We start from the raw sequence: 60,948 nt of genomic DNA, 5'->3' as shown, positions 1-60,948 counted from the left end.
CCCATACGATCCAGCTATACCACTCCTAGGAATATGCCCTAGGAACACAAAAATACAATACAAAAAACCCTTCCTTACACCTATATTCATTGCAGCACTATTTACCATAGCAAGACTCTGGAAACAACTAAGATACCCTTCAACAGACGAATGGCTAAAGAAACTGTGGTACATATACACAATGGAATATTATGCAGCTTTCAGGAGAGATGAAGTCATGAAATTTTCCTATACATGGATGTACATGGAATCTATTATGCTGAGTGAAATAAGTCAGAGAGAGAGAGTGAAAAACGCAGAATAGTCTCACTCATCTATGTGTTTTAAGAAAAAAGAAAGACATTCTTGCAATAATAATTTTCAGACACAAAGGAGAAAAGAGCTGGAAGTTACAGCTCACCTCAGGAAGCTCACCACAGTGAGTGATGAGTTTAGTTAGAGAAATAACTACATTTTGAACTGTCCTAATAATGAGAATGTATGAGGGAAATGAAAAACCTGTCTAGAGTACAGGCGGGATCGGGTGGGGGAGGGAGATTTGGGACATTGGTGATGGGAAAGTTGCACTGGTGATGGGTGGTGTTCTTTACATGACTGAAACCCAAACACAATCATGTATGTAATCAAGGTGTTTAAATAATATATATAAAAATAAATTAAAAAAGAAATAAAAACAAATTAAACAGTAAGAAACTGAACAGTTAAAGAATTACTTCAGAAGTAAATTATTCAGATTCTGGGGCTGGAGAGATAGCATGGAGGTAAGGCGTTTGCCTTTCATGCAAGAGGTCATCGGTTCGAATCCCAGCGTCCCATATGGTCCCCCGTGCCTGCCAGGAGCAATTTCTGAGCATGGAGCCAGGACTAACCCCTGAGCACTGCCGGGTGTGACCCAAAAACCACAAAAAAAAAAATTTATTCAGATTCTATAATAATATGTTTGGATCCTATGGAATAATTTTTAAAATCCCATAAATTCAACTTGTACTTATGCATGTAATAATGGTTATTAGTCTTTAACCTGATTTTACTTGAAAGGAAGGATGTTCTTTCCCCATATTTTGATCAATTTATTACATTTTTGTTGTGTAACATTGTGAGTACTTTATATATCCTGGATATTAATCCCTTATCTGATGTACATGTGCAAAAATTTTCTCCCAGTCATTGCCATTGTGTTGGCAAGAGTTACTATTGCCATGTCAGCACTTTAATGTGAAGACAAATACCACATGAACTATTCATCTGTGATAAATACAGAAACAAAACAAGGGAATAGATAGTACTGAGTGATGACAAACCCTAAGCCTTGGATTATAAAACTGCATTCCTTGGCCTTGGATTATAATAAGATTCTAAAATTTGCAGTTTTGTAGTCAACAAGCAGCAGTGGACTAGAAGCAATAGAAGGACAGTGGTGGAGGGCAGTGGACACTGGTGATGGTAAATGTAGTTATATTGCCTCAAAACCACAATGATTAATGCTATTGAAAACATTGTTTAAACTACAATAATAATGTTAAGAAAAACGTGGTTTTCTTTAAATTCTTTTTTTAAGATGGCAATAGTTTATTAATTCTAAATCAAAAAATTCATTATTAAATATTTGAATTTGCAAGGAATGATGTAGACCTGAAGTATGTATTCATCATTATTTATGTTGATTGTGTAGAAAAATGAGTTTTGTTTTTGTTCAGTTAATGAATAATTTTCTCATTTTTTTTAGTTGGTGTTATGCTTTTTTTTTTTTTGGTGGTTTTTGGGTCACACCGGCAGTGCTCAGGGGTAATTCCTGGCTCCAGGCTCAGAAATTGCTCCGGGCAGGCACGGGGGACCATATGGGACGCTGGGATTCGAACCGATGACCTCCTGCATGAAAGGCAAACGCCTTACCTCCATGCTATCTCTCCAGCCCCGTTATGCTTTCTTTATTGTTATTTTCTTAGTGTTTTTCTTTAGCTATTTTTAATAATAATTTATATTTTGACTGAAGTGGATCACATATCTTTTATAGTAATATTTTAGGTACATATTAACATAGAATCAGGGGAATTCCCATCAACAAAGTTGTCCTCCCTCCACCCCTCTTCCCAGCTTGCATCCCATATTCCCCACCCTTACCCACCAGGCTGCCAGTATAAGTGGTATCCTCCATTATTTCCCCCTCAATTTGAGAGGCAGAACTAGATGGTTCAAGTTATGTGGATCTGTTTGAAGAAGAGAAAAGCAATAAAATGGGGTAAAAATCAAATAAGCCAGAAATGGGTGGAGTCCTTCTAGAGGCTCTCAACATCAGTTTGAGAGAAGAAAGGGAAAAAAAAAGAAACACCACATCATTACGAAAAGAAATATCAAATAAAAAAATCCAATGAGCACTACAGCAATAAAGACAAGCACCACATAATAACCACAGTCCTGAAATAAAAACCAAACAGAGTCCCTAAAAAATAAATTAAAAAAAATAATAATGATAAATAAAAATTGGAAATAACAGTATCAAAACCAAAACTTAAATAGAATAAAATAAAATAAAGTAAAATAAAAAATAAATAGATAAATAAATAAAAAAGATTATTTTGTGCTTTTTTTTTTTTGCTTTAAATTCTTATCTCTTTGTTGATAATTCCTGTTGACTCAGTACTATCTCTCCTTTGTGTTTGTTTATTTTGGGATCAAACTCAATGGTGCCCAGTGCTTATTAACCTGACTGCACTCAGAGCTCATTCCTGGTAGGGTTTGAGAGAATGAAGTATGTTCAGTCACATGCTAGGCAACAATCACTGGGTTTTTGCAAGTAAGTGAATTACCGCATTTAGACAAAACTGGAAGGAAAGTTTGGAAATGTGCAATTCCCTGGCATATTAACAGTTATTTTAGAGTTGTCAATGAAAGTAGAAATACTGTAATATTTTACTTTTTTGTTTGTTTTGTTTTGTTTTTGGGTCGCACACAGTGATGCTTGCACTCGAGAATTCCTTCTAGTAGTAATCTGAGTACCATATGAGATGCTGGGGACTGAATTTGGGTCCTACTGTATTATCTCTCCAGCCCCTCTACTTACTTTTGATCCACATCTATGAACTTGGGTAAACAATGGGTACCTTTATACATGAAGAACATCAGACAGAATTGTGTCAGGGGCTAAGGAGTAAGAGGTAGGAATTACTTCATCTTTATGAAGGCTGAGAGCTAACAGGGGTCAGCACCACCCAGGAAAGGGTGGGAGTGGCACCAAGTCTAGAAACCGACACTGCTCTTGTCCTCTGGAAACCACACATGTACAAAGGACACACTGTCCATGTACACATTTGATACCAGGAAATCAAGTATTCCAACATCTGCAGCAAAGCTCTAGTTTAAATGTAAAACCTCTTAATTTATCTTTATCAGCTCACTAAACTATGAGAACACCTTCAAAGGAGGCTCTCATTCACTTGCATATAAATGATTGAATTTGTGTTCTAAAGATGAGGTCACTGAGAAGGAAAGATTAACACAAGATCACTGGTAATGTGACAGAAAGATAGTACAGCAGGTAGGGTGCTTGCCTTGCATGCAGTCAATTCGGGTTTGATCCACGGCACCATATATGGTCCCTCCAAACACTGACAGGAGTAATTATACATATATATATATACATATATATATATATAATTTTGTTTGTTTGTTTTGTTTTTGGGCCACACCTGGTGACACTCAGGGGTTACTCCTGGTTATGTTCTCAGAAATCGCTCCTGGCTTGTTGGACTATATGGGACGCCAGGGATTCGAACTGCGGTCTGTCCTAGGTCAGCCGTGTGCAAGGCAAACGCCCAACCGCTGCACCACCGTTCTGGCCCCTAGGAGTAATTCTTAAATGCAGAGTCAGGAATAATACTCCCTGAGTATTATTGGATGGTGCAAAAAATATGACTGGTAATAACAGGGTGAGAAATAAGGTTGAAATTCATATTTTCAAGACCCATGTCATCTTTCTTCAAACTATGAAAAAAGAAGCAGATAACAGGAACAGTTTTAGCACCATTTGCTATTTTCACATTATTATTGAAAAATAAAAGTGGTTCTTACTTAATCCAACACAATTTTGATCTACACGTTCACCAGGAGACAGACATTTATCAATATCTAAGATGTCTTTTGGTTAGCATACCTGAGAGGGGGGTGAAATCACCATCAATAAGGAAGAGACCCATGATATTGCTAAGCAGTCTCTAATGTAAAAGACATTCCCACAACATTGAATTATCTGCTCCACATAGTTTACCCCAACTATGCATGATTAGTCAGTTTTTGTAACATTTTTTATAAACTGAAATGACCTAAAGTGAAGAAGAAATTTCTATTAGTTCATATATGGGAATTGTTTTCAGCATTTCAAAAACTAAAGTTTAACCTATAAAATCACACCACATAACACAAAAACCTAAAACAACATTATCAGATAGTACATGGTAGGATGCCCTGATGCATACACCAGGAAGTCAAGGCAGTTCTGGGAAAGGAAAGTGGGGAGGTTACTCTCTGTTGAGGTCCACAATGGGCTCTATCTAGAACAGCTGCTGCAAAACAGATCTTGAACACAACTTTCGTATTTTTCTTTTCAGCATAAAAGTAAGTATCTTCAAATGTCCTATCATTCATGAAATTGGTAATAATTTTGAAAGTCTTGAACTTTTCAGTAGTGGTTGATACCTGTAATGCCAGAGTTGGTCAACCCAGCACTAAGTCTGGCATTTAAACTTATGGAATGAAGATAAGACATTTCTGAGATAGCAAGAAAGTCGATATAGAATGGTTCAGATCCTTTTTCAGTGCAAATCTTGATGAGATGGAGCTAACATGCTTTCAAAACCAAATCAGATAACATGGACATTATAAGACACACAAAAATTGAGATGGCCTCTGTCTCCAAATATTGAAATACTCAAAGTAAACTGGCAACATTTGAAAAATGACATTCTTATTAGCACATAATCCCTGCAAATTGCAACACTTTTCTCTGACTTCTGTAATACTGCAGACTCTCAAACAAGGAGAAAGGTGGCAATTTCTTCTCACATCTTCCAAATATTTTTTAAGTTGCAACTAGTCTTTTATGAACATTAAATTAGCTTTCTCTAGAATGTAATTATAATAAACATACAGCAGGTTTTATTTAATTTATATATTTTGATGTTGCCAAGGGAATAACAGAGAAATCCATACCATCTAGTTTTATACACAAAAAATGTGGTATTCATAGAAATAGAGCAAATTGGCCAAGAACCCCCTGGTAACATGGTTTACAGCATATGATGTCTATTTCTGCTCAGGTAACCTGCCTATTAAATTCATGAAAAGATTTGGATAATAGAGGACATGGATCAAAATGCCATTCATATAAGTTTTCACTTTAATTTAAGGTTGAGAGGGTGGCAGGTAGAAATTAAATAAGTTTTCACAAGCTTTCTTTTAATGATTTGCAACATGTTCTACTACTATTTCACCAGGACAAAGGAATTGTCTATTTTTTATGTTTGCTTCTGTTTTGTTGCTGCAATTAGTCATTACTTATTCTCCATTTATGCAATGAGATCTAAAAAAAAAAATAAGAAACTGACTTCTTCCTCTTCTCCTACTTTGTGTCTCAGTGCATTAAAATCTAAAATTATTTTTTAATTTTATGAAACCGTGTAACTTCCTCTATCTTCCCATCCCCTTTTGTGTCTCAAGACTTTGAGATCTAATTTCTTTTTAAATTTTATGAAACTCTGTGACTTCCTCTCTCTTTCCCTTTAGGTCTCAGTGCACTGAGATCAAAAGAAAGTCATGAAACTCATACTTTCCCACTTAAATATTATTTTATATTCAATATTCCCAGGTAGGCTAAAACGAACTTGGCTCTTTTGAACTAATGGAATCTGCATATGGTTCTGAGGAAGTAATATTGTATAAAAAGAAATTGTGAAACAAGAAAGGAAGATTATAATAACTACCCAAATATTTCTACCATCTGAAGTTTTCTTCCACTACTATACAGAACATCCATCCACAAGTTCATTTTCCTTTGTTTTCTTTCCAAATTGTAAGACTCCATTTACACTGGAATTAATGGTTAACAGAATTTGAAAGTGTGATTAAACACTTCTTTGGCTAATAGAATACTATGAGTTTAACCAACAAGTAATGAACACATGTTCAAATTCTATACCTATCTCAGGATATAGTGGTCACTTATAAGAATCCATAGAAAACCAAGAGAAAAATACTTGAAAAATGAGCAACTATCTGGGTACATTCTTTATATAGAGATATTTTAAATCACTTTCATAGACACTCTGTACAAATAGGAGTTACACAACATTGGGGAAAGTAAAAGTAAATATTGCAAATATTCATTTGGAGGAATGAAAACCACTTTGGAATGAGAAAGGCACAAAGAACAGCAGCCATCCCAGCAAACAGGTATCAGTTCAAAACTTATTTATAATTTCTTGAAAGAATTAATTGAAATGCCTTTCCATCTCACTTATTTTTATAATAGAGAGTAAGTTAGCCTTATAATTTATCTGATTATTCATTTTATTTTATTTTATTTTGGGGGTTTTGGTTTTGGGGCTACCTGGCAGCTCTCAGGGGTTGTTCCTGGTTCTGCACTCAGAAATAGATCTAGCAGGCTCAGGGAACCATATGGGATATTGGGGATTGAACCCTGGCCAAGTGCCAGGCAAATGGCCTACCACTGTGCTATTGCTTCTGTCCCAAATGATGAACCGGTTATTTTAGATGGTTTTAGTTAAAATGCATAACCTATTTGAGAAATACAGTATAAAAAAGAGCAAGAACTTAACATACATTTTGAACAATTTAATGAGATATTTAAAATATTTTTAAAAAATCAGAGATTTACTTTGTCTCCCTGATAAATTTTCATAAAGCAGTCAGTTTGGTGTTCATGGAAATAAATGCATTTATAGGTATCTGAGAAAAATCTAGCCATAATTTATGATGGGACTTTAAAAAAATAGAAAAATCTGTGACTGGCATGATAGGAAGGTGGGTAGGATGTTTGCCTTGGACACAACAGACCCGGTTCAATCCCAGCATTCCATATGGTCTCCTGAGCCTGCCAGAAGAGATTTTTGAGAACAGATTTAGGAATAACCCTGAGCACTGCTAAGTGTGGCCCCCAAACAAAAACAAATGAAATCTTCAAATAGAAATTATTTATAGTTCTTTGATAGATATAATAAAAGATTATCTTATGAAAAGAAAATAAGTAAATTGAAAGAGAAGACCAAAATGAAAAATTGGGGTGAAGGATTATGATGGCATGAGACATTCCTGATTAATAGTGAGCTTAAAGACAGAGAGAAGAAATACAGGGCAGAAAGTAAGAGAATTCTTTCAAGTCAGTACAAGATTCTTAATAACCACAAATGTACTGAACACAACTTCACACCTCCACATGCTGAGTCTTCACCAATGCTACACAGCCATCCAAGGAACACTCCAGGATTCAGGAAAGATACAATTCATCATTATGATAAACTCCATAAACTCTACTAACTACTCCCCTTACTTTCTATTTCTTGCAAACACTTGTCACTAAAATAATGGCAATTTATATTTTATATTCTAAAAATATGATTTTTTTCTTTTGTAGAATGATTTTATTATATAAGATGGTACATTTCCTTTTATTTGTCTCTGCTTCTGGTGGTAAGTAGAATTATATCCTCAGTATGGTTTGGAAATAGCTTGATTTTCTGACAGAGATGGAGAACATACACCCAGAGAGGAAAATTATACCAAGTCTCAACTCTATGTTATCTAATTCAGAAAAAGAAAGTGTTTATTATTTTATTCAGGGCATCAGAAGTTTTCAAGCCAGGGAAGGAAATCAAGGTGAAGAGATTGCTCAGATCAAAGGAAGCTAAATCTTATTTATAACCTATTTATAACTAAATCTATATCACACATTGAAATGATACTTCAGTAATATTAAAAAGCATTTAGGGAAGGGCACACCAGTTGGTCCTCAGGCTTTACTCCTGGATTTGCACTCAGGGTCACTTTGGTGGGGCTTGGGAACCATAGAAAGTGCTAGGAATCAAACCAGTGTTGCTTACATGAAAGGAAAGTGCCTTATCCATTATACTATCTCTCTGATCTCAGAAACAGATGTCTTAATTTGCCTAATTTATTGATAAGTTTTCCATAAAAAGTTATTACTGTAAGGTAATACTACAATTATATCATAACATACACATACCAGATTTTTTGATATTTTTGAAATATCATGCAAATTTTTAATATAATTTTTATTTTGATCATAGTGGCTTACATATTGTTGACAATACTATTTTAGGTACATATTAACATAATATCAGGGGGATTCCCATCACTGAATTATCCTCCCTACACCTCCGTTCCCATCCTACCTCCCATATCCTCCTCCTTCTCCCCCCCCCCACCCTGGGGCTGCTAGAATATGTGGTTCCCTCTGAGCCTAGCTTACTACTTAGTGGTTTTACACCTGTTTTGGTCTTGGTACCTCCCTTGTTTCCTCCTCTAACTGGGAGGCGGTATTAGATAGTTCCAGTTATGTGGTTTTGTTTGAAGAAGAGAAAAGTGATAAACTGGGGTAAAAATCAAATACACTGAAAATGGGCGGAGTCCTTCTAGAGGCTTTCATCATCGGTTTGAGAGATGAAGGGGAAAAAGAAGGTGAAACACCTCAACAGTACAACAAGAAATGCCAAATAAAATATCCAATGAGCACTCCAAATTAAAGATAAGCACCACATAAAAGCCGTGGTCTTGAGATAAAAAACATGGCAGAGCACCTAAAGAAAAAGAAAAGAAGAAACTAACTAAATAAATATAAATGGAGACAACAACTTCAATAACTATACCAAAACAAAGAAATCAACAAAACCTAGATAGGTATAAAAAATTGTTTTGTGCTTCCCCCCCCCCTCCTGCACAGGCACAGTAAATATTGGGGTCATTTGAAAAAAAATTCCCTTGGCCTAAGAGGTACAGGGTTTCTCCACCCTTGGAGTATATTGTCATGGGATTAACTATAGACTCAGTTCAGGTTCATTTACTCTCCCCTTGGTGCTTTCGTGGTGTTTGGAAGATTTCTGCTTCATTCTGGGTGATAAAATCAGATCTCTGTATCTAGAGATCTCAGTATCTGCACAGGTCAAGGGGTGAAACTTATGATGAAGCCTTTCTTTGTGGTTCTAGAAGTTATGTTCCCTCAGTGTCATCTTAATCCATCTTCTGTGTTTGATGGTCTTGGTCTTTGCGCTGGTCTTAGGATGGAGCCTATGATAGCGTCTTTCGTTGTGTTTCCAGAAGACCATTCCGTTGCAATTGTCTCAGACGGATCTTTGGAACTGGAGATCATGGTTGTTGTGCAGGTCGTAGCTCAAACCCTTGACTAGGGCTTTTTTTATTGGTCACAGGATACATAGAGTCCCGTCATGGTTCTATCAGCCAGTCATATGTAAGTCGCGATCTTGGCTTTTGGACTGACCAAAGGATGACAAGTCTTCTGATGTTGTCTTATCGTCAGCTGGAGGGTTAGGATAACCTGCTCTTAGGTCAAGTTGTTCCCATTTTCCTCATTGTCATTAGTGTCCTCATTAGAGCTGGCACTTGTTGGTGTCAAGCAGTACTGATGATGTCCTGGATGGGATTTGTTTCCTGTACCTATCATGAAGAACTTTGTCGTTTCTATGTCTGGGATCCAGGGTTCAAGGCTGGACAAATGATGTCTAATCACCTGGGGTCTAAGTTGGGTCCATGTGACATATTTTCAAGGTGGGAGATGTCCCTGTATTGTAAACAAGTATGAGTTCTTATCCCTAGTAGATAAGAGCTCGTTTTTGTATGTAAGATTTCCCCCTTTTTTAGTGTGTCTTTGCAGGGGGAAATGGTGCTACATTATATTGCCGGTGCATTTGGGGGTGGAAAAAGAAGAAAACGGAAACAGGTCACACACCCAAAAAATATAAAAATAGAAATAAAAATATATGTGCTTACTTAACTATATATAAAAGGAACAAAGATTTTAAAAAACCCGAAGTAACAAAGTAATTAAAGGAACAAAATGATGCAAGAGACTATTTTACATTTGGGGAAAAGCAGGTAAAGAGATAGTGCAATACAGGTCTTATACTTATGATGGAACTATAGGTTTCCCCATTGTCTTTTGAGATTTTCTTGTGGTGTGTGGGTTCCTGGGCACCTTTTCATCACACACCCTGACCTTCTTGAGATTGGCAAAAGATTTGAGGCAGGGAGGTCTTGGGAAGAGTTCTTGCTTTGGGAATACTTTTAGAGCTAAGTTCGGTTTCAAGTAACAGTCCACGTTAGGAAGAATTGGTAAGGAGGGCCACGCAGCATGAGTCAGCAGGGGAGTTGGTTGCCTTCTCTTGCCGGGGACAAGGTGTGGGTTTAACTTGATGTCCCTTTGCTTGGATGCTGGGTACTGGTTCGTTGGGGTAGGAGGTCATTCTTGATGCCTAATAGATTAAGAACTGAGGGTGAAGAGTTTTAATAAAGTGGGAAATCTGGATGGGGTTGAGGGGTGAAGGGATAGTCGGATTTCCAAAAGGGGGGAAAGGGGAAAGTGTATGAAAGAGGCAGGAAAAAAGAGAAGAGAAAATACATTAAAAAGAAAAAGAGGAGAAGAAAGAAAGAAGAAAAAGAAAAAAAGAAAGTAGTAAGAAGAGAGGAGAAAAGGGCAAGGGAATGCTAGTTTGCTTGAATGTGTTCGATGAGTAGGGCCTGTAGAATAAGTCTGTAGGTCACGGTTGCTGCTTCGGTGTTCTGGCTGGTCACGTGCTTCAAGTCCTAAAAGAAGGCATAACCTAGAGATAAAGTGTATGTTAAAGAGTTTTCTCGGGACATTCTCATAGTGCAAGCTGGGTATGGTATCTCATGTGACTGGGCCCCGAGATGCCATCTTTGTCCACACTTTGTATCCAAGAATGCCTGTAGACAGAAAAGCTGAGAGGCTATTTTAAATATAGTAAGATTAAGGCATTAAAACATATTTTTATGAGATGTTTCCGTTGGAGTCACTGATTTCCCATGATATTCTTTACCTGTAATCCTGTATAATATTCCTAAGGGATTATTATGGGCCTTTGTAGTAGAAGGCTGATTACATACCTGTTCTCTCTATGCTGCTGTTTCTGTTGTTGCTGGTTTTTTTGTGGTATAATGTGAAATCAGGGGTTTGTGTTGTTCTTCTTTCATGTGTTTTGGGCACTGCTCCCCGGTGTATGTTGAATGTTACAGTGTTTGGAGTTTCTACCTTGTTAAAGCCTGTTATTTGATTGTTGAATATTAGTTGTATATAAGGTGTATGTTCTAGGTACTTCAGAATAGTGCTATCATTCTGTGTTTATCTTTCATCTTCTGACTTACTTCATTTAACATAATATGTTCTAGGTCCATCCAAGTTGCTGCAAAATCCATAATTGTATCATTTCTGACTACCATGTAGTATTCCATTGTGTATAGATACCACATCTTAATGATCCACTCGTCTGTTGTTGGATATCGAGGTTGGTTCCAAGACTTGGCTATTATACTGAGTGCTGTGATAAATAGTGGGGTGTGCACATATTTTGGGATGAATGTCCTTCTGACTTGGGGATAGATACCTAAGAGAGCAATTGCTGGGTCAAATGGCAGCTCAATTCTGAGTTCCTTGAGCTCTCTCCAGACTGTTCTCCATAGGGGTTGGACTAGGGGGCACTCCCACCAGCAATGGATGAGAGTGCCTTTCATACAGCATCCCTGCCAACAGAGCCTGTTCCCATTATATTTGATGTGAGCCATTCTCACCGGTGTAAGGTGGTATCTCATTGTTGTTTTGATTTGGATTTCTCTGATGATAAGTGAAGGTGAGCATGTTTTCATGTATTTGTTGGCCATCTTTCAGTTTTCCTCTGAAAAGTGTCTATTCATTTCATCTTCCCATTTTTTATGACTTTATTTGGTTTTGGGGGCTCAGCTTTCTGAGTGTTTTGTATATTCTGGATATCAGCCCTTTATCTGATATGTTGAATGGAAAGATTTTTTTCCCCAGTCAGTTAACTGTCTTCTTGTGTTATGTAGGGTTTCTTTTGTCATGCAGGAGCTTTTTAGTTTGATGTAGTCCCATTTGTTTATGTTTGATGCTAAAGTTCTTGCCATTGGTGCTCCATCCTCGAAGACCTCTTTGATATATACACGTCTTTGAGTGTTCTACCTATTTTATTCTCTATAAATTTTATAGATTCGGGTTTAATTTCAAGGTCTTTGATTCATTTTGAGTTGATTTTTGTATAAGGAGTGAGGTATGGGTCAATTTTGAATTTCTTACATGTGGTTTTCCAGTTGTACCAACACCATTTGTTGAAAAGACTTTCTTTGTTCCGTTTCAAGTTCTTGGCTCTTTTGTCAAATGTATATGGGGATTTATGTCTGGAAGTTCTGTTCTAACCCACTGGTCTGAGCCTCTGTCCTTGTACCAGTACCATGCTGTTTTGATCACTATGGCTTTATAGTATAGCTTCAGGTTAGGTAGAGAGATGCCACCCAGCTTCTTGTTTTTTAGTATGTGTTTGGCTATCCTGGGTTTTTTGTGGTTCCAGATGAATTTAATGATTGATTGTTCTAAATATTTAAAGAATGATGTCTGAATTTGGATTGGGATTGAATTGAATCTATATAGTAGTTTTGGTAGGATGGTCATTTTGACTATGTTGATTCTACCTACCCATGAGCATGGGTGTTTTTCCATTTTCTTAGATCCTCTTCAATTTGTTTCTGGAGTGTTTTGAAGTTTCCCTGGTATAGGTCCTTCAGTTCCCTTGTAAGGTTGATTCCTAGGTACCTTATTTTTTTGATATTATTTTAAATGGAGTTGTATTTTTGACCTCTCTCTCCTCAATTTCATTATTTGTGTAGAGAAACACTACTGTCTTTTGTGTATTGACTTTGTAGCCAGCCACTTTGCTGTATTGGTTAATTGTTTCTAGGAGTTTTACTGTGGACTCTTTAAGGTTTTTGATGTATATCATCATATCATCTGCAAAAAGATAGTTTGAGTTCCTCTTTCCCAATTTGGATTCCTTTGATTCCCATCTCTTGTCGGATTGCTATTTCTAGGACTTCTAAGATTATATTAAATAAGAGTGGAGAGAGTTGACAGCCTTGCCTAGTTCCTGAGTTTAGTGGAAATGCTTCTAGTTTTTTGCCATTAAGGATAATGTTGGCTGTGAGCTTTTAATAGATAGCTGTAACTATCTTGAGGAAGGTTACCTCTAACCCTATTTTGCTGAGTGTTTTCAACATGTTTTCTTATTGTTGATGTAATGTATGATGTTGATTGATTTGCGTATGTTGAACCAACCTTGATTTCTTGGGATGAAACCCACTTGGTCATGATGTATGATCTTTTTGATAAAGTGCTGGATTCGGTTTGCTAAAATTTTGTTTAGAATCTTTGCATCTATATTCATTAGTGAGATTGGTCTGTAGTTTTCTTTCTTGGTGGCGTCTTTGCCATCTTTGGGAATGAGTGTGATATTAGCCTCATAAAAGGAGTTGGGGAGCATTCCTGTTTTTTCGATGGTTTGGAAGAGCCTGTGAAAAAGTGGTAGTAAGTCTTTTCGGAATGTTCAATAGAATTCGCCTGTAAATTCATCTGGACCTGGACTTTTGTTCTTAGGGAGTTTCTTAATTACATTTTCAATTTCCTCTGAAGTGATTGGTCTGCTTAGGCTTTCTAGGTCTTCCTTATCCAGTCTCGGAAGATGGTAGTTTTCCAGGAATCTGTCAATTTCTACTGGGTTCTCTAGCCTAACTGAGTATAGTTGTTCATAATATGATCTCATGATATGTTGTATTTCTTGGGGTTCTGTTATAATCTCTTCCCTTTCATTTGTGATCCTACTGATTTGGGTGTTTTCCCTCTTTTTATTTTTTTTTTTGGTGAGTTTTGCCAGCGGTTTATCTATCTATTTTTTCAAAAAAACAACTCCTGGTCTCATTGATTTTTTGTATTGTTTTATTAGTTTATATGTTGTTTATTTCTGCTCTGGTTTTTATTATTTCTTGCCTTCTGGTTGGATTTCTTTGCTGCTGTGTTCCAATTTCTTGAGGTAATCCTTTAAACTGTTGGTTTTGTCATTTTCCTGTTTCTTGACATAGGCCTGTTTTGCTATGAGTTTTCCCCTAATTACTGCTTTTGCTGTGTCCCACAGATTTTGACAGGTTGTCTCTTCATTATCATTTGTCTCAAGGAATCTTTTTATTTCTTCCTTGATTTGCTCTTTGATCCAGCTGTTGTTGAGAAGCATGTTGTTTAATCTCCAGGCACTAGTTTTTCTCCATTTCTTCTTCTTGTAGTCAATTTTGACTTCTGTTGCATAGTGATCTGATAGGGTGCTTCTAATGATCCTTACATTTGTGATCTTATATACATTAGGTTTGTATCCTAGGACATGGTCTATTCTGGAGAAGGTTCCATGTGGGCTTGAGAAGAATGTGTATTCTGTTTTATGGGAATGGAGTTTCCTATATAAGTCTATTAGCCCTAGATCTTCTAATTTTTCATTTAGGGCTCTTATTTCTTTGCTGTTTTTCTGTTTGGTGGATCTGTCCAGTGGTGATAGTAGAGTATTGAGATCCCCTACAATTATCACGTTTCCCTTCATGTGTTTCTCCAGGTTTGCAAGCAGTTGCCTCACATATTTTTCTGGCTCTACATTAGGTGCATAAATATTGACCAGAGTTAGTACTTCTTGATCTAGTATTCCCCTGATCAGTAAGTAGTGTCCCTCTTTGTCCCTGATCACTTTTTTGAGGTTGAATGGAATTTGGTCTGATGTAAGAATGGCTGTCCCTGCTCTTTTTTTATTTTCTATTAGCCTGAATAATTAATTTCCATCATTTTATTCTGAGCCTGTGCTTTCCCTGTAGTTGTAGGTGTGTTTCTTGCAGGCAGCAGAAGTCTGGTTTATGTTTTCTAATCCAGTTCTCTACTATGTGTCTCTTAATAGGAGAGTGTAGTTCGTTAACATTTAGGGAGATTAGAGAGGACTGCTGTGCAGTTGTGTTGTGTACGGTGGTTGTTGTTACAATCGGGGGTTTGGATTGTGTAATTCGTCTCTGAGTAGGTCATTTAGGAGTGGTTTTGTTTGCGCAAATAATGCAAGCTCATTTTTGTTTGAGAATGTTTTTATTCTGCCCTCCCATATGAATGAGAGTTTTGCTGGATATTGGACCCAAGGTTGGAAGTTTCTTTCATTCAGGCGTTTGAATATGTCATTCCACTGTCTTGCTTGAATTATTTCAAATAGGAGATCTGGTTTGATTCTTTTGTCTCTTCCTTTGTATTTGAGGGTTTTTTCTCCCTTATTGCTTTAAGGAGATCATCTTTCTCTTTTTTTTTTTGCCACTTGGATTACTATATGTCTTGGTGTTGGTTTATTAGGGTCTATTTTATTAGGGGCTCTCTTCACTTCCTGGATTTGCACTGAGTCTTCTTTCCAGAGGGTGGGAAAGTTTTCTGTTAATTTTCCCCTGACTACTAATTCTTTCTCTTTTCCTATTTCTTCCCCTTCTGGTATACCCACAATTATTAGGTTGTTTCTTTTGTCCTTGTTCATTAGATACTGGACTTTTCCTTCCAGTGCTTCGCCTTTTATTTCCTTACTGGTTTTTTGGTCGTTTTTTGTTTGCAGTTTTCTTTCGAGTTCTTCAACGTGCTTCTCCAACTGTGTGATCCTACTCATATGGCTTGTTACATTGTCTTTTAACTCCTTTATTTCCCTTTGTATGGAATCTCTCATATTCTTTGACAGTTCTTCTTTAATTTGGCTGATTTGTTCCTCCATGGATTTCTTATATTTGGTGGCTAGCATTTCCTTCATTTCCTTAATCAAGGCTTCCATTTTGTTCTTCATGGCTGCTGTTAAGTCTCCTTCCAATGGATCTGTGCGTTTTGGTGGACTTGGACACTTGCTAGGGTTTCTCTCCATATCTCCAGATGTTAGTGTTCTCTTTAATTTACCCATATTTTTTGCATTTATTGGTGTGGCTTGGAGTGCAGTCCCTTCCGAGTTCAGCCTGTTTTTGCCCCTTGTGGCGTGGGGATGGGTCCCCTCCCTGAGTATGGTTCTAGAGGGGTCTGTTGGGTGAGCTCGTGGAGATTTGGCTCCTCCTATGCTCTCTAGTAGGGCCTGGTTTGTTTTTTCCTTTTGTTGGCAGCTAGTGCAGTTCCGCTCCTGGCCACAATGTTGGAGGGCGCTGTTGAGCCTAGCTCCCTGTCCTCCCTTCTTTCCCTGGGAGTCAGCGGAGCTTCACCCCCTCCGAGCCTCAGCTGAGGAAATTCCCTCAGCCAAACCCACCTGCCGTTCACTCTTTGCCCCTGGGAGTCCCTCTGGGGCTCAGGGGGCAGGCTGCTCTAGGATACCCCAAGGTCCGTGGAGTAGACCAAAGCTCACCCGGTCTATAAGCTCTAACCCTTTCCAGTGGCGCAGAGTGGGTCAGGCGCAGAGTTCTCTGGATGCCCACGTGGGGAGGTGGCCTGGTGGCTGGCAAACTCACCTTGCCTGGAGTAGGGTCGGGGGTCCCTCGAAATATCATGCAAATTTTTATATGTAGTATATGCATTTTAGTATTCTAATTCTACTATTAGTATTTACACTTCATTATGTCCAATAAATTTATTTATACATTAGTTAACTCATATTAGGAAGAACATTTTGTACATATTTGTAACCCTCGTGTTTATTTTCTAATAAAATGAAAAGACCAAATATATTACCTTTCTATTATTGTACAAGTGAATATTTTCTCCTATTTATAAAAGGCAATAAACATAGGCAAAATATTTTAAATAAAACTAAATGCAGTTTGTGACTTAGATTTTCTTTGCTGTAATATTTTGATATTATAGTCCTTCAATGTCATCATTATTAGTAGTGTTATTTCATTGATAATATGGTAAATCAATGGAAACTGTCTGAGCACTAGTTTAAACAATTGCACACATCTTTATATGTTTAACAAGAGCTAGATTTTCATGGTCAATAACCGGGGCCATTTTTAGGTCAGAATAGATCCTTTGTTAATGAAAAGCTAACTGACAGGTATATTAAAAAACAATTCAGAAGAGCTGGAGAGATAGTACAGTGGGTAGATCACTTGCCTTGCAGCAATTGGCCTGGATTTACCCCAATACTCCATATGGTCCTCTGAACACTATCAGAAATGACCCCTGACTGTAGATCCTGAAGATAGGAGGCAGATAGTTATTTCTAATAACTCCTGGGTCTATCATTGGGTGGCTACCAACTTTGGAGAAAGTCATGATACATACAAAAGTTACAGGTATGTAATGAGAAAATATAGATATAAATAGAATTTTGTAGATAAAATTTCTGGCTAGGATCCTTGACATCAAGGGGATTTGCTGTTTATGTTAGTAACATAAAGATATGCCATATGTTCTTTCCCATTCTAAGTTTTTACCAAAATCCTATGTCTCTGAATAAGATTTCTGATCACTTTGTGACAACATATTTTCCCAAGTATTAAGATGATGACTGTCATTACAAAAAAGTTTGAGTTCTTTTTCTTTTGTGCTTTAATTTGTTTTTATTTCAGGATTCTGGTTATTGTATGGCTGCTGCCTATATTGCCCTGGTGCCTTTCAAGTTTTTTGTTTGATTTTTTTATCTTTTATTTTATTTATTTATTTTTTGTATTGTTGTTATGTCTTTATTCCTTCTCCCTCCCTGCTCTTAAACTGATAGATATAGCCTCTAGAAGGACTCCTCTCATTTTTTTGCTTGTTTGATTTTTGCCCCATTTTATTTTATTATTATTTTTTTTCTTTTTCCTTCAAACAGAACCACACAACTTCTTTTTATTAATATCTTTATTTAAACACCTTGATTACAAACATGATTGTGGTTGGGTTTCAGTCATGTAAGGAATACCCCCCCTTCACCAGTGCAACATTCCCACCACCAATGTCCCAAATATCCCTCCTCCTCACCCCACCCCTGCCTGTACACTAGACACGTTTTCTACTTCCCTCATTCATTCACATTGTTATGATATTCTCAATGTAGTTATTTCTCTAACTGCACTCATCACTCTTTGTGATGAGCTTCATGTAGTGAGCTGGTACTTCCAGCCCTCCTTTCTTTTGTCCCTGAAAATTATTGCAAGAATGTCTTTTTATCTTTCTTAAAACCCATAGATGAGTGACACTATTCTGTGTCTATCTCTCTCCCTCTGACTTATTTCACTCAGCTTAATAGAGTCCATGTACATACATGTATAGGAAAATTTCATGACTTCATCTCTCCTGAAGGCTGCATAATATTCCATTGTAGAACCACACAACTTGAACCATCTTGTTTCACCCCACTAATAGAGGGGGAAATAATGGAGGGTAACGAGAGCAAACAGTCATATGAACATTAAGTAGAAGTAAAAAGGATCAAAATTAAGCACCAAATCCAAAGCCAACGACAACAGAATTGAAACCCAATTTACAACATACTAGACACAGAGCGGACCACCTATACTAGCAGCCTGGGGGTGGGTAAAAGAAGAGGATATGGGTTGTATGCTGGGAACAGGATGGAGGGAGGACAATATTGGTGGTGGGAGGGCCCCTGATTCATTATCACTATGTACCTAAAGTATTACTGTGAAAAATTTGTAATCCACTTTGATAAAAAAATATTTGAGAATTATAATCTGCCCCAAATATTTTCAATTTTACATATATATAATATAATATATAATATATAAACATACCCAATAAAGCACATTTGTATATATATATATATATATATATATATATATATATATATATACACATTTATATATTTTGGTGGATGGGCCCCTACCCAGTGAATTCTCAGCCAACCAGGGCCATGGTTCAAGGAAAAGTCCCATAGATATGGAGATTTAATGCGATCCCTCTAAAGATACCCATGACATTCTTCAAAGAAGTGGATCAGGCACTTTTAAAATTCATTTGGAACAATAAACACCTTAGAATAGCTAAAGCAATCATTGGGAAAAAGAATATGGGAGGAATTACTTTCCCCAACTTAAAACTGTACTACAAAGCAATAGTTATTAAAACAGCATGGTATTGGAATAAAGACAGACCCTCAGATCAGTGGAATAGGCTTGAATACTCAGAGACTGTTCCCCAGACATACAATCACCTAATTTTTGATAAAGGAGCAAGAAATCCTAAATGGAGCAAAGAAAGCCTCTTCAACAAGTGATGCTGGCACAACTGGCTAGCCACTTGCAAAAAATTGAACTTAGACCCCCAGCTAACATCATGTATGAAGGTTAAATCCAAATGGAGGAAAGACCTCGATATCAGACCCGAAACCTTAAGATATATAGAACAACACGTAGGTAAAACACTCCAGGATATTGAGACTAAAGGCATCTTCAAAGAGGAAACTGCATTCTCCAAGCAAGTGAAAGCAGAGATTAACAGATGGGAATATATTAAGCTGAGAAGCTTCTGCACCTCAAAAGAAATAGTGCCCAGGACACAAGAGCCCCCCACTGAATGGGAGAAACTATTCACCTAATACCCATCAGACAAGGGGCTAATCTCCAAAATATACAATGCACTGACAGAAATTTACAAGGAAAAAAAATCTAATCCCATCAAAAATGGGGAGAAGAAATGGACAGACACTTTGACAAAGAAGAAATACAAATGGCCAAAAGACACATGAAAAAATGTTCCACATCACTAATCATCAGGGATATGCAAATCAAAACAACTATGAGGTACCACCTCACACCCTAGAGAGTGGCACACATCACAAAGAATGAGAACAAGCAGTGTTGGCGGGGATGTGGAGAGAAAGGAACTCTTATCCACTGCTGGTGGGAATGCCGTCTAGTTCAACCTTTATGGAAAGCAATATGGAGATTCCTCCAAAAACTGGAAATTGAGCTCCCATACGACCCAGCTATACCACTCCTAGGAATATGCCCTAGGAACACAAAAATACATTACAAAAATCCCTTCCTTACACCTATATTCATTGCAGCACTATTTACCATAGCAAGACTCTGGAAACAGCCAAGATACCCTTCAACAGATGAATGACTAAAGAAACTGTGGTACATATACACAATGGAATATTATGCAGCTTTCAGGAGAGATGAAGTCATGAAATTTTCCTGTACATGGATGTACATGGAATCTATTATGCTGAGTGAAATAAGTCAGAGAGAGAGAGAGAGAGGGAGAGAGAGAGAGAGAGAGAGAGAGAGAGAGAGAGAGAGAGAGAGAGAGAGAGAGAGAGAGAGACGCAGAATGTTCTTCTCTTTTCTTTTCTTTTTTGTGGCTTGCAATATTGTTACTTAAGGGGTATCATGCATATCACTATCTTCTTTCAACACTGAGTTTTTGTCCTGAGTGATCATTTCCAACTATCACTATCATAGTGATTCCTTCTCTATCTTAACTGAACTCCACATTCTTTGTAGCAAGTTTCCTATCAGGGACTGGTCCTCCTCTCTATTGTCTTTGGATTATTACCATTCTATAGTGTATGATTGTTATCTCAGAAATGAGTGCAATAATTCTATGTCTTTTGTTCAACACATCCATCCATGTATAAGCACATTTAATAACTTTATCTTTTGTAACAGTTGTGTGTATATCATTATGTAAATGTACCACAGTTTCTTTAGCCACTCATCTGTTCTCAGCACTTGGGGTGTTTCCAGATTCTGGCTATTATAAACAGTGATGTGAGGAACATAGGAAGGTTTTTCAGAATTGTGTTTTGGGGCCTTAGGGTATATTCCAAGGAGTAGTATTGCTGGATTATATAGAATCTCAATTTCTGTTTTTTTTTTTTTTTTTTTTTGTAGATGTTCTATTGTTTTCCATAAAGGTTAGACCTGTCAACATTCTCACCAACAGTGAATGAAAGTCACTTTCTCTCAGCATCTGCACCAGCATTGATTGTTTTTGTTCTTTTGGATATATGCCATTCTCTATGGTGTGAGATGATCAGGGCTATATATTACTACTCCTTGATAAAAATATATCAGGATTATGGCACCATAAAAAAGGCCCTGGGGTGTGGTAATAAGCATGTATGGAACCAGTAGTTGTTCCCATGCTTCAAGGGAAGAGAAACCCTGAATCTCTTAGGTCAAGGGAATTTCCTTTCTTACTTTCTCAATACTTACTGTACCTATGGAAAAAAAGGGGGGGGGGAAGCACAAAACCTTGCCAACCAACCAAGCACTCCATTATTTTTTTACTTTTTCTCTTTTTCTTCTTCTTTTTTTTCTATTTCTTTTCTTTCTCACTCTTGTTGGTTATTATTTGGTGTTTTTTGTTTGTTTATTTTTGTTTGTTTTCTGTTTTTTTTGCTGCTAGGTGCTTTTTATTTTGTTGGTAGTTACTGTCTTTTCTTCTAAACTGCTTTTTTTGTCTGTTGTTGTTGTGGTGGTTTTTCTTCTTTTCTTCTTTCTTCTTTCTTCTTCTTCTTCTTCTTCTTCTTCTTCTTCTTCTTCCTCCTCCTCCTCCTCCTCCTCCTCCTCCTCCTCCTCCTCCTCCTCCTCCTCCTTCTTCTTCTTCTTCTTCTTCTTCTTCTTCTTCTTCTTCTTCTTCTTCTTCTTCTTCTTCTTCTTCTTCTTCTTCTTCTTCTTCTTCTTCTTCTTCATCTTCTTCCAGCAGAACCACACAACTTGAATCATCTTGTTCTGCCTCATGAATTGAGGGGGAAAGTAAAAATGAATGGTACCAGGACCAAGCAGCCATATGGTCAAACATTGAGTGAAATTAATAAATGATCAGACCTAAACACGAAACCCAAAGTCAAGAACATCAGAATCTATACCCTATCTACAACAAGCTATACACAGAGGGGAACAGTTACACTAGTACTCTGGGTGGCAAAGAAGGGAGATATGGGACACATGCAGGAAAAAGGGGTGGAGGGAGGACAACCCTGGTGGTGGGAATGGTCCTGATTCATTTTCACTATGTACCTTAAATATTACTGTGAAAGATTTGGTATTTACTTTTTGGTCACAATAAAAATTATTATTAAAATATATATTAGAATGAAAAATAATAATCTTTTATTCAGTAGATAAGTAATAATAATCAAAAATCACTATCTAGAATATTTTTTTTGGGTTTTATGATTCTAATTTATTTTTATAAATTCCTTTATTTAAAACACTGTACTTTTATAGAGTTGTTCATAATACAGTTGTGGGTTTTTTTTATAATTACAAATTTGTTTTTTGTTTTTTTTTTTAATCAATTTATTTTAGAATAACTTTCTTTTTTTTTAAATTTATTTAAACACCTTAATTACATACATGATTGTGTTTGGGTTTCAGTCATGTAAAGAACACCACCCATCACCAGTGCAACATTCCCATCACCAATGTCCCAAGTCTCCCTTCGCCCCACCCGACCCCCGCCTGTACTCTAGACAGGCTCTCCATTTTCCTCATACATTCTCATTATTAGGACAGTTCAAAATGTAGTTATTTCCCTAACTAAACTCATCACTCTTTGTGGTGAGCTTCTGAGGTGAGCTGGAACTTCCAGCTCTTTTCTCTTTTGTGTCTGAAAATTATTATTACAAGGCTGTCTTTCATTTTTCTTAAAACCCATAGATGAGTGAGACCATTCTGCGTTTTTCTCTCTCTCTCTGACTTATTTCACTCAGCATAATAGATTCCGTGTACATCCATGTATAGGAAAATTTCATGACTTCATCTCTCCTGACAGCTGCATAATATTCCATTGTGTATATGTACCACAGTTTCTTTAGCCATTCGTCTGTTGAAGGGCATCTTGGTTGTTTCCAGAGTCTTGCTATGGTAAATAGTGCTGCAATGAATATAGGTGTAAGGAAGGGGTTTTTGTATTGTATTTTTGTGTTCCTAGGGTATATTCCTAGGAGTGGTATAGCTGGATCGTATGGGAGCTCGATTTCAAGTTTTTGGAGGAATCTCCATATCGCTTTCCATAAAGGTTGAACTAGACGGCATTCCCACCAGCAGTGGATAAGAGTTCCTTTCTCTCCACATCCCCGCCAACACTGTTTATTCTCATTCTTTGTGATGTGTGCCATTCTCTGGGGTGTGAGGTGGTATCTCATCGTTGTTTTGATTTGCATCTCCCTGATGATTAGTGATGTGGAACATTTTTTCATGTGTCTTTTGGCCATGTGTATTTCTTCTTTGTCAAAGTGTCTGTTCATTTCTTCTCCCCAATTTTTGATGGGGTTAGATGTTTTTTTCTTGTAAAGTTCTGTCAGTATCTTGTATATTTTGGAGATTAGCCCCTTATCTGATGGGTATTGGGTGAATAGTTTCTCCCACTCAGTGGGTGGCTCTTGTATCCTGGGCACTATTTCCTTTGAGGTGCAAAAGCTTCTCAGCTTAATATATTCCCATCTGTTAATCTCTGCTTTCACTTGCTTGGAGAGTGCAGTTTCCTCCTTGAAGATGCCTGTAATGTCCTGGAGTGTTTTGCCTATGTGCTGTTCTATATATCTTATGGTTTGGGGGCTGATATCGAGGTCTTTAATCCATTTGGATTTTTCCTTTGTACATGATGTTAGCTGGGGGTCTAAGTTCAATTTTTTGCAAGTGGCTATCCAATTGTGCCAACACCACTTGTTGAAGAGGCTTTCCCTGCTCCATTTAGGATTTCCTGCTCCTTTATCAAAAATTAGGTGGTTGTATGTCTGGGGAACATTTTCTGAGTATTCAAGCCTATTCCACTGATCTGAGGACCTATCCTTATTCCAATACCATGCTGTTTTGATAACTGTTGCTTTGTAGTACAGTTTAAAGTTGGGGAAAGTAATTCCTCCCATATTCTTTTCCCCAATGATTGCTTTAGCTATTCGAGGGTGTTTATTGTTCCAAACAAATTTCAAAAGTGTCTGATCCACTTCTTTGAAGAATGTCATGGGTATCTTTAGAGGGATGGCATTGAATCTGTATAATGCCTTGGGGAGTTTTGCCATTTTGATGATGTTAATCCTGCCAATCCATGAGCAGGGTATGCGTTTCCATTTCCGTGTGTCCTCTCTTATTTCTTGGAGCAGAGTTTTATAGTTTTCTTTGTATAGGTCCTTCACATATTTAGTCAAGTTGATTCCAAGATATTTGAGTTTGTGTGGCACTATTGTGAATGGGGTTGTTTTCTTAATGTCCATTTCATCCTTATTACTATTGGTGTATAGAAAGGCCATTGATTTTTGTGTGTTAATTTTGTAGCCTGCCACCTTGCTATATGAGTCTATTGTTTCTAGAAGCTTTTTGATAGAGTCTTTAGGGTTTTCTAAGTAGAGTATCATGTCATCTGCAAACAGTGAGAGCTTGACTTCTTCCTTTCCTATCTGGATTCCCTTGATATCCTTTTCTTGCCTAATCGCTATAGCAAGTACTTCCAGTGCTATGTTGAATAGGAGTGGTGAGAGAGGACAGCCTTGTCTTGTGCCAGAATTTAGGGGGAAGGCTTTCAGTTTTTCTCCATTGAGGATAATATTTGCCACTGGCTTGTGGTAGATGGCCTTCACTATATTGAAAAAGGTTCCCTCCATTCCCATCTTGCTGAGAGTTTTGATCAAGAATGGGTGTTGGACCTTATCAAATGCTTTCTCTGCATCTATTGATATGATCATGTGGTTTTAATTTTTCTTGTTATTGATGTTGTGTATTATGTTGATAGATTTATGGATGTTAAACCAGCCTTGCATTCCTGGGATGAAACCTACTTGATCGTAGTGGATGATCTTTTTAACGAGGCATTGAATCCTATTTGCCAGGATTTTGTTGAGGATCTTTGCATCTGCATTCATCAGTGATACTGGTCTGTAATTTTCTTTTTTTGGTAGCGTCTCTGTCTGGTTTAGGTATCAAGGTGATGTTGGCTTCATAAAAGCTATTTGGAAGTGTTTCTGTTTGTTCAATTTCATGAAAGAGTCTTGCCAAGATTGGCAGTAGTTCCTCTTGGAAAGTTTGATAGAATTCATTAGTGAATCCATCTGGACCTGGGCTTTTGTTTTTCGGCAGACATTTGATTACCATTTTAATTTCATCAATGGTGATGGGGGTGTTTAGATATGCTACATCCTCTTCCTTCAACTGTGGAAGATTATGAGTCCAAGAATTTATCCATTTCTTCCAGGTTCTCATTTTTAGTGGCGTAGAGTTTTTCAAAGTAGTTTCTGATTACCCTTTGAATCTCTGTCATATCAGTAGTGATCTCTCCTTTTTCATTTCTGATACGAGTTATCAAGTTTCTCTCTCTCTCTTTCTTTGTTAGGTTTGCCAGTGGTCTATCTTGTTTATTTTTTCAAGAACCAACTTCTGCTTTCGTTGATCTTTCGGATTGTTTTTTGAGTTTCCACTTCATTGATTTCTGCTCTCAGCTTTGTTATTTCCTTCTGTCTTCCTATTCTTGGGTCCTTTTGTTGAGCATTTTCTAGTTCTATTAGCTGTGTCATTAAGCTACTCAGGTAAGCTCCTTCTTCCTTCCTGATGTGTGCTTGCAAAGCTATAAATTTTCCTCTCAGTACTGCTTTTGCTGTGTCCCATAAGTTCTGAGAGTTTGTGTCTTTATTGTCATTTGTTTCCAGGAACCTTTTTATTTCCTCCTTGATTTCATCTTGGACCCACTGGTTATTGAGCATGAGGCTGTTTAACTTCCAGGTGTTAAAGTGTTTCTTCTGAGTTCCTTTGGAGTTCACAAATAATTTCAGAGCCTTGTGGTCAGCGAAGGTAGTCTGCAAAATTTCTATCCTCTTGATATTATGGAGGTATGTTTTATGTGCCAGCATGTAGTCTATCCTGGAGAATGTCCCATGTACATTGGAGAAGAATGTGTACCCAGGTTTCTGGGGATGGAGTGTCCTATATATATCCACTAGGCCTCTTTCTTCCATTTCTCTCCTCAGGTCTTGTATATTCTTGTTGGGTTTCAGTCTGGTTGACCTATCCAGTGTTGACAAAGCCGTATTAAGGTCCCCCACAATTATTGTGTTGTTGTTGATATTATTTTTCAGATTTGTCAACAGTTGTATTAAATATTTTGCTGGCCCCTCATTCGGTGCATATATGTTTAGGAGAGTGAATTCTTCCTGCTCTACATACCCCTTGATTAATATAAAATGTCCATCTTTGTCCCTTACAACCTTCCTAAGTATAAATTTTGCATTATCTAATATTAGTATGGCCACTCCAGCTTTTTTATGGGTGTTGTTTGCTTGGATAATTTTTCTCCAGCCTTTTATTTTGAGTCTATGTTTGTTCTGACTATTCAGGTGCGTTTCTTGTAGGCAGCAGAAGGTTGTATTGAGTTTTTTGATCCATTTAGCCACTCTGTGTCTCTTAACTGGTGCATTTAGTCCATTGACATTGAGAGAACGAATTGTCCTGGGATTTAACGCCATCTTTATTTCATAATTTGGTGTGTCTTTTGGGTAGTCTTGTCTTAGATTAGGTCTTTCAGTTTTTCTCTTAAGAATGGTTTTGTGTCTGTGAAGTTTCTGAGCTGTTTTTTGTCTGTGAAGCCATGTATTCTTCCATCAAATCGGAAAGTGAGTTTTGCTGGGTATAGTATTCTGGGTGAAGCATTCATTTCATTCAGTCTTGTCACAATATCCCACCACTGCTTTCTGGCATTGAGTGTTTCTGGTGAGAGGTCTGCTGTAAATCTCAGCGAAGCTTGCTTGAACGTGATTTTCCCTTTTGATCTTGCTGTTTTTAGAATTCTGTCTCTATCTGTGGGATTTGTCATTGTGACTAGGATGTGTCTTGGGGTGGTTTTTCTGGGGTCTCTTTTGGTTGGTACTCTTCGGGCATGCAGGATTTGATCACATATATTCTTTAGCTCTGGAAGTTTCTCTTTAATGATGTTCTTGACCGTTGATTCTTCCTGGAAATTTTCTTCCTGGGTCTCTGGGACTCCAATGATTCTTAAGTTGTTTCTGTTGATCTTATCATAGACTTCTATTTTCATCTGTTCCCATTCTTTGACTAATTTTTCCATTGTCTGCTCATTTGCTTTAAGTTTTTTGTCCAATCTCTCCTGCTGTATGGAATTGTTATGTATCTCATCTTCCACAGCACCAAGTCTATTCTCAGCTTCTGATACCCTGTCCCAGAGCTTATCCATTTTGTCATTCACTTCGTTTACTGACTTTTTCAGTCCTGTTAGTTGACATGTTATTTCAGTTTGGAGTTTTGTCATTTCTGTCTTCATATTTTCATGGTTCTTATTAGTTTTCAGTTCAACTCAATCCATGGTTTCTTTTAGTTCATTGAGCATCTTCCATATTGCTAGTCTAAAGTCCTTATCTGAGAGGTTGATTAGTTGGTTGGTCATTATCTGGTCCTCAGAGTTGTCATCTTCATTCTCTATGTCTGATGCTGGCCTGCGTTGTTTCCCCATTGTCACACTTGTATTGTGGGTTTTTCTACGTGTTGTGGTGGTATTCATTGTCTATATGATGCAGGCAGCACACTCCTCTGGCTCCTCCCTTTCTGGATGGGCTGACTTGCCTCTAAGGGAGGGGAGTCCTCCGTGGATGAAGCCCCAAAGTGGGTCAAATCTTAGGCCCGAGCATGCAACAGAGAAGACAGTCCGGAAAGAAATGTTTGCTTCTGTGATATAGTTCCGCTGGAGCCTCTTTTTGCCCCACTCGCAAGAGTTTCACGCAAGAGGACAGTAGACAGACATAGACAGGTCACACTCACAGTTTTTCACAGTTGGGCCCCACTGGGCCAGTGTACTTTCGCGGATTTTCCCCGCCTGGTGTCACACACAGGGAGCCGGCTTTTGCAAAGCTTAGCCGGTTTCATGCTCTGTAGTCCCTCCCTGAAAATGGCGTCTGGGCGAGAGAGGTTTCTGGAGCCTCTTTTTGCCCCACTTGCAAGAGTTTCACGCAAGAGGACAGTAGACAGACATAGACAGGTCACACTCACAGTCTTTCACAGTTGGGCCCCACTGGGCCGGTGTACTTTCGCGGATTTTCCCCGCCTGGTGTCACACACAGGGAGCCAGCTTTTGCAAAGCTTAGCCGGTTTTCATGCTCTGTAGTCCCTCCCTGAATATGGCGTCTGGGTGTGCGAGGTTTCTGGAGCCTCTTTTTGCCCCACTCGCAAGAGTTTCACACAAGAGGACAGTAGACAGACATAAACAGGTCACACTCACAGTTTTTCACAGTTGGGCCCCACTGGGCCGGTGTACTTTCGCGGATTTTCCCCGCCTGGTGTCACACACAGGGAGCCCTATCTAGAATATTTAATCTCCTGAAAATAGTTTTTTTTTCTTTTCTTTTTTTTTTTTTTTTTTTTGGTTTTTGGGCCACACCCAGTAACGCTCAGGAGTTACTCCTGGCTATGCGCTCAGAAGTTGCTCCTGGCTTGGGGGACCATATGGGACACCGGGGGATCGAACCGTGGTCCGTCCTAGGCTAGCGCTGGCAAGACAGGCACCTTACCTTTAGCGCCACCGCCCGGCCCTCCTGAAAATAGTTTAATTTTATGCAATTTAGACTTGCTTTTTAAAAAATATTATTTATGAAAAAGCTTCATGATTTTTCTGATAAATTTCCAGTTGTAAATGGGTCTATTTAAAATTGTGGGATGATGTAGCATGTTATCAATGAATCTTACTATAAAATGATCAGTCTGGAGCATTAATTTTATATACAGAGTATATACAAAATAGGAATAAAAAAAGTGATAAAACAGGAGGCTAATTCTAGGCCTGGATGGATCCTAAAACGAATCATTTCCCAGTAATGATCTGAGAAATGTTTTTATTACTCATAAATCCCTTTAAGTCTCTAGAGAATCACTTGACAGTCTGATTCCACTGAAGTATATATGTTTTTGGGGAGGGGTGCCCCACCCAGTAGCACTCAGTGGTTACTCCTGGCTTTGTGCTCAGAAATTACTACTGGCAGGGCTGGAACAGTGGCACAAGCCGTAAAGCATCTGCCTTGCCCGTGCTAGCCTAAGGACCATGGTTCGATCCCTGGGCGTCCCATATGGTCCCCCAAGCCAGGAGTAATTTCTTGTCTCTGTGTGTGTGTGTGTGTGTGTGTGTGTGTGTCACACCCGGCAATACTCGGGTTATTCCTGGCTTTACACTCAAAAATCGCCCCGGCAGGCTCGGGGGACCATATGGGATGCTGGGATTTGAACCAGCGACCTTCCGCATGCAAGGCAAACGCCTTACCACTGTGCTATCTCTCTGGCCCCATCTCAGGAGCAATTTCTGAGAGCATAGCCAGGAGTAACCCCTGAGCGTCACTAGGTGTGGCCCAAAAACAAACAAACAAAATTACTACTGGCAGGCTTGGGGTGCTGGAAATAGAACCTGGGTGAGCTGTGGGTCAGGCAAATGCCCTACCAGCTCTGATATCATTACAACTCCTACCAGTTCTGATATCATTACAACCCAATATATGCCATTTTTGTGAGGTTGCTCATTAAATACAATTGCATAAGAATATTGAGAGCCCTGATTTGCGATTTTAGACATATTGCCTGTTAAGTACACCTATTCTGCTTGCTCTTGTGAGATTATTACCTAATTAGACATGTGTTTACTAAAATATAAATGACATGCCACGTATTAATTACAGAATGTGTTACTAAGCTGTTCAAAGGTATCTACTATCAAGGCGGAGATATCACAACTGTTTTTACACCCAGTGCCAAGCACTGCCAACTAGTTTGTACCCTTCATCCAAGGTGTCTGTTCTTTTCTTTTATGGCTTCATCGTCATCTAGTGATCCTACCAAATGGTAAATGTTTCCCTTTTCACATAGAGTAAATAGATTTTTTACAAGTTACCTGCTAATTAATTTCTTTCTACCATGTTATAGTATTTTAAATTAATCACTGAATTACATAAATGATGTATAGATATATCATAAATAAATAAATGTGATCTTAATGAAGATTCATCAATTTTTCTTGTGGTCTCAATATTAATGACATATTTAATATTTTTTTTGTCACCAACCATTCCTATAATTTCAAAAACACCTAGTACCTTTAATATTTGCACAGTACCATATAGTTCAATCCCACACTGCAGTACTTTTAATAATAATAATAATACCTTTATTTAAGCACATGATTATAAACATGCTTGTTGTTGGGTTTCAGTCATAAAAAGAATGATGCTGGGGCCGGAGAGATAGCATGGAGGTAAGGCATTTGCCTTGCATGCAGGACGGTGATTTGAATCCCGGCATCCCATATGGTCCCCCAGCCTGCCAGGGCTGATTTCTGAGCAGAGAGCCAGGAGTAACCCCTGAGCGCTGCTGGGTGTGACTCCCCCCCAAAAAAGAACAACCCCCTTTACCAGTGCAAGAGTCCCACCTCCAATGCCCCCTAACTCCTCCCCCTTCCCCTGCCTGTATTCACTCATTACCATTGTCATGATAGCTGCTAGTGTAGTTATTTCTCTAACTACTCTCACCACATTTTGTGATAAGCTTCATATCCTGGGCTGGTCCTTCCAGCCCTCATCTCTATTGTCATTGGGTATTATTACTATACTGTCTTTTATTTTTCTTAAATCCACAGATGAGTGAGACTGTTCTATGTCAATCTCTCTCCCTCCATCTTATTTCACTCAGCATAATAATTTACATGTCCATCCATGTGTAGAAAAACTTCATGACTTCATTTTTCCTGATTGCTGCATAGTAATCCATTGTGTATATGTACCACAGTTTCTTTAACCATTCATCTGCTGTCAGGCATCTGGGTTGTTTACAGATTCTGGCTATTGTAAATAGTGCTGCAATAAATATAGGTGTGCAGAAGGCATTTTTGTATTGAGTTTTTGTGTTCCTAGGGTATATCCCTTGGAATTGTATAGCTGGACATATTTAATATTTTTAATTTAAAGTTTTTGTTTTGTTTTTGGTGCAATATTCAGTGGTACTTAAAGCTTACTTCTGCCTTTGTACTGGCCCTCCTGGTGGGCTCTGAGAGCCATATAGAGAGCCAAATATTGAACTAATTACAATTAAGTACAAGGCAAGCACCCTATCTGATGTGCTATCTCACTGGCCTAAGATGGCATACTTCTTTTAAAAAGTTTAAACTGAATTACGATGAGATACAGACTTCCAAGATTGTTAATGATTGAGTTTTAGTCATATAATGTTGACTGAATGTATGACTCATGCACGCCTTTACCACCAATTTTCTGTTATCAATGTCTCTCCCTTCAGTTCTCCTCCCATCTCCACTTGCCATTTTGGCAGACATATTTCTTCTTATTTCTTCCTGCCCCTTTTTCTTCTAGGCATTATGGATTGCAATATTGTTACTGAAGGGGTATCATGCATATCACTTTATCTTCTTCCAGCACACATTTTTTTACCAGAGTGATAATTTCCAACTATCATTGTCATAGGTGTCTCTTCTCTGCCCTAACTGTACTCTCCTGCTCTCTGTAGCGAGCTTCCTACCATAGGTTGGTCCTCCCTGTACTTGTCTCTGTTGCCTTTGGTATTTTTACCATACTATATATATTTGTTAATATCCCACAAATGAGCGTGATCTTTCTATGTCTATTTCTCTTCCTCTGGATTCATTTTTCTCAGCATAATACTTTCCATATCATCCATGTATAAACAAATTTCATGACTTAATTTTTTTTCTAACAGCTCTGTAGAATTCTACTATAGAGAGAGGTACCATAGTTCTTTATATCAGAAACATAGAAACTCTTTTGCATTATAATGTATGTTCAAGAACATATATTGTAATAAACAAAAAATAAAATAAATTTTTAGACATCTTATTTTTCCCAAATGAATATTAAGATTCACAAGATTCAAAAATCACAAATTTGGTGTTTTTATTTATGTTATTATTTTTCTAAGTTCCTCCCACAATTTTTTTTCTTTGTTTTTTGGGCGATACTGGTGGCGCTCAGGGGTTACTCCTGGCTCTATGCTCAGAAATCACTCCTGGCAGGCTCAGGGGACCATATGGGACGCTGGGATTTGAACCACTGTCCTTTTGCATGCAAAGCAAATGCTCCACCTCTACGCTATCTCTCTGCCCCCCCCCACAGTTTTTTGTTTAATTTAGTTTATTGTTGTTGTATTTATTGGTATTTACAGCTTTAAAGAAAATATTTAAAGAAAATATACAACTCTACTACAGGGTTTGAGTCATATTTTTAACAAGGCAAAGAGTAAATACTTTAGCCTTCAAAAGACAAAAGTCAAGGATATAAGTATTTTTTAAATTATGGAAACTATTCTTAATTAATAGTTGACTGGACAGAGATAATAATTAAAATAAATGGACCAAGAGGCCATAGTTAACTAACTTTTATTTCTTGTTAAGAAGTAATGCTGAGGGGCTGGAGAGATAGCACAGTGACAGGGCATTTGCCTTGCATGCAGATGGACGATGGTTTGAATCCAGGCATTTCATATGGTCCTCTGAGCCTGCCAGGGCAATTTCTGAGTGCAGAGCCAGGAGTAACCCCTGAGCACTGCCAGGTGTGACCCAAATCCAAAAAAACAAAAACAAAAACAAAACGAAGTAATATTGAGGGGCTGGAGCAGTGGAGCAGTGGCGCAGCAGTAGGGCATTTGCCTTGCATGTGGCTGACCTAGGATGGACCATGGTTCAATCCCTTGGCGTCCCCCAAGCCAGGAGCGATTTCTGACTGCAGAGCTAGGAGAATCTCTGAGCATCACCAGGTGTGGCTCAAACCCCCCCCCCCCCGCCAAAAAAAAGTAATGTTGAAAAACATTATTTATTAAAAAAATTACATATCTCTTGTTGAGAAGGGATGTTGGAAAAAGTCAGTCTTACTAAGAAAATATTTGTCTTGGCATTAACTAGAGAAATTTGTTTTCTTCTCCTTGATTTCTGTTACCTGACTTTTAAGCCACATTATTTTAAAACATATCAGTTTAACTAGTTTCTGTTGTTATTTTTTTGTGGGTCTACACAAGCACTTCTAAGGGCTTACTTCTGGATGTGCATTTAGGGATCAGTCCTTGCAGTGCTTGGAGAAACTATATAGGGTATTGAAGATTGAACTCAGGTCAACAGCACCTGCATGATTTATTATATTTCCAGTTATAAGTTATGCTATTGTTTCACAAAACAGGTTTACTTGCATCCTGAAAGACAGTGTTACAGAAACATTGCCAAGGGTGAATATAACAGGAGCAATTTCTGGATATTCTTTCAAGCAATGTCCACACCAATTAAGTGGTAAGATTTTAATAGAAAGAATAAATACTAGCTATTGGGATATATCACATAGTTATGTCAGGTGTGGGTTTATGGCTATTAAAAAATCTGGCTATACTGAACTTAATCTCCTAAAAAAAGCCTCTATGAAAGAGTAGTAAACAGTACAAATACATCTCATAGTTCTTTAAAATTTTATCTCATAGGATATATCTTACCATATCAGGTACTGTCATCAATTTTTATTCTCCTCCTTTAGAGCTTATAAATGTTCACATGAAAGTCCTTATCAAACTTTTACACTGCAGTTCTTATTAATTCAAACCAAATGGAGCAAATATGAAAGCTAAGGAGACACTTGCTTAATTAGGAAAATTTCACTACAAATCAGTGGAGTTAAGGAGACAAGAAAGGCCAGGTTAGATCACTGAACCAATAATTTGCAAGTCACATACTAAAGAACTCTGCTTCCAGTAAAAGTTTTTTCTGAAAATTGAAATTAAGCAGATTAATTTTTAATAACTTCTGAGGAAAAATTGGTAAAAGACTTGAAAAGAAAGGCAAGAAAAATGATGTTAAGGTTTAAATATTAGAGTTATACCCTATATCATAAAAATATATCAATAAAATAAAGATAACTTTATTTCCCATGTTTATTTCTAGCTTGTAACAAAAATGTTTATATGGACCTAGATATGAAGGGTATGAACTATAATAGATCTGTTTCCAAGAATGTTCAAGAATGTCAAGAGAGATGCACAAACGATAATCATTGTCACTTTTTCACTTATGCAACAAGGCAGTTTCCAAGCACAGAGCATCGGTGAGTAAGCTATAATTTGAGTCACAGAACATCAATATTCTATAAAAACAAATGGAGGTATATTCAAATTGTTTTATTAGCTTAACAACAAAATTTAAACTTGTAAAAGTCACTTTCATAATTTATATGTAGATGTATATCTAAAAACAATAATTTAACTGATTTTTACTTATTTTTATTGTAAGTAGCATGCCTACAGCAGTACTAATTACCAGGGTTTTGGTACAAACTTACTGTACCTTCACCACCAACAAAATGTTGGTTTTTAAAGACTTACCATTTTAATATTGGTAGTTTTAAAGCAATGATAATTTCTCTAACTTCACCATTTCTTGCCAAAAGACTATCACAATCTCAACCTAAAGAATCAATAATTAAATTCTATTCTCTTCTCCAAATAACAGTTCATTTCCTAAGACAAAACAATTGAAGTATATATGAAATGTTTTAAAATATTTGAAGTGATTTTAAATACCCAGAGATAAATCTTTTAAGAATAATATAAAAATAACCATCTCTAATGATTAATTCTTTTCTTAGGGAAAATAGTAACTTTATATTTAAAACTAAAACTAATTTAGACATTATAGATTTGTACAGTGAATACCCTTATTAGAAACCCACTGAAGGGCCCTGAGTGATAGCACAGAGGCAGGGCATTTGCACGTGGCTGATCTGGAAGAACCTGGATTTGATTCCTGATGTCCCATATGATCCCCAGAGCCAGGAGAGATTTCTGACTGGAGAACCTGGAGTAACTACTGAGCACAGACAGGTGTAGCCTACCCCCCCACTCCACCTCCCAAAAAAAAGAAAAGAAAAGAATAAAAAGAAAGAAACCCACTAAAAACAAATAAAGTCCAAATGACTTAAAAGTTCTTCATGTTCATAAAAATGAAATGAATGGGAGACAAAGAATCAGACATATTTCAAAAACAAAAACAAAACAAAACTCTCAAATGAATCATTTTAAAAGTTTTACTGGTGAGACCAGAGCAATAGTACAGTGGATAGGTGTTTGTATTGCATTCAGCTGACCCAGGTTCAATTTGAGGCATCTCATCATCATCATCATCTCAGGTTCCCTGAGCATCATTTTTTAATATTTTTATTTAAGCACCATGATTAAAAGCATGTTTATAGTTGGGTTTTAGTTATAAAAAAAAAAAGCCTTCACCAGTGCAAAGTTCCCACCACAATGCCCTCCATCTCCCTCCTCCCCATCCCTTGCCTATATTCAAGATTTCTCTCACTTACTACCATTGTCCTAGTAGTTGTCAGTATAGTTATTTCTCTAACTGAACTCACCACTCTTTGAAGTTAGGAGTAATCCCTTGGCACTGTTGGATGTGGCCCAAGAACCCAATAAGTAATAGTTTTCTTGACTTATATTTGGATCTTCCTATTTATTTTTTTTATCTATGGTTGGGAGGAGGAAGATTTGGGACATTGGTGATGGGAATGTTGCACTGGTGATGGGTGGTGTTCTTTACATGACTGAAACCCAAAACAATCATGTATGTAATAAATTTGTTTAAATAAAAATTATTTTCACAAAAAAAGAATTGGAACTTGAGAAGCCATTAATTTCAATATCCCAACTTTCTGTTTCTCCACCATTCTAAAGTCACTGTACTCAGGGAAACACAAAAATGACAAAAGTCACAGGGTCACTAGATCCTACAGTCACTACTCAAATTATGCTATGATCAATATTTTTAGAATTATTTAGGTCCACAATCTCTCTAAATACAAATTTCTTCTTAGCTATTTGCACTTAGAAAAATAAATTATTTTCCTTTCTGTTTTTATTCAGTAACATTTGTTTATTGAAGTACACTGGAACAGGAACTCCAACAGGAATAACGAAGCTCAATAAAGTAGTGTCTGGGTTTTCACTGAAATCCTGTGCACTTTCTAATCTGGGTAACTATTATTTCTTAATGAGGTAGCTTAAACACTATTGATGTTGAAAATATGTATTATGGTTCTAACTTATGATATTTATGCTCAATGATAATGGATAGCTTTTTCAATCATTACAAAATTTTTTTCATTGCCTTACAAAATTAATTTTTTTAGTTGAATTTAAAGTTTGAAAGAACCACTTCAGTCTTTTTAAATCGAAAATAGTGTCTTGGTAGAAAAAAACTTTAAAACATTTCTTTATAGGGGTTGGAGCAGTAGTATTGTGGGGTAGGGTGCTGACTTGCCTGTGGCAGACCCAGCTGTGATATCCTGCATCCCACATAATAGTTTCCAGGCACCACCTGGAGTAATTCCTGAGTACAGAGCCAGGAGTAATCCCTGAGCATCACTAAAAGTGACCCCCCCATTTTTCCCCTTAGAATAGTTTTTGGTTCATAAAAAAATTGGGGAAAGTTACAGATACCATAAATACTGTGTCAAACATACTGCGTAGCCTCTTCCATTAACATTGTATCTTGCCAAAGTGGTAGTTTCATCATATCTGAAGGGGCTACACTGACACATCATAATCACCCAAAATTCATAGTCTTCACTGTAATTCAGTCTTTATATCACACATTCTGCAAGCCTGGACAAATATGTAATGACTGTGTATATCATTATTGTATCATAAAAAAAGCATTTTAATTTCCCCTAGATTGTTCTGTATTTTGTCACTCTAACAAATCTTTCATAGAGAATTTACAAATATATCTCAAAATTTCACTATTTCTATTGATGAATTTAATGTCTAAATGTGGTGTCTTTTGTTACACAGCTTGTATTAGGGATATTTTCCAGAATACGGTGTTTGCGGATAGTAACATTGACAGTGTTATGACTCCAGATGTCTTTGTCTGTCAACAAATTTGTACTCACCATCCCAACTGTTTGTTTTTCACCTTCTTTTCTGAAGAATGGCCAAAAGACTATGAAAAGTAAGAAGCAATATTAACATATTGTATTATCTTTTAAAAAAACTCATCAGAATATTTAAAAATATGAAGCATCTCTGGGATAGATGAAAGATGCCAAGAAGCATTTCTAGGGGCTGGAGCCATAAAACAGCAGGTAGGGCATTTGCCTTCCACACCGCTGACCCAGGTTTGATTTCCAACATCCTATATGGTCCTCCAATTCTGCCAAAAGTGATTTTTGAGCCCAGAGCCAGGAGTAACCCCTGAGCATCCTCAAACCCAAAGGGACAAAAAGGATCTGTACCTTTTTTTTGTTCCATACCTAAAATCGAAAGCCCAAGGTTGCCAAGAACTCATGTTATAAGCTACAGTTTATGGGGGACTATTCTATCAGCAAAGGGAAAGCTGGATCAGAGTGGAAACAAGAGAATGGTGATGATAATTAAGAGGCAACTCAGACCAATGCCCAGACCCAGAGCAGAAAAGAGCTAAAATTATCAATGAAATGTCAGCTCTAATATGGCAAGAGTTACAAATGACGGCATAGATGAACCACATAGATACCACATACCACATAGATGTGGTACCTAATGAAACTGAAGATGGTGATGAAGGGGAATCTAAATAGAGACCTTGCTTCTTACTAATTTGTAATAAAATAGAAAATCTTAAACAGGAGAAATATATTTGGTTATCAAAGGAATATTTTCTGGGGTTGTTACCTCTTGAAGAACTAAATCAAAGCAAAACTAAAAACTATGTCTTTTTTTTTTTTAATTAGATACCATATATTGCTTAGCCAAATTCTCTTAGAACTTCACATTGTTTGACTAGTTTGACTTTTTGCCTCTCTTTGGAGACAGCATTCCCCAGAGTAATCCTGCCAAGGTAAATCCTCAAACTCAGTAAAGCAAGTAGTATTTTCCATTAAGTAAGACTGAAACTTCAGAAGTACTTGATCTGTCACATGAAAATAAGCCATTTATGTTTACTCAACTCTCGGGCTCTGGCAAGGGTCCCCTGACAAGGCCAATGCCAATGATGAGAAAGGGTCTCTTCCAGCTCATAGCCCGTGAGGCAAGACTCGGGAAGAGGAGGGAAAGAAGGGAAGACTGAGAGCCACACACCACTCGTAGGGAAGAATTGTCTGACAATATCTTCATTTATTGAAGTTTATTAATGTCAAGGGTTTTTCAAGGAAAACTTTTGGTGGGAAACAGAATGCAGATAATACAGCTTTACATTGCTTAGGCATTATAGCAACCAGATGGTATGTGAAGACAGCGGCCACAAGGTACATGACATCATTAAATCAGATGATATGTAATGGCAGTATTTACAATGCTCTAGGCATCATTAAATCAGATGATATGTAAAGACAGTGGTTGCAATGCTTATGGCACTATTAACCTAGATAGTTTGTAAGAGCAGGTTGTTTTGACCTGGATAACTTTCTCCTCAGCTAACCCTGCATTCGTAAGAGCAGGTAACACAAGTCTCTGAACAGAGACATTATTTTTATTTATTTATTTTTTTTGGGGTCACAGCCGGCAGCACTCAGGGGTTACTCCTGGCTCCAGGGCTCAGAAATCGCTCCTGGCAGGCTCGGGGTACCATATGGGATGCTAGGATTTGAACCAACGACCTTCTGTATGAAAGGCAAACGCCTTACCTCCATGCTATCTCTCTGGCCCCAGAGACATTCTTTTATATTCAAGGCCAGCTTCAGAAATTGACTTATTTCTCATCTTCCCAGCCACATTCAACACACTCAACAAATGTGGTATCTAATATATGCCTGTTATATCAGGTTCTAAACTTATAAACATTGGAGATGCCATAGTGAATGAGATTTAAATTTTTTTTTTTTGGTTTTTTGAGCCACACCCATTTGATGCTTAGGGGTTACTCCTGGCTAAGCTCTCAGAAATTGCCCCTGGCTTGGGGAGACCATATGGGACACCGGGAGATCGAACTGCGGTCCTTCCTTGGCTAGCGCTTGCAAGGCAGACACCTTACCTCTAGTGCCACCTCGCGGGCCCCGAGATTTAAATCTTGCCACAGTTGGATCCAAGCATAAGGGTAGAATAGATTGATATATACTGCCAATGCAGAAACAGAGAGATTTGCCGTTGTAATGAATGCAGGCTATGAAATAACAAAAAGAATCAAAGATTTTAAGATTTTGAACCAGGAAATAAGAAAATGGAAATGTCTATGACTAAAATGAGGATGATTTCATGAAAAGATTTCAACAGGGAAATTATGTTTATTAAACACCCAGAGAGAAATGTTAAATTGGAAAGAGAACTCTAAAAAGTTCTAAAGTTCTAAAGAGATTGACACTTTAGATCTATGTTTGATGTCACCAAAAAACAGCTATAACTAAAAACATAAAGCTAGCAAGATCATCAAAGAATTGAATGTATTCATAAAAGAAATAAAATTCACAGAACAAGCCCTGAAGTATTATGCATTTTAAAAAATGAGACATCAGAGTGCTAAAGATAAAGATCTGGCTATTCAAATTTAAACTAATTAAAATTAATTAAACTAATTATGCATTTCTTCAGTTCCACTGACCACATTTCAAGTATTTAATAACTGTACATGGCTGCTATGCTACAGGATGGCACGGAAATGGACTACTTCATTTTTTTCATTGCAGAAAATTCTATTGGACTTTGACTTGAGTTAGGTATTAGGAAAAGTTACTTCCTTTCAGGAAGATAACTGTTTGGCAGTGAATTTGTAAATTAATTTCACTAATCCCTGACAAAGCCTGTAGTTATTCTGGAGAATAGTAGATAGCTTGAAGATTCTTGAATCTTTGAGATATTCTGGGAATTTTAGAAGAAAGCAAATAAAGGTGGTTCTAGGTACACACTATAGAGACTTATCAGAATATTTTTTATGAAGCCGATGATTTAGTTAAGAAAATTTGCATACCTACTTCAGTGGGTAGGGCACTTGCCTTGCATGCACCAATCTGTGTTTAATCCTCAATACCATATGCAGTTTCCCCAGCATCGAGTAGAGTGATCCCTAAGTACAGAGTCAGAAGTAATCCCTGAGAAAAACTGGGTGCCTCCCCAACCCAAATTTAAAAAAAAAGAAAATATATATACATGTTATGAGTTATGAGGTTGGACTCAGTGATTTTTTAAATTTTTATTTAAGGCATTGTGATTTACAAAGTTATTCATAGTTGGGTTTTTAGTCATACAATGTTTCAGGACCAATGCCACCACCAGTGACAAGCTACCTCACCAATGTTCTCAGAGTCCACCCCATGCCACTACCTCTGCCCCCCCTCCCCAGCCTGCCAGCATAATAAACCTGTTATTTATTTTGGTGTTAAAGTTTGTGTTTTATGTTTTCAATGCTGTTGATCTGGCTTGGATATTTAGTTCTGTACTTCCTTTTCTTTTTCTTTCTTTCTTTCTTTCTTTCTTTCTTTCTTTCTTTCTTTCTTTCTTTCTTTCTTTCTTTCTTTCTTTCTTTCTTTCTTTCTTTCTTTCTTTCTTTCTTTCTTTCTTTCTTTCTTTCTTTCTTTCTTCTTTCTTTCTTTCTTTCTTTCTTTCTTTCTTTCTTTCTTTCTTTCTTTCTTTCTTTCTTTCTTTCTTTCTTTCTTTCTTTCTTTCTTTCTTTCTTTCTTTCTTTCTTTCTTTCTTTCTTTCTTTCTTTCTTTCTTTCTTTCTTTCTTTCTTTCTTTCTTCTTTCTTTCTTTCTTTCTTTCTTTCTTTCTTTCTTTCTTTCTTCCTTCCTTCCTTCCTTTCTTTCTTCCTTCCTTCCTTCCTTCCTTCCTTCCTTCCTTCCTTCCTTCCTTCCTTCCTTCCTTCCTTCCTTCCTCCTTCCTTCCTTCCTTCCTTCCTTCCTTCCTTCCTTCCTTCCTTCCTTCCTTCCTTCCTTCCTTCCTTCCTTCCTTCCTTCCTTCCTTCCTTCCTCCTTCCTTCCTTCCTCCTTCCTTCCTTCCTTCCTTCCTTCCTTCCTTCCTTCCTTCCTTCCTTCCTTCCTTCCTTCCTTCCTTCCTTCCTTCCTTCCTTCCTTCCTTCCTTCCTTCCTTCCTTCCTTCCTTCCTTCCTTTCTTTTTGTTTTTGGGTCACACTTGGCAGTGCTCAGTGGTTAATCCTGACTCTATGCTTAGAATTCGCTCCTGGCAGGCTTGGGGGACCATATGGGATGCCGGGATTCGAACCACCATCCTTCTGCATGCAAGGCAAATTCCTTACCTCCATGCTATATCTCTAGCTCCCTAGTTCTGTACTTTCTTAACACCACCAATGCACCTGAGTGCTCTTGGCCTTTGTCCCCCATTCTTTAGTATTTGTGTTTCTCCTCCTTTATGTATTTTCTTTCATTCTCCTCATATTTTGGGGCCTAGAGTATTCTCGACAACCCCATTTAAACCATTGCAATTTTTATGCAATTATTTTTTCTAAATACTAATATAAATTATATCTTTTTGTATTTATCCTTCTTCTTATGGCTTACTTCATTTAAATATTATCTTCCAGTTCCATTCATGGTTCATCAAATTGCATGATTGCATCATTACTTGCAGCTACCTAGTATTCCATTGTATATACAGTAATACATCTTCATAATACACTCATCTATTGTTGGACATCTTAGGTTGATTCCAATTCTTAACTATTGTACTGAGTGCTGCAGTAAATAGTGGTGTGCATATATCCTTTTACATCAGTGTTTTTTTTGTCCTAGGAATAGATACCCATAAGTGGAATTCCTGCGTCAGATGGCAGATCAATTCTTAGTTTACTGAGAACCCGCCATACTGTTTTCCATAGGGTTTGGACCAGGCAGCATTCTCAACAGCAATGAATGAGAGTTTCTTTTTCTCTACATACCCACCAACACAAATTGTTCCCAATATTTTTAAAATGTGTCATCTTTTCTGGTATAAGATGATAGCTCATTGTTGTCTTGATCTGGATTTCCCTAATAATAAGTGATAATGAGCATTTTTTTTGTGTCTCTTGGCCATCTGTTGATCTTACATATCAGTAAAAGTGCAGATATTTTCTCCCATTAAATTAGCTGTCTTTTAGTTTTAGCCCATGTTTAATTAATTTTTTTTATATTTTTTCTTTATTTAAACATCTTGATTACAAATATGATTGTGATTAGGTTTCAGTCATGTAAAGAACACCCCTTCACCAGTGCAAAATTCCCACCACCAATGTCCCAAATCTCCTCCATCCCACCCCACCCCCACCTGTACTCCAGATAGGCTTTCCAGTTCCCTCATTCATTCACATGATTATGGTAGTTCTCAGTGTAGTTATTTCTATAACTGCACTCATCACTCTTTGTGGTGAGCTTCATGAAGTGGGCTGGAAGTTCCAGCCCTCTTCTCATTGTCTCTGAGGATTGTTACAAAAATGACTTTTATTTTTCTTAAAACCCATAGATGAGTGAGACTATTCTGTGTCTCTCTCTCTCCCTCTGACTTATTTCACTCAGCATGATAGATTCCATATACATCCATGTATAGGAAAATTTCATGACTTTATCTCTCCTGACGGCTGCAATAATATTCCATTGTGTATATGTACCACAGTTTCTTTAGCCATTCTTCTGTTGAAGGGCATCTTGGTTGTTTCCAGAGCCTGGCTATTGTGAATAGTGCTGCAATAAATATAGGTGTGAGGAAGGGGATGTTTAATTAATCTTAATTTTTCAAAAAAGGAGTGAAGAAGTCTTTATTCCATTTCATGTTTTTTCAACAAATGGTGCTGGTAAAAACAAAAACAAAAACAAAAGGTGGGGCCAGAGTGGTGGTGCAAGTGGCATTTGCCTTGCACATGTTAACCTAGGATAGACCGTGGTTCGATCTCCCAGTGTCCCATATGGTCCCCAAGCCAGGAGTGATTTCTGAGCACATAGCCAGGAGTAACCTCTGAGCATCACCAGGCATGGCCCCCAATTTAAAAAAAATTAAAAATAAAGGTTTGACTGTTGCTATGAAAATAAATAGCACTGGATCAATTGGATAATATGTGCAAGAAATTAAAGATCAATCTATTTCTCATTCCTTACACAAAAGTCATTTCAAAATGGATCAAAGAACTTGAAATTAGACCTGAATTCATTAAGTTCATTGAGGAAAACATAGGCAGAACACTTCAAGACTTAGACCTCAAAGGATTCTTCAATGATAGGAAGCCAATGGCAAGGTTTATAGAGACAAATCTGAATGAGTGGGACTGTATCAAATTAAAGGTTTCTGTGTGGGAGTGAACTCAGTGATTTATGAAGAATACTTACCCCAAATATGAAAATATTCCTAACTAATAATGCCAATATAAGCTGCCTTTTCTATGTACAATAAAATGTATTCCTTAATATATCTTAGGTAATATATTTAGATTTTTCTCTTCATTGCTAGAAATCTTTGTCTCCTTAAAACATCTTTGAGTGGACTACCAAGCACACGTATTAAAAAGAACAAAGCTCTTTCTGGTTTCAGTCTACAAAACTGCAGGCACAGTGTCCCAGGTAACCAAAAGCATGCTATTTCTAGTAACAATCAATAAATCCATGTAGAATAATGGATGCTATCATTTTGAGTCTCATATTTTTCATGTTATTTATTGTCTAGTGTTCTGTCATCCTTCATTTTATCATGATACTTATTTCCTGGGAGAAGAACTGGACATTGTTGATGTGAAAGGGCACGAAGCCTGCCAGAAAACATGTTCTGATACACTTCGCTGCCAATTTTTTACCTATTCTCCAATTCAAGAACCTGTCCAGGAAGGGAAGTAAGATATATAAAGCATTGTACAGATGTTCCTGCTCCATCTGCTTGAGAGGTAAATTATGTTTAAACCATTTCTTTTCCAACCTGCAGGGGGAAATGTTATTTAAAACTTACTTCAAATGGATCTCCAACTAAAATACTTCATGGGAGAGGAGGCATCTCTGGATATACATTAAGATTATGTAAATTGGATAATGGTGAGTGTAATGTCACTTGAAAAAATCTTACAAAGGAATCTATGACAAATATGCATGACTAAGGAGGAACAATTTTTATTAGAAAGGAGGACATATGTCAAATATTTGAATTATAATTTTAGATTTATACTTCAATCATCCAGTGTCTTCATGTTTTGAAGGCTTTGCATTATCTAGTAGTTATTTAATATGTGATTTCATTTGATATAGTCATCCAGTTGATATTCATGATGAGATGCAGGCTTGGCCCAATACTTTTTTTGTTTGTTTGTTTGTTAGTTTTGTTCTTTGGGTCACACCCAGCAATGTGCAGGTGTTACTCCTCCTGGCTCTGCACTCAGAAATCACTCCTGGTAGGCACGGGGGACCAAATGGGATGCCAGGATTTGAACCACTGTCCATCCTGGTTCAGTTGTGTGCAAGGCAAATGCCCTACTGCTGTGCTATCTCTCACAGTCCAATACTTTTATAGCTGGTTCTCATTATGGATAATAAATATGTCTAAATATTCTTTATCATTTAAATGTTTATTTTGGTTAACCAGATTATTGCCTTCTTGACTTTACTTGATCTTTAGTTGATAATTACTATTACCTATCCCAAAATGTTGAACATATTCAATATACTTGAATAGTTCTTTTTTTAAAAGCTTCATTCTTTCAGAATTTATGTAAAGTTCTACATATTTATGAATGATAACATAAATTGTCACAATAATTTAAATCTTTAATTAAATTAGAAATATATTCTAAAATAGCATGAGGTCAATTAAAATAAGGTCAGCAGTTTTACAATCCTTGTGGCAATCTGAGCACTGTCGCAAAAGTTTGTAGGCAAAAATAATAGAATTTACAGTAGTACTGGGGCCGGCGAGGTGGCGCTAGAGGTAAGGTGTCTGCCTTGCAAGCGCTAGCCAAGGAAGGACCTTGGTTCGATCCCCCGGCGTCCCATATGGTCCCCCCAAGCCAGGCGCAATTTCTGAAGCTTAGCCAGTATCAAATGGGTGTGGCCTGAAAAACCAAAAAAAAAAAAAAAAAAAGAATTTACAGTAGTAAAGAATATAACACGGGCCCGGAGAGATAGCACAGCGGCGTTTGCCTTGCAAGCAGCCGATCCAGGACCAAAGGTGGTTGGTTCGAATCCCGGTGTCCCATATGGTCCCCCGTGCCTGCCAGGAGCTATTTCTGAGCAGACAGCCAGGAGTAACCCCTGAGCACTGCTGGGTGTGACCCAAAAACTAAAAAAAAAAAAAAAAAAAAAAAAAGAATATAACACACGTTTCTAAAATTACCAGAATAGCCCTATATGACTTTCATTTTCACTGAATTATATAAACCACACATTTTTAGTCTTTTATTACTTCACTGTCTATATTATAATGCACTATAAACTAAGATGAAACTAAGACTTCTTGAATAAAATATGAGTGATAATTACACTTTGTAATAGCTTTCAAACTACAAACATATTTTATGTGAGAATTATTTACTCAACTGGGAAGGTGAATACATCATTAACTTAGGATAATTTGTTCTGTAGATGTATAATATTATATTATGCCTGAGACATCCTAGCTAGGAAGCCATGCCCTCCTCGGATTTAAAGGGATTCTGAGAAAATCTGAATATTTTCAGGTTCTTTAAAAGCTTGTCCATTAAGGTTGTTTTCCTTATTTTTGTTTTCCTTATAATAAATATTTAACTAACTCGGGGCTGGAGAGATAGCATGGAGGTAAGGTGTTTGCCTTTCATGCAGAAGGTCATCGGTTCGAATCCCGGCGTCCCATATGGTCCCCTGTGCCTGCCAGGAGCAATTTCTGAGCATGGAGCCAGGAGTAACCCCTGAGCACTGCCGGGTGTGACCCAAAAAAACCACAAAAAAAAATAAATATAACTAACTCAAAAATAAGTCTTAATTATTCTTTTAATTATGTTAAAATTATAAAAGGACATGGCAATTTTTATTGTGAAATTGGCAGAGCTTTAAAAATGGGAGCCAGAGGTCAGAGCGATGGCACAGAGGTAGGGCATTTGCCTTGCACACGGCTGACTTAGGATGAACCGCAGTTTGATCCCTCAGCGTACCATATGGTCCTCCAAGCCAGGAGCTATTTCTGAACGCATAGCCAGAAGTAACCCCTGCGCGTCACCAGGTGTGGCTCCAAAATAAAAAACAACCAAGCAATACAACAAAACATAAAAATGGGAGCTAGAACTTAAACGTTAGTGCAGAATCCTTCGTTCTCTTTCACCTTCCTTCATTTACTTCTCTGTTGAATTCATAGACTCTGAATTATTGAAGTTACACAAGCTATCAGATATACATTGATAGTTAAAACAGCAAATACAAGGAAGAGGAAAATAAAATCTTTAGTGTTCTTAGTTCATTTTCTGAATTAAAGGAAACTAGATAGTTGGGTTCTACTGCATTATATTTGATGAAATAATACTCTAGAAGGAGAGGCAATTAATCAATTCCTGTAATTTTACAAATCTACATGATATCTCAGCCTTTCTCAAGATAGAGTGGCATCAAAATAAGCACTTGCTAACACATTATTTGCTAAAAATAATGCTCAACACAGATATTTCAACATTTACTTTATTTTATTTGGAGAGAAGCATGTTCTGAAGGGTCACTCCTAGCAGTGCTCAGGACCAGGTGGTACCTGAACCTGGGCCCCCCTGAGCTACCTCTCCAGCTCTCAGCATTTACTCTAAACTGAGAAATGCATGGGATGTGTGTGTGTGTGTGTGTGTGTGTGTGTGTGTGTGTGTGTGTGTGTGAGAGAGAGAGAGAGAGAGAGAGAGAGAGAGAGCATCAAAACCTAATGTTTTTTATATTATTTTTTGGTTAAGAATAATTTTTTAAACTTTGCCTCTTATACTGTTTTATAGTTTGAAATTGTAATTAGAGCTGTCCAGTAGTGGAAAATATAGTATTATTCTCCAAATTGTCCCTTTAAAATGTATAGGCACCCTATTTACAGTCAAGTGGGGACTCTAAGCCTACCAGCTCTTAGGTTTTCATGAAGAGATCACCTTTGTACCATTCTTATCCTACTGTCATCTAGTGCTTCCTTCAAATTTCCTTTTCCTGTTCTCTTCTTTTTCTTGAACTAGTTCAGAATTATACAGAGTAGTTGTTTACAGTCATAAAATTGGTGAATGAGACCAATTTGACTTGATCTTTGACGCCTTTTTTAGCTAACTTTACACTCAGTCTTTATCCAAGGACATTTAGACTGCTTTAGCCTATTCAGAATTACTATTCTAAGTCTGGGGAAAACATCTAGTAGTTTGTTTGAATTTCAGGCCCTACTACAGACTAAATAAAAATCTGCATTAAAATTAATTTAACTAAAATTAATTTAATTAAAATAAAAGATATTCATAAGATTTATATGTACATTGATGTTGAGAAAAGTTGCTGTAGTTTATCTGTATATGGTCAAATAATTTTCCTATTGTTTGAGCTCCTGTGGCAGACATGGTCTAGCCAAGAGGATGCCTTCTTGTGCCTTGCATGAAGGGAAGTAGTAAAGTTTGATGTATCCAAGATAGAAAAGAGAAAGAGATCTAAGTCTGAACCAAAGTCCCATAAAAGAACACCAAACTGTCAATAAAGTGAAAGGGCACAGCTGCTTATAAACAGAAAAGCAGCCTGGGTTTGGATATGAGTGGAACAAGAGTGACTAACCAAAGTTCAACCTGGGAGTAAGGGAGTAAAGGAGAAATTGATTGTGCTTGTACAAAGGTTAAAGTTCAATAAAAAGTGCTTAGATTTTCTAACAGTCATTATCAGACATTAGGGATCTGATTAAAACGTGTATTCTTAATCTCCACTGCCAGAGTTTCTTAGTCCCTGAGTCCGAGATAAAGTTCATTTATATTTCTAACATATTCTTGGGTGACGCTGGAGGTCTCTGGGTCACATTTGGTAAATACTGCTTTAAAAGGATCACCTGGGAATTCTTTTATTTATTTACTTATTTATTTACTATTTATTTATTTATTTAGTGGTTTTTGAGTCACACCCGGCAGTGCTCAGGGATTACTCCTGGCTCCATGCTCAGAAATTGCTCCTGGCAGGCACGGGGGACCATATGGGACACCGGATTCAAACCAATGACCTTCAGCATGAAAGGCAAACTCCTTATCTCCATGCTATCTCTCCGGCCCCTGGGAATTCTTTAGAGAGAGAAAAAGGCTTCCTATTAGCCCCCTGTGATGCATTCTTTGGGACACATAATTAACCGTGTGTGTTTTGAATTGCCAACTTGATTAAAAGATTTTTCAAGTCAAGGTCATGATAAATTACTGAATATGGGGAGTATTTTCTACCTGTTCCTGAAGAAGCATGACTATTGATGGAAAAGGAAAACTTAGAAAAGAAACTACTTATTGCAATTCTTTTATTTTAGCATGTACAACAAAAATCAAGCCCAGAGTTGTTGGAGGTAAAGCATCAGTCTCTGGTGAGTGGCCCTGGCAGATAACTTTGCACATCACTTCACCCACCCAGAGACACCTTTGTGGAGGCTCCATCATTGGAAACCAATGGATACTAACAGCTGCTCATTGTCTCAACGAGTCAGTACCATTGCTCCTTTTACCTGTCCATTATGTACTCACATTGTCTATAACTAGATTTTCTAGCAGAGATTTCTAAGGCATAATATATTTACTAAATTAATCTTTAATAAAAAAAAAGCCAAAAGAAAGAACCATGCTACAAGGTTGAGTGCAGAAACATGACAGATGTTTAACTGCTCCACTTTCTAGTTTAAGTAGATACACATCCCTTATGGGTGTTTTTGTTTTTGTTTTTGTTTTTGTTTTGGCCACACCCGTTTGATGCTCAGGGGTTACTCCTGGCTAAGCTCTCAGAAATTGCCCCTGGCTTGGGGGGACCATATGGGATGCCAGGGGATTGAACCGTGGTCCTTCCTTGGTTAGCGCTTGCAAGGCAGACACCTTACCTCTAGGGCCACCTCTCCAGCACTGTTTTTGTTTTTTTTTTATAAGAGCATACCATCTCTATGCATTGGGTACAGAAATAAACTCAAAGAATTTTCCTTTCTTGCTTTGCAGGTGGGAGGCCCAGATAAAATAACTGGCACCATATGGTCCTTAGATCACTATCAGGAGCAATCCCTGAACACAAAGCAGAAAAATAAGCCTGGGCATTCTGGGTATGCCCTCATCCTTCCAAAAGAAAAAAAATATTAAAAAAACTTTTTCTTCTCTGAATCCAATTTCCCTCTTTCTCACTCTCTTTCTCTCTTTGAGTATTTCCACATATCGAAGGAAAATTTCATTATACATTCTTCAAATTACATTCCCTACTTAGATCAACTTTAGTTTTGGTTAAACATATTAATCCAGAGAGTGCATGTATCCAAGAGAATTTTAGTCATGCTTTCTCTTTGTTCTTCAGTAGTCTCTGAATTGTTTCCAGGTGCAATTTTGTGTGTGTGTGTGTGTGTGTGTGTGTGTGTGTGTGTGTGTGTGTGTGTATGTATGTGTGTGTGTTATAACTCAAGACTATATTTGAGGTCACTCTTTCCCTTACCTTTCATAAGGGGAAATAGAATACCAGAACATTTGAGTAGTTAAGTTCAGGGTTACAGCTTATTCATAGCAAGACTGAGACTAAAGCCAAAATTTCAATGTAAAAACTGTGTGTGTATTGGAGGACAAAGAGTATTTGGGTTTTTTCTTTTTTATCGTATTGTGACATTTAATTTTTATTGTGAACAAAGTGGATTATGAGTATTTCACAGTAATATTTAAGGTACAGAGTGATAATAAATCAGAGGCATTCTCACCACCAGTGTTATCCTTCCTCCACCCCTGTTCCAAACATGTATCCTATATCTCCCTCCTTTGCTCTCCAGACTGCTAGTGTAACTTAAACACTTTACACAGAGGGAGTATTTGTTTTTTATGTGCTTAATGTAAAATTAAAGCTTAGCTAAACTGAAAAATTATTAGCTAAACTGATAACTAAATAGGAGATTAATGGAAAATATTAGATAATCAGTAATGGTTAAATAGGAAAATAGCTCCAATTTGGGGGAATTATCTGGTAAAGACAAATTTCCTTTTTTCTCTTGTTTACTCCCTAGGATTGAGTCACCAAGTATTTTGCGTGTCTATGGTGGTATTTTAAATCAATCAGACATAAATGAAAACACACCATTTTGGGAGGTTCAAGAAATAATAATTCATGACCAATATAAAATGGCAGAAAGTGGGTATGATATTGCCTTGCTGAAACTGGAAACTACAATGAATTATACAGGTATGCAGAATTTTAAATAGAAAATTATCTATAATAATGATCTACTAGTAATGTTAAATACTACCAGATTCACAACCTGACCCTAATTAGCAACCTCCTTAGGAGTTTCTATCATAGAAAGGAAAAGGTCTGGAAAGCTACATTTTTAGTCTGTTTAAGGATTGGCAGTCCTTCCTGATTTTACTAACTTGGGGTGTAGGTGAGGACAATATTTTCTGGGGTATAAAGACAATTTAATATAGGGATGAAAGAATCACAGATGAGAAACAGGAAGATGCCTCCTGGGTCAAATACCTAGTTTGAGAGATGGAACTAGGGAAGTTGTGGCTTGTCTCAATTCCTTACCCATGGGATTTATGATATTATTGAATATGAGGGATGAAAATGTATGATAATAAGATAGAAAACACATGTAATAAGTATTTAATGCACTAAAACATGTAACGTGAAAGAAGGGAATCTTTCCTAAGAAAAATGAATTTTGCCTCTGATGTCTAAAATGTAATTTCTAAAATTTAGACTCTCAACGACCCATATGCCTACCTTCTAAAGGAGACAGAAATGTAATGTATACTGACTGCTGGGTGACTGGATGGGGGTACAGAAAATTGAGAGGTAAAAATAAAATTTATGTGTCCTATTCTAAAGATAGAAAATATAGGTTAAACATACCTTTTCTTTTTTTTGGTGGGAGGAAGATTGGGCCACAACTGGAGGTGTTCAGGGGTTACTCCTGGCTCCATACTCAGAAATTGCTCTTGGCAGAATCAGGAAACTATTTGGGATACTGGGAATCAAACTAGGGTCTCTCCTCAGTCAGCCACATACAAGGCAACTGCCCTACCACTGTGCTATTTTTGCTTCAGCCCCAATCATAACCTTTTCTGCTGTATGAAGTCAGACTGTTAAAATTTGAGCTAAAGTAATATTATTAATAAATGGCTATTGTTAAAGATGAAAGATAAAATTACTGAAGCAGTGATGATACCATGTCTGTTTGGAAATTTTAAATGTAACAATTTCTTTAAAAACTACTTACTTTTAATGACATTTAGTGAGATCCTAGGACATTTTAGTAAATATCTTAGCTTTTATTTAGTTATTTACTCTGAAAAGTAACTTCAGTTGAGACATAATTAATTTTTAATTTAATTACTATTAACCAAAATGGTAGTATTTTTGTAGAAATAAATACTCATACTCCAGAATAATAAGTCTATGAAATAAACCTGATATATTTATTTCATTCTAGATTTTTACATAGATGCTAGATTTTAATTTTTAAATTTATATATATAAATATATTATTTATATGATTGATTCATTAATGATCTAATGTTTCTTCCAGACAAAATACAAAATACACTCCAAAAAGCCCAGATACCCATGGTAACAAATGAAGAATGCCAGAGAAGATATAGAGGACATAAAATAACCAATAAAATGGTCTGTGCAGGCTACAAGGAAGGAGGAAAAGATGCTTGTAAGGTACTAGACAAGTTTTCTCAATTTACTAACTATTCAAATTAGATGTTTTAATGCATTAAAAAGTTCTTTTCCAGTGAACAGTAATACAGTATATGCATTTTACATTGAAATCTACAATGAATCAACCATATGAAATGAAATCAGATTCTTTAAAGTTTATTAAAGAGACGAGGCAGAATTTAAAACAAATTACTTTATTTAAAGATTGTGATTTACATAGTGCTTGCAATACATTTGTTTCTTCTACTCCATGCACCACCAGTGTAAAAAATTCCCTCCTTCATTATCCCTGAATTCCCACTCATTCCCAAGCTTGTCCCTTTGGCAGGCACAATAATATACATTTGGGGGGGGGCGTCACACCTGGCAGTGCTCAGGGGTTACTTCTGGCTCTATGCTCAGAAATTGCCCCTGGCAGGCACAGGGGACGATATGGGATGCCGGGATTTGAACCACCGACCTTCTGAATGAAAGGCAAATGCCTTACCTCCAGGCTATCTCTCCGGCCCCAATATACATATTTTTTATATTCCTTGTTTACAGGTCCCAGGCAGAAGTTTAAGTGAAATTCTGAGCAAACTATTTATGATGAGAGGTATCTGAAACAATGTGTGATGTGCTTTCTTTTCTTTTCTTGTCACAGGGAGATTCGGGGGGTCCCCTGTCCTGCAAACACAATGAGATCTGGCATTTGGTGGGCATCACAAGTTGGGGCGAAGGCTGTGGTCAAAGGGAAAGGCCTGGTGTCTATACCAATGTGGTGGAATACATAGACTGGATCCTGGATAAAACACAAACATAGTGAGAGGAATTATCTGTTCCCCCCAAAAGCAAGTCAGATAATCCATGAAAAATGTGGTGCCATTCCTCCACAGATGACAAGACCAAGACGGTAAAAAATGTATGAGGCTTGCTAGTTGTTTAGACATACTCCAAAAATAAAAATCAAAAAAGCAACCATCATTTCCAAAAAATTTATTCTATAATAACCACAGTCTGTTTTCAGCATCTGGTGTCCTATTATTTTTTTAATCACACTTTCACTGTCAAAGAAATTAAATTTCCCTGATGATGACTGATGCTGAGCATTTTTCATATGCTTTTTGACCATCTGTAACTCTTCTTGGACAAAGTTTATGTTTATCCCCCCTATTTTTTTTGATAGATTGGGTTCTTTTTTCTTGTAAAGTTCTACAAGTGCCTTATTTATCTTGGATATGAATATTAACAGTTAAATGAGTGTTAAGCAAATACTTTCTCCCAGTCTGTGGGGTGTCTTTTTATTCTGGTCATTGTTTCTTTTTGCAGTGCAGAAGTTTCTTAGTTAGATGTATCTCATTTGTTTATCCTTGCTTTCATTTTCTTGACCAATGACACTGAGTCATTGAGGATTCTTCTAGTCTGATATCAAGGTCTTTGATCCATTTTATTTGATTTTGTGCCTGGTGTTCAAAGGGGGTTTGAGTTCATTTACATGTGACCAACCAGTTTTCCAAGCACCTTTTGTGAAGAGGCTTTTCTTGCTCCATTTCATTCCTTTTGATCTTTGTCAAAGTTTAGCTGTCCTTATACTTGCAGATCTATCTCTAGACATTCAATTCTATTTCATTGGTCTAAGAGACTGTCCTTATTCTAGTATCATAGTTTTGATTACTATAGCTTTATGGTATAATTTAAAATTAGAGTAGGAAAAACCTCCCATTTCTTTTTCCCTAGTATTTCTTTGTCTTTTCTGTGGGTTTTATTACCCTATATAAATTTCAATAGTATTTTATCTGTCTTTAAGATAGTTATGAGTATTTTTACTGCATTGAATCTGCATAAAGCTTTGGGTAAATGGCAGGATTAAAACAAACCCATAAAAAGGTAAATATATATTGCTTGTAGCAATGTTTTTTTCATTAACAATGTACAAGAGGTCAATACTTTTATAATAATAAACAATATGTCAAATACAGATCTCAGTGTTGTTTTATTCTGAATTCTCTTCATTTGAATTAAACATTGAAAATATAAGATTATTATACCAATAACAGTTTAATTTTTATTTAAATATTAATTTCATAGTTTTGGTATAGACAAAATAGAGTAATTCAACTTGCAGCCTCAAAACAGTAAAAATTCTTTTGGGAAAATAAAAAAAAACCAACTAAACAAGATACCAGAACTTCTATCATTCAAACATGATAGTGATCTCCATATGTAATAGGCATAAGTTTGAGATAGAAATTTTTGCAACTTCAAGTTCAAGGATGAATTCTGGACTGTGTATACCCAAGAACATAAATTATCTTCCTTGATCCTTTCCCTTTTCCTGCTTTACTCTTAGGATATGTGCATATCTAAGCACAGAGCCAAGAACACTGTAAGCATGAGATCCAAAAACAACAAACACAGGGATGGAGTAATAATATAGCAGCAGGGCATTTATCTTGCATGTGTCTGACTGAGATTCAATATCTGACAACCAATATGGTCCTCCAAGCCCCTCCAGGAGTGAATCTTGAATACAAAACCATGTGTAACCCTGATCATTGCCAGGTATGACACCCCCTCCAGAAAAAACAAAAAACCAAAAACCAAGACAAAACAAAAATCAAACAAAACAACCAAAAAGCAGCCCAAATTACAATAAACAAAAATGAAATGTGCCTGTCAAGGAGACATGTTGAGGGCTGGAAGAGAATCTGGGGACATTGACAGAGAGAAGTTAACACTGTTTGATGGGATTGGTGTTGAAGTACTGTGTGCCTGAAACTCTACTATCAATGACTTAGTAAATCATGGTGCCTTATTAAAAATTTGGAAAAAAATTTATTTTCCTTTTCCTGGGAAATGACCTGGAGAGCAGGACTATGCAACTGGGAATAGTATCACCAGCAAAAGTTGGCTCGCAGGCATCTGAGAAACAACTTATACTCAAGAATCCTTTCAGAAATGGCTTTCTCTTCAACTCCAGGAAATATGGATGTGTTTTCTTTCTTTCCAGTAAAACCTTGAGCAGCTAGCTGGGGACCCATACAGCCATAGAGACCAAGGATCTGAGTTCTTCTGTACCAACTCTACATTTTCCTATTCATAGCAATAAATCCCTTTGAGAGCTTAAATTAGTTCAAATAGGGTTATCTATCACTTGCAATAGAAAGGTTGGGATGCACTAGGTCTGAGATTCCAAGTATTACTATGACCCTTATTAGAACATAGTATTTGTCTTCTCATTAATAGTCTTTTATCTTGAATTTTGGTTCCATGATTAAACACAAGTTAGGTTTGACTTCTGGGGACCTGTCTCTCTTTCTGTCAGCCAGTATGAGGCCACACTGGGTTAGGCACACAGGGGCTCTCACAGGTCAGCTCCTCAGGCACCAGGAAGTGGTCATTAGTGAAAACTTTCAGGGGAAGTTCTATCAAACTTGAAAGAACTGTGTAGATGACTGAGGCATTTGAGTAACAAAAGCTCTACAGATGACTTACATTTTTTTCTTGCCTAGTATCTAGTCATAACCTTAGTTATTATTGTCCTGCTTCGTGAAGGAATCAAAAAACGATCCATTTTGATGAAAATCTAGAGCTCTAGATGGTCCTGTTTAGTCCCCTCCTCTCTTCACTCACTGGGCTCATCATGGTCTTTTTGCTTTGCTTGATTCTTTTTCAACATCTTCCACCATTCAGGAGATTGTGGGAAAATTTTTATTCTATAGAGAGAATTCTAAGACTCTGGTGATCAGTTTCTCAACATATACGAAGAATATTTTTTGACTGTATGGACTCTCTGGTAAGAGTGCTTGGATGCCTTTCCCTTAGTGACCCTTTCCACAGGTGACCGTGAAGGTGCCTTTCACACAGGTTTCCAGGAAGAGGCATTCTCTGGGCTCTGTCCAAATCTCCAGGCTTATTCCTCCAGTTACCCACGTGCAATGTTCCCTGAAAAAGGCAGTATGGGCTTCTCATAATTTCTGCAGAAATTGTCTGCCCTTTCCAAGACAATTCCATATACCACACACTAAAAATAACTCTCTAGGGAAATATAAGGAATGTGAGAGGTTGGGAATAAAAAAAAAATATATTGCCTCTGGTCCTCGAAAGGTAGAAGTCTGTAATCAGGGTGTCAGCAGGGCCTTAGGCCACTGAAGATCTCTCTTTTCAACCTATTCCTGCTTGTGATGGTCCAGGTGCTCCTTGGATTTGGTGGTATCATTTGGACCCCTCTAAGTCCATCCTTACTAGCACATACATTTTATTATAAATGTACTATTATATATTATATATTTAATTATATATCAAATATTATTATAAATGTACTATATTCTATAAAATAAAAATATACTACATGTAAGCCAGCACTGAATAAGGGATATCATGTGTATTGTGTGTATCACTTACTGTTATCTATTTTAATGCAGACTCTCAAACATCTCCTACAATAACAGGCACAAATCAGGTATTTAGAAAATTAGTTCCTCCCTTGGGCATTAGGAAATTTGATTACAAATATAAAGGCATGTGTAAGATTGCAATCGTGTGTGTGTGTGTGTGTGTGTGTGTGTGTGTGTGGTTTTACTTGATTTATCTAAAGTATTGTCAACATTTACCTATTTTCTATTGATTGTCTTGTCCACTGCTCAGGAAGTACCTTGGGGATGTCTTTAAGGGCAAAAATCTTCCATGGACACTGCACTGAGCAGCCATATTCTGTGGGGACATGTGACAACAGAGCTTAGTGTCACACCGACACATGACTTCGATTGGAGAGCACCTTAATTAATGTGCAGAATTTAAAACAATCATTATACAGCACCCACAAAGTCTGGAGTAAACTTTTTATTTGTTCTGGTAAATCTGCTGTCACCATTTAGAAAGTTTATTTATTATGTCATTGTAATATGTCAGCTTGTTCCTAATATAGTTGTTTCAGGCATTAAGTGTCTCAATCTGTATTCTACCTCTAGTTTGACTTTCCCTCATTAATGTTCCCAGCTTCCCACCCTTTATCCTAACCTATCCCTTTAGTAGGTACAAACAAATTTAATTCAAATTGTTTGTTAAAACACCAAAAGACAAATGGAATTATCAAAACTTAGATCAATGAAAGTTAATTTGTGATCATTGACATATCACAATGGTGTTGCTAAAGTCATTGTCTGAGGAGTTACGGGGCAAATAGGTATTAGTTGAGTCTCCTATGTTATTGTTTTTACTCACTGAGCTTGGTGATATTCTAGGAAACTTTCCCATCAGATTTGTGTGGTTCTACTGGGCTACCTATCATTAAAAGAACTGTCTTTATTATAAGAACAGTATGGCAGTAAAAAGAAATCATGACAAAGTTATACCTTGCTAAGCTGGAAAGACAAAAAAATATTAGTTTTTACCCTCAGAAATATCTATATAATTGAACAAATTAAGATTTGAGTTATAGGGACTTGAGAGATAGCATGGAGGCAAGGCAGTTGAGTATAGAGCCAGGAGTAAATCCTGAGTGCCACCTGGTGTGACCCAAAAACAAACAAACAAAAAAGAACAAAAAAACCCAACAACAACAACAACAACAACAACAAAGATTTAAGTTATACAGCTGGGTGTTTTCTTCTAATCATTATCTTGGTTGAAGGGTTAATAAAAAATATTTGAGAACTTTATTTATGCATCACACATATTTTAACATATTTGTAAAATGGCAGCAGTCAAGATAAGCTTAATTTTCAGGCTTGAAAGTTAATTTTTTTTACTCAGATTCTCCTTTGTAAATGAAAAATGAATGAAATATCTGAGCTAAGAAGGGTATTAGTACCTGAGCTATAATTTATAAAGGCAGGTTTCAGCTGAATTACAGATTTGGATGCTCTCCTAACTTAGCTGAATCCCAAGCATTAAACATTTATATCTCTGATGCCAATCTCTTCCCTACTGTTTCTCAAGGTATTAAAAGTCCTATAAAGAGAATTATTTCTTCAAAGCTTGAGGACTATACTATCAAATTCAAAGTTGCATTGGTCTAATCAATCTAAAGTTCTCAGTTTATTTTTTTCCATGCCCAAAGTGCTTCTGCTCTCTGGTGAGACCAAAATGGTGATGTTTGACTCTCAATATCAGCTTGGGGACCTACAAGCTGCCTGAAGTGAGAGACTTTATAGTCATCACTATCCACACAAATGATGCCCAGAGTGTAAGGGACCTCTCCCAGCACACACACACTACTAGTCAGGTCAAGGCAGCTTAGAAAATCTAGGTCTGCAGCTATTGACTTTCTCAGTGTCCACTTCAACAAGAGAGAATAAGAGACAGAAAACGCTGTGTGTCTCGATGAGGGCAAAAACGTCCTTTCTCTATACACATGCTAGAAAGAAGCAAGTTGCTAAGATGCCATGCTGATTCCTCCAGACATTTCAGATCTAGTTGCTGTCCAGTGTGAATTCAGAGAGCAGCAAGGCTGGATCACGATGCATAGTCTGGCTTAATGCATTCCCTTCCCTGTTCCCACTGAATTTCAGAAGCTTTTAATACATCGGTGATGGGGAAAAGTTTATTTAGAAATAGATGAGGAGCTTCCTAAGCAGCATGCCCACAAAGAAAGTGGCCATAAGGATATGCTTTATCACTATCATGTATTTATATTCCTAAAGTATTGATGAAATAATCTAGAGTTAATAGGAGAAATTGTAATATATCACAAACAAAAACATTCTGTAGACCCCAATCTGCAATACCATATTTATTCGAGCATAATGCGCAAAATTTTCTACCAAAAAAAGAAATCAAAATTTGGGTGTGCTTTCTAAACGAGGGCTGGGGTGGGGTGGCAGTGGCAGCCAGTCGGTCCAATGAGGGTGCAGGCGAATTGTGAGTTCTCACTGGGCAAAGGAAAAAAAAAAACACACAAAACCTCAGGAAACATGGCCTATCTCTCGTGACATACTGAGTTAAAACATCATGGGAAGACATACCAAAAGAAATGATCATGAAGAGTCTTTTGAAGTCAGGCATCAGCAATCAAATGGACGGCACAGAAGACGACCTGCTGTGGAATTCAGACTCAGAAGAAAGCGAAGAAACTGGAGAAACCTATATTCCTGACAACTGGGACACTGATGAAAAATTAACTCGAGAAGAATGGGAACAACTCTTTAGTGTATCTTATGATGAATCTGACTTTGGAGCATTTTAAATAAATATTGTTACCGGTAATTTTATTTCAGTATTATGTTTATACAAGTTTACATTGTCAATAAATGATTTTTATCATGGCCGCACGTGTTCAACAACGTTTTTTGTCAATTACAATGCTTGGTGTGAAACAAAATTTTATATCGATTTTTAATAGACAATTAGAGATGCGCATTATACTCGAATAAATACGGTAGTTATTAATAGCATTACTATCCTAATTACTAAGCATGAGAAAAACAATATTTCAATATGTATCTGATAATGTTAATGTTCAGCATTATAGCATATCTACTACCTTCTTTTACCCAACACTACTACTTCTACCTCATGATCATTAGCACCTAATACTTCCTCATCACTGACATGCCACTTATCATGTCATTCTTATTCTTCCTTATTACCACAACATATGCTTTTTTACATGATCTGCATATTCACCTTTCTTTCAAACTCACAGTCCTCATGGCAATCATATAAGATATTATTTTTACCATTATAATTATGTTACTGTTTTATAGGAGAAAAAGAATCAACATGTGAACACAACCAAAAATCCTAATTCTAAAAATTTCCACTAGATGGCACTTTTAGACCTCTTTTATTGGCATTTAAACCATAGCACGTGGACAGAATACATTTGACTTACAATATATTTCAACAAATTCTATGCATGCATAGCTTTAAAAAAGTTACATTAAATAAATTCTTCAATCCAAACATGCTTGACTTTTCAAATATGATGTAACAAGCTGGTCCTTAGATATGTGTCTTCATTAAACTATATGTTCAGAGTCCCTCAGCTTTGGGAACTCCACCTCTTATTAATGACTACAGAATAGTCAGTAGTAGGGGTGCTCCAGGTATTCCTCAACCCCTTAGCAACATGGGAAAAGTGTGTGCCTGCATACTACCAATCATTGCCATGGTCACATGCCCCTTTACCCAGTCATAGGCTCAAAACTACTTGCCATGCATTGGTGGATCTTTTCTTAAATTTAATTTCAACATAATTTATATTGAAAAGAAGAAACACAGTTTTAAAAACATAGACTCTAAGCTTCAGTGTCCCCATTCTCTTAATGTCCAACTACAAATGCTTGTGCTTTAGCAGCAATTCTATAATAGTATATTTGAAAAGTAAATAGAAGTCCACATAAAACAATGATTCAAATAGTTCCCATAGGAACAGAGCTAAGTGTGACCCATAAGCCCTTAATTCATGCTAAACTTTCAGTAAAGAGCTATAAAGTTGTAGCTTCACATTCATAGTAGTGGAGGCAGACTGAGAGGGCTACTTTATATACAGGACACTGACATCCCACTTCCTGCTTTGGAGATCAAGTCACAATTCTGGGTCTGCTGCATGAATTGTCATGTTGCCCTGGCATCACACAGTGGCTAGTGGGATTTAGGAATTCATTGAAATCTAAAGCAATAGAAGCAGTGCAAGTGTCTCTGTTTTCAAAGACATCTCTGTTTTCACCTACATGCATCTTCAGTATTAATCAATGATCCAGGTTGTTGCATGTCAGCCCCCATATACTGAATAAACAACACTTTTCATCTGGTTTGGACCACTTTTGCAGAAGAGGCTTCAGGTGTGCATGACTGATGCAATTAAATTATCCACATACTCCCTCACTCACAAAATACATAATGGTTTGTTCATTCAAATCATCATCATCAGAGCCTGTCTATTCTTTTAGTCTTTTTTAGCAATGATAAAAACTTTAAGTATGAAAACTGAAGCAGTGTATGTCCTTCCAGCTTAGTTATAGTTTTCACTCAGAGGGAAATGATTCTCCGTCAGAGGAAAAATTCTTGTCAGGTGATGGGTTGATTACATAGGGGATCTCTTCAAATTTATGCTTTACAGCCTCAGGGTAAACCACCACTAATATCACGCAGATACATGTTGAAACCAACCTCAGTCTACATGTCAAGGACACAGTAAGTATCAGAACTGGCTCTGCACAAAGGTCTCA

The 60,948-nt window shown here is 37.1% G+C and overlaps 1 protein-coding gene and 1 pseudogene across 1 annotated transcript; one reads left to right on the top strand and one right to left on the bottom strand.

The window, feature by feature from the left end:
- Window positions 1-6,411: 6,411 nt before the first annotated feature.
- On the top strand, window positions 6,412-52,862 carry F11 (coagulation factor XI). Its single transcript, XM_049772433.1, has 15 exons — window positions 6,412-6,444; window positions 7,646-7,701; window positions 29,709-29,871; window positions 33,225-33,331; window positions 33,974-34,133; window positions 35,950-36,059; window positions 36,880-37,039; window positions 43,431-43,540; window positions 43,644-43,806; window positions 43,896-44,002; window positions 48,426-48,594; window positions 50,133-50,308; window positions 50,828-50,923; window positions 51,657-51,796; window positions 52,440-52,862. The coding sequence occupies exons 2-15, from the start codon at window positions 7,647-7,649 to the stop codon at window positions 52,596-52,598; spliced, it is 1,875 nt and encodes a 624-aa protein (XP_049628390.1). The 5' UTR covers window positions 6,412-6,444; window position 7,646; the 3' UTR covers window positions 52,599-52,862.
- Window positions 52,863-60,468: 7,606 nt separating this feature from the next.
- The window catches only part of LOC126007234 (ornithine decarboxylase-like), a 3,480-nt pseudogene continuing 3,000 nt past the window's right edge, over window positions 60,469-60,948 (bottom strand).

The sequence above is a fragment of the Suncus etruscus genome, chromosome 4, assembly GCF_024139225.1.
Source record: "Suncus etruscus isolate mSunEtr1 chromosome 4, mSunEtr1.pri.cur, whole genome shotgun sequence".
NCBI classification, from domain to species: domain Eukaryota; kingdom Metazoa; phylum Chordata; class Mammalia; order Eulipotyphla; family Soricidae; genus Suncus; species Suncus etruscus.
This window is presented reverse-complemented; position numbering and strand designations above follow the sequence as displayed.

Excerpts from the sequence above, each read along its gene's own strand:
- F11 (XM_049772433.1), top strand. The coding sequence starts at position 7,647 with ATGATTTTATTATATAAGATGGTACATTTCCTTTTATTTGTCTCTGCT. Across the intron at positions 37,040-43,430 it reads TGGCCAAAAGACTATGAAAA|AAATCTTTGTCTCCTTAAAA; the intron begins GTAAGAAGCAAT and ends CTTCATTGCTAG. Across the intron at positions 43,541-43,643 it reads CTGCAGGCACAGTGTCCCAG|TGTTCTGTCATCCTTCATTT; the intron begins GTAACCAAAAGC and ends TTTATTGTCTAG.